This window comes from Phodopus roborovskii, unplaced genomic scaffold (genome assembly GCF_943737965.1).
Source record: "Phodopus roborovskii unplaced genomic scaffold, PHOROB, whole genome shotgun sequence".
Taxonomy (NCBI): domain Eukaryota; kingdom Metazoa; phylum Chordata; class Mammalia; order Rodentia; family Cricetidae; genus Phodopus; species Phodopus roborovskii.
The window spans coordinates 17,180,957-17,253,045 of NW_026126434.1; the positions used below are offsets into that span (position 1 = coordinate 17,180,957).

Genomic DNA, 72,089 nt, shown 5'->3' on the forward strand with positions numbered 1-72,089 from the left:
TTAGAATAGGCGGCTACTGCCTGGCTTGGTGAGGAAAGTCATGGCTGGTGACACGAGCACCAAGTGAACAAAGAAGGTAGGGGCTGTGCCAGGGACATCAGGGCAAGCAAGCAAGGCAAGATACTAAGTACAGTTAGCCCCCACCCAGACTCCGAGGTTTATTAGAGAGTAGGAGAAACTGGAGAGGTGTCCATCCAACAAAGGCCAGAGTTACTCAGGTTCAGCTAATTGTTACATAAAAATGAGGGAGCAGTGTTGTATTTTCTTTTGGGGGAACTCTGAAATTCAGATTTTTAAGGGTAATTTTCTAGTATCGAAGCATTGGCAATTCATTCAAATGTGCCCAAAACCAAAACAAAAGTGACCTCACTGAGCAGATCAAGCAAAACAGTCTTGAAACCAGATTTGGCCTTCACATTGCCAATGTGTGATTCAATGACCTTAGCCTGAATCCATTGACTCATAGCTGGCCTCTTCCTTCCTTGCTAGAATGTGTCACTCTGCTCCTTTGGTGGTGATCCGTGGCAAGTGTTAGGCTGCTGTCCTGGTTTCCTTTCTTGTTGCTGTGACAAAAACACTGCCCAAAAGTAACTTAGGGCAGGAAATGACTTATTTAGCTTCCATTCCCAGGCTACAGTCCACCCCTGAGAGAAGTTACGGCAGAACTCAAGCAGGAGCTTGAAGCAGAAACCACGGAGGAACACACAGCTGCTGGCCTGCTTGCAGGAGCTTTTTTATACAGCCCAGAACCTTCCCAAGAAAGGCCTGGACTAGCCTACAACAATCACTAATTAAGAAAATTCCCTACAGACATGCCCACAGCCCAATTTGATCTGGGTAATTTCTCTCTGAGATTCCTTTCTTGGATTCCAGGCTGTGTCAAATTGGCAAGTCAAGCTGACAGGTCAACTGACAGGTCAGTAGGTTCAACTGCAGACATCTACCAAGTCTTGAAGGTCAAGGTCATTCTTTGCTTGTGACCCTGCTGTTGATCACATCACAAAGTTCAGCAGCTAACGACTCCTGTTAATTATTCCTTCCAGTGAATTTAGTGTGGCTGAATCCCGGGACCCAGAGGTGTTTCTCTGAACATTTTCCTTGCTGTTATTCTGTAACTCCATCCCACGTGACATAGTAAGCTGTCTTCATCTTGGACAAGGGCTATTCAGAGGTGTCTTCATCCTGCAAGATTTGCCCATGCATTCTCTTCCTCCTCTTCCTTTTGAAATAGACCTTACTATGGAGCTCTAGCTCACCTGGAACTCACAGTGATCTGCTACCCCTTCCTCCTTCTTAAACAACAATCTGCCAATCTCCTTGAATTTCAACCAAATGAGTTAAGTTCAGGGTTCTTCTCTTGTAAGTTGAGTCATTTTATAGTACATTTATCTGAGTCGGAAAAGGGACAGGAAAACAAACTTATGGGTTTCCTTAATGCTTCCAAGGGGAATTGCTCAAAGAACTTCTTTAACTGAACTGGATTTTTAAAATTCAATGTGTATGTATGCATGTATGTATATAAGTATTTTTGAGGCAGTCTCATTGTATAGCCTTGGCTAGTCTATCTGTAGACAAGGCTGGCTTCAAACTCTAAGAGTGCTCACCTATCTCTGCCTCCCAACTGCTGGGACTAAAGTTATTCGCCACCACACCCATCTGCACCGAATTTTCAGAGATCAATTCTGGGGTTTGACAGCTTTGTGTGCACTCCTTGGTTCAGATCAATGAACTATTTTATAAACCAGTGGGCCTGGCTGTAGTTTGAACTTCAGAGCAGTCGCTGATGAAGAGAAGAATACATTTGAACAAACAAAATGAGGACAGTGCATTCAGAGTAGCCATGGACAGTATGTGCCTGAGCTGGCTTGGAGAGGGCTTACAGAGGGTTTGGTACTGCAGTTCAAAGCCACACTATGTTTTTGTTCTGGGCCCATACACTAACAAGCCAACCCTGCCTTGTGCTTTAATGACTATAGCAGCCATCTCCAAATGTTTAACTTAGAAAACAAACAAAAAAATTGATTGACATAGTATTTGTCCATGTTTGTGGAGTACATATGGTGTGAAAGTTAAACACATATGTACAGAGTGTAACAGTCAAATCAGGGTAATTAACAATTTCTGTTGCTTCAAATACTTATCATTTTATGTCTGTTTCAGTTGTCTTGGAATATGTGGTGAAATGTTCCAAACTGTAGTTACTCTACAATGCTAAAGAACATCAGGATGAATCCAGCTTTAACTGAATTTTGGTAGCTATTTTCCAGCCCTGCCCTCCTTCCTGTCACTCTGCCAGGGTCCAGTATCCTCTGTTCTACTGATACTCTGAAGTGATGGAACTTTCTTAGATTCTACTTGTGAATGAGAACATTCAGTATTTGTGTTTGAGGGGCTGACATATTTCACTTTACTAAATGTCCATTTCCATCTATATTGTTGCAGTTCACAGGATTTTACACTTTTTTGTTTTGTTTTGTTGGAGACTGGGTGTTTAAATATGAAAAAATCAAGTAATTACCAGATCAGCAGAGACATATTGTCTGATATTGTAATGGTAAAGATGTAGATTCAAGATTTCTTCCCTTCCTCCCTCCCTCTCTCCTTTCCTCCCTCACTCCCTCCTTGCTTCCCTCCCTTCCTTGTTCCCCCCTCCCTCCCTTCCTCCCCACTTCCTTTCTCCTGACAGTCTTAATATATAGCCATGGCTGTCCTGGAACTTGCTATACAGAACCAGGCTGGTCTTGAACTCACAGAGATCTACTTACCTACACCGCTATCTGTGGTTCTCAGAAGTTATGGTTGGTGAGTCAGAGATAGTACCTTTCTCCTGCATCTTTCTAGACATTTCAAAGACAATTGAGTCAGCCGCTTTGGTTGTGGTCACTATTTCTACAAGAATTTTCTTTACGTTTCTCCCAGAAAGTCTGGATGGGCTGTTGAATCAAGATTTTCAGCCAAGCCACAGTGGCACACTCCTTTAATCTCAGAACTCAAGAGGCAGAGGCAGGTGAATCTCTGTGTGTTCTATGCCAGCTTGGTTTAGAGTGGGTTCCAGGAAAGTGGGTTCCAGGGCTACACAGAGAAACCATATCTAGAAAAACAAACAAAACAAGATTTTCAGGGAGCAGATAAGGGGTAGAGCTAAAACAACAGCCTAGACTGACTGTTGTGGGTAGGTGAATGGGATAGAAGTGTTCTATGTCATCCCCTTACTTAGAAAACACATAGTTTATGACACTTATATTCTAGCATGCAGCTAGAGAAAAGAGGGACATGCTTTCTAGGCTAGCCTGTGCTACATAGGAAAACTTGTCCCTAAAATTCCCCAATAGCATCATCATTCAGATCTCTAAAACAATGGGATTAGAAGTGTTAGGCCTGGGGCCTTTGAGGAGAGATGAGATCCTAAGATATGGGGAGCAAAATACCTCCACTCCCACCTCCCCTATACTCCATGTGAGAGCTCAAGAAGGCCTAAGTAGAAAATGGCCCTCACACACAGAGGAGTGGACCTTGAACTTGGCCTACTGGTTCTCAGGAACTATGTGATAAACTTCTATTGTTCATAAACCACACAGTTTATAGTGCTTTGTTATAGCTTCCTGAGGGTGGAGGTGACACTTGTCCTAGTCCCTCTGTTTGCCCAAAGCCTCTTCCTTCCCTTCGGTGTCCATCCTTCTTGAGGAAAGTGTGGGACAGTTGACTAGAGTGTGCTCTTTCATTCCTTGGGATAATGACTCTTGGTGCACAGTATTGGAACAACCGGGGAGGCTAATTGGAAGGGGCAGGCATGCCAGTGGAGTAGTCTGGTAGTGAGTGCTGGCAGTGGTGTGGAGAGAGCTTGCTAGATGCACTTCTTGAGTTGTGTCAGAACCACCATGCTCTTGAATCCCTAAGGCATTAAGACCTTGAACTAGAATCTCAAAAAGGAACTAAATCCTAATACTGGTTGAAGATCCCTTCCAAAATACTCTAATCAGAAGTGTTGGAGATTTGATTTAGATTTTTTGATTGCTTATCTTTTGAAGGCGTATGTAGGGATTTAACCCACAGCCTTATATATATTGGTCAGACACTCTACCATGTGTGGTAGTTTCTGCCCTAGAATATTTGCATATGCAAAATGAGATATGTTGGAGATTGACCCAAATTTAATGTTGCAATTAATTCATGTTTTATGCAGTGGATAGAGTGCTAGACTGGCTATGATCAGCTCCCTGGCAAAAAATAAAGGAGGAGTGGTAGCCCACATCTGTAATCACAATACTGGGATAGTAGATCAGAAATGCAAGTCATCCTCAAACTGTGATTTTTGTGGGGCCAGTCTGTACTCTATGAGACCTTGCCTTAAGACAGACAAAAACTTTTTTTTCTTTAAATCAAAGTATAGTTTACAATAATAAAGCCGAATAATCAAAAAGACTGTACAAGAAGTTTAAGCAAACCAGCCCAGTTGGAATGTACATTCACTTAAAAATATTTAAATAACAGTTTTATTAAGCTGTATGTCACATACTATACCAGGCACCTACATAAAATTCCATGTTTGGGAATATTTAGTATATCATGAATAGAGCAGCCACTACCAACCGTTGAATGTTTTCACACCAGAGAAATCTCAAAGCCATTGACAGTTCATATTCAGTCTAAATTCCTCCCAAAAGCCAGAATATCCTTGGCTAGGAAGCCAGGCCTCCTAGGAGTGACCTTTCTCCTGGGGCTTCTTGCTCTTAGCTTAAGATTTTACATGTCCACCTGTTGCTTCATACCTTCTGGTCATTGTTAAATAATTTTTTATTGTGTGGCTGTGTCAGAGCTGACTTCCCTACTCACTAGTGATGGACATTGGGTCTTTTATCTGTAAATATTCATTAACCATATCACTTACATATAGAATATTTTATATGTCCTGTCTTTATTCTGTATCGATAATTATTTTTCAGGTTCCCAGTATCTCAGTTCCTATACTGCTCTGGTAGAGGCTAAATGGTGTATGTTTGGTGGGCACAGCAGTCACTGTTTAGGGGAGAGTGAATTATTGGTGGAGGAACAGCCTCTGATAGAGTGGGTCTACTTTTAGTTTATGAAACTTGTTACCTACACTGGAATCAGGACTCAAAATTTTTTTCTTAGATTTTAAGTGCTTTATGTTAACTATTTTATTGAGATATTCACATAAGATAAAATCTACCCATATAATGTGTCCTAAAAATCGTTTTTAGTGAACTCATAAAGTTATGTTACCTTGGACACAGTCTGTTTTTGGCACAGTTATTAGTTGGGTGTTGGGGGGTGTTGCCATGGTACATGTATGGGGGTCAGGAAAATGTTGTGGAACCCATGCAATTGATGCTCTCCTTTAACCTTCATGTGGCTTCAGGGTTGTAGAACTGGGGTCAGGAGGCTCACACAGAAATTGCCTTTACCCACCACACTATCTCTCCAGCCCTACTTTTTATAATTTTGTCACCCAACGGGGCCCTGTGCCCTACAGTTTTCCTGCCCTCAAACTGCCTTTCTGTCTGCATCAGCAAAGGATGAGGGTTGAGTTGTTGATACCCTTGACTATGTTTTTCAGCTTTCCATGCATCAAAAGTGGCATTCTTTACAGCTGAGGGAAGTGTGGAGCCTCCCCTTCCCCTACTCTCCTTCAGGCTCTACTCTTCCTTCCTTATTTCCTGTTCTTTCTCTTTAGCTAGCCCAGGCTTGAACTATCATTCCCCCTGCCTCAGCCTCCTCAGTGCCAAGATCACAGGTATGAGCCACCATGACAGCTTGAGCTAGTTTTCCCAGGTGACTACACTAGAATAACTCAACCTGCAACCAACTATTTCTCAAAAGCTCTTGAGATTAGTGTGTTAGCATGGGGCTATTTTGATTGTGATAGACATTCAAACAAACAAAAGTACTATCTTCAACTGCTTTTCTTATTTCAAGTAGAAAAAAAAATCTATGAATCTTTAGAGAGAAATTATAAAAAAAAAAAAAAAAAAAAAGAGGCCATTACAGATGGGTTAGGGTTATGATGGGGGAAGGGCATTGTGAATCGCTCTGTATTTGAAAAAAATATCAGCATAGGATATATGAGTGCATTTCAAGAAACTTCCATTTTAGTGAAAAAATGTTAATCTAAATGTCAGATGTGAATCTCTGACAGCTTCTTTCCCAGAAAACAAAACAAACAAACAAACAAAAACAAAATTCTGCCAGTTGTTAAGCCTGGTCTATAAGAGCAAGTTCCAGGACAGCTGTGGCTATACAAAGAAACACTGTCTCAAAAAACAAACAAACAAAAAAGAGTAATAGGTTTTCTGTATCCTGATAATAGGTTTCTCTGCTGACCAAGTAAGACAGATAAAGCTGAATTTAAAAATGCCAGGTTTATTCTGAGCAAAGGAACTACTGGATGGCTTCTCTGGTCCCCAGAGATGGATGGGGAAGGGTGAGAAAAAGAGTTGGGGGAAGAAATGAGTGTGGAATGAGTTGTAACAGAGGCACAGGACGAGTGTTCACCAGAAACATGGACTTCCCTCTACGGGGCTTTTCCTATTCTGGAGGAAGGGCTTGCAGAGCAAACCCAGTTCAGTGGCAGAGAGTGGCCCTCACCTGATAGCCAGGTTAAGCGCTGTGGTAACTGATTTCATTCTTCTTCAAGTGTAGTCCATGAGGCAAATGGTTAATTATAAGTCAGGAAGAAACAGAGTGTCCTGCCCTAAATGGGTGTTTCCATCAAATCCCTCCCCTCAGGCTTCAGAGTACACTGAGGAAGAGGAAGTGGCAAGAGTAGAAGACCCAGAAGGGATGGAGGAGGCCAAGAAAACTAGGCTTTCTAAATCAGCAAGATACATGTGTGAACTCAGAGGCCGAGGCAGCAGGAACAGAGCCTCACAGTCCACACCAGATGGGGTCCTAGAGCCAGGAGGAGAAGTGGACACATGTCCTCATGCCTAACCAAGAAGCATCTCCAATTGATAACCATTTGCAAGTAAAAAAAAAAAAAAAAAAAAAAAAAAAAAAAAAAATCTAGCTTATTTCAAGGGGGTCTCATTGGAGAAACAAACAACACTTAAGGACAGGACCTATGCCCAGTAGTAGAGGGCCACCAGAAAGCGTATTCAGTGGCACCTTTAGAAGTTTTGTTTTGTTTTGTTTGTCTCATAAGGAAGGGTCAAAGCTTTTCCCTTCCTTTTACTTTATTTCTCTCTCTCTCTCTCCCTCCCTCCCTCCTACAGATCCCTTGTGTATATGCTATGGTTTCCAGTTTAGTGTTTTTATGGGCTTCCTGGGTGTGCGAATGAGTGAGTTTCTGCATCTGTATTTGTCTCTTTACTTTTTCTTGGGTCCTTTTCCTCTGCTTGTTTGTTTTGTCCTATTCCAATGTGTTGGTTTTTGTTTTATCTTATTTTATTCTATTATTATCCCTTAGAAGCCTGTTTTCTAATGAGAGACAGAAAGTGGGTAGGGAGGGAAGGTAGGAGGATTAAAGGGATGGGAGACAATAATCAGGTGATATTCTATGATTAAAACAACAACAACAACCTTATTTTCAATAAGAAGAAATAGAGTGTAAGTTAATGTTAATCTCCAAATAGCCCAGTACATCCTGTTGTTTGACAGAAATTACACAAGTTGTCAAGTGGCCTCTGATATTGGTTCAGTCCTTTAGTAACAGCTTAATTAAAAGAGATTTGAAATTTTCAAAGAATTTACTAGAATGTACAATGTGTGCCTTTCCTTGCTGCTATTTCCACCCTAGTAAATGAATAAGATTCCTCAATGCTGAAAGTGCCTATGGGTATTGATGCCAAATACTACAGTGTCTTCTGGTACCAAGCGGGGCTTCTGATGGGAGGGGGGGAGGGTGAAAATCCATTACTTAGATAACGTGAATGCTTATTATGTCAGGTGATTTAATGTGTGATTATTACTCTCCATTGTCAATTTGACTGGAGTCAGAATCATCGTGGAAACACATCAGGGTGGTTTTAGGAAAGTCTGTCTGAGCAGGGAAGAGCCATCCTCAGTGTGAGCTGCACCGGCCAGTGGCCTGTGCTACAGGCCTGAATAAAAAGGAAAATGGCAAGCAAGCATCTGAGTCTAACCTCTCTCACTCCCGCTGCCATGCCTCTCTGTCGTGACTGACTGTATCCCCTCAGTGAGTCAAAATAAATCCCTTATCAGGGCTGGAGATACGGCTAAGTGATTAAGCGTAGGTTCCAAAGGACCCTGGTTCAATCCCCAGCACCCACACCGCAGCTCACAACTGTCTGTAACTCTAGTTCCAGGGGATCCTATGTGATCACACAGATATCCATTCAAGCAATGTATATCTAAAAAGAAATTAATTAATTAAAACAAAATAAATGCTTCATCAAGTTGCTTTTGGTAAGCTATCTTGTCACAGCGACGAGAAAATGTCACCAGTGCACTGTTAAAGAAGGAATCCTATGGTGGATTTAAGTCAAGGTACATGTCCCTACATGTCAACCAGAGTGCTACCACAGGTCTCACCTTGTTTGCCTCTGTGAGCCCTGTGCCCGTATCCCTCTTCACCTTCACTCATCCTTCCCTCCTGCTTGGGTTCCCATTGCTCTTCATGAATCACACTTTCCTTAAAGCCAGCCCCTGCCTTTACTACTTACACTCCCTCCACCCCCAATTTTTGAACACTGAGTGTCCTTCCACCTCAGGCCCATAGCTAAGCAATGAAGGAAAGCAGGGGAAATCATTGCACAGCATTGTTGGTCACCCGTCCCATTGGCAGGTGGAATGATTCTGGTGCAAACTGGGAGATGATGAGATATCAGGGATCAGGTGTCAATCAACCCTAGGAAAACTTGCCTATCAAGTCCCAGGGGATAGCTTAACAGGCACTTCCTTTTTCAAAGATTTGCTGTCCTAAACACTTCTTATGAGAAACTACTCTATTCTTGCCCTCTGTGTGTCCCATGGCGAGGTGGGACAAAGGTTATCACAGAAGAAAGGGATTTCTTAGGTTTTTGAGGGGACATAGTATTCACCCTCACATTTTAGAAAAATCCAGCTTTCTCCCTGGTCTGCCTCTGCCTGTCAGCCTGCACTTTCCCAGGCAGTTATAATTTGGAATTTTCAATGAAGTCGGCTCTTAATTGTCTATACATAGCTTTTGTCTGTCTACTAGATGTTTAGTTGCCCACTGTACAGCATCTAATTGGGGGATTAAACTGTATGTTCTTTCCTTTTCTTTTTCATTTTTTGTTTTTTATGATTTTTTTTGAGACAGGAATTCTCTGTGGCTTTGGAAGTTGTCCCGGAAGACCAGGCTGGTCTCGAACTCATAGAGATCTACCTGCCTCTGCCTCCTGAGTGCTAGGACTAAAGGTGTGCACCACCACCTGGCCTAAACTATATTTTCTTTAAAGAGAATTCTGAAAAGGAAATGTGTTTGTCAGAGAAGCAATTCCAGTGCTGGGGTGTGTGTGTGTGTGGAAAGCAGGTGAATCTGTGGGGCTCACCAGCCAGCTAGCTTAGTATAAGCAGTAAGTTCCAGGCCAATGAAAGACCATGTCTCAAAAAAAATAAATTAGGGACTAGCAGGATGTGTCAACAGTAAAGGTGCTTGTTGCACAGCCTAACGACCTGAGTTCAACCCCCTGAACACAAACTGGAAGGAAAAAACTGACTTCCATAGGTTGTCTGATATCACACATGTACTCTGGACATGCATGTGGGTATATATGCAAAGACACAAATGAAAAAAAAAGTAAGAAAATTAAAACAGAAACCACAGACATAAAAGAGGTAGAACAGCTAGGAGTTTTTCAATTTTGAACCACTGCTTTTTTTCTCTCTTAATCAGCACATAAATTAGGGTTCAAGTAAGCAGTTAGCCATACTGTGTACTGGATTTAAAAAAAATGAAGAAGATGAAAGAAAAGACTAGAATCCTGTGAAACCTCAGAGGATGATCAACATGTGAAACAAATGTCCAAATGCTGATTTTTGTCAAAAGAACAAACTATAAGGATGCTTGCTTGGTTTTGCTTACCTGTGTGTGAGGCAGCCTTGGAAGGGTCCTCGGGTTGGCAAGGGTTGGGATGTGACATCAGCTTTCCTTCAGACTCGAGGAGTCAAAGCATCCTTGCTCCAGCTGCTGGAATCATAGTTGGCAAAAGGCCTTCAGCTGGTAGTCCTTGGGGACAAAAGTTCCTCACTGAGCTCACTACAACTTCCTTGGGTTATCAGGAGTGGGCAGTATTGATGGTGTTGAGGCCAGTCCCAGGGCTGGACTCAAAACACTTCTCAAGTGTCCAAGCCTCCTCATTTTTAAAAATTCCATTGTATTTATTTGTTGGGGGAGTGGGCATGCTCATAGCACAGTGTGTGTTGGAGGGCAAACCACTACTTAAGTTGTCTGTTTTCTTCTTCCACCTCCTGGATTCCAGGAAGATTGTGTTTAGGGAGATGGCTTAACAGGTTAGGGGCTCTGCCTCCAAGCCTGATGACCTGGCTTAAGAAGTTTTTCCTTTAATCTCTGCCCCACCTCTGCTCTGTTCTGATCCTTAAGTTCTGACCCAAGAACACTCCTATTGAGTTGTTTTCTTATTAACCCTCCACTTCTTGGAGCGTCTCATGAGTAAAAAGCCAACAGCCTAAATCAGTGGTTTTAAATGATTGGGGAAAGAAGGGAGCCTGGTGAAGGAGGTCAAGGTTGGGAAAGGCATTTCATGGTCTTCCCTTTTATAATTAAAAGAAGTGTACCAGTGGTTGCATGACTTATATAAATTATACATGAAATGTAAACTTGATATGGCAGTCATATTTTAAAATACATATCATCCATGTATATGCTTAGATAATATTTTTTAATTTAGGAAAAGATATCTAATTTTTTTTATTTTAAAGATTTATTTTACTTTTAATTGTGTGTGTGTGTGTGTGTGTGTATGTGTGTGTGATACATGAGTGCAGTGCCTGTGGAGTCCAGAAGATGGCAATAGAGCTCCTAAAGAGGTAAAAGTTACCAGTAGTTGTGAGCCACTCAACATGGGTTCCAGGAACCAAACTCGGGTGGTCTGCAAAAACAGAGAGTGCTTGCTCTTAACTGTTGGCCCATGTGTCCATCCCAGGAAGAGGTATTTTAATCCCACATCTTGTGCTCACCACATTCTATATGTTCTTTTCTCTTTTCTGATTGTTTTTCAGTACCCACAGAGAGAGACCTTGTTGATTTCATCTCACAATGGAGTTTCAGAAGTCACCTGATGGCGGGTGGGGCTGGGTGATTGTGGTCGTCTCCTTCTTCACTCAGTTCCTGTGCTATGGATCTCCGTTAGCTGTTGGGGTCCTGTACATAGAATGGTTGGATGCCTTTGGTGAAGGAAAAGGAAAAACAGCCTGGGTGGGATCCCTGGCAAGTGGAGTTGGCTTACTTGCAAGTAAGTGGTTATGCTTGTACATTTTCCTGCTCTCTCTATTAACTTAATTACATTTGCTGTGTCATTAACATTGCATGGGGCATGGAAGGCTTTGACACATTTGAAGCATAATGGGTATTTTCCTGCCCATTGTCAAGATTTAGCACTGTTTCTTCGATGTAATGAAATTTGTTTGAAGTACAGGAATCCCCCATGCTTTCAGTTCATCTCATCATCAGTTTCCTCAATAAAGTGACAAGCAGTGTGCCAGATGATGGAAATGAAAAGATGAGGGTTAGAGAGATGGTTCTGCGGTTAAGAAGGTACACTGCATTCGCAGTAAATCACAGCACCCACAGCAGGCATCTCACAACCACTTGCTCCAATGGATTAGACAACCCCTTCTGGTCTCTGTGGCACCCTCATACATATGTGAACACACACACATACACACACAATGGTGGGGGATGGGAGGAAGGGATAGATACACATAATGAAATACAACCTTAAGAAACGACAGGCTGAGCTGCAAACGTAGGTTTCCTGCCTCTAAGAAGCTTACAGGACATAGGGGCTGGGGAGACAGCTCAGTTATAAAGTTCACGGGGACCAGTTTGATCCCCAGTACTCCATAGAAGAGCTGAGTGTTTTAGGGCATGGTTATAATCCCATAGCTGGGGAGGTAGAGACAAGCAGATCCCTTGGGGCTCATTGGTCAGCCAGCCTAGCTTAGCTCAGATAAGCACCAGATCCATTAGACATTGTCTTGAAAAATAAGGGATATTTTACATCCAAGAACAAGAACAATAGTGTTGTCTTTACACACACACACACACACACACACACACCACACACACACACACCATCTAACAAGGAGCACATATATTCCCATGGATATAATAATATAGAGGTTTGTATGTAGTACACTGGCATATTCACAGTATGCAACTGATCTCTGTGTCTTCCAAGCTCTAACTTGTCTCAGGTTCAGCACTAGGTTCAGTTAGCATGTTCATCAACTACAGCAACCTCCTCCGAAAAGTATCCCACAGCAAAGGCAGTCATATCTCATTGGGCAGTGTTCTTTAGGCTTTTCACAGGGGTTATATGAAGATCTATTTTGGTAAACAGTAGTTTGCAGTGTAATAGTGATTTCCATGCTTAAGGCAAACAGAGGAGGATTTTTAAAAAATTGTTCTTTTGACTATGAATATCATATACCACTTCAGTGTCTGGAGCACAGTTTGAATTCTGCAGTAATTCTTAATGACTTATCTGGCACTATTTGAGCACCAAATGGGCTGAGATAGGCATAGGTCGATGGGTACTCCTGGAGCCTCTTCCTGTGTGCTAAGAGGGGCATAGGTGGGATGGGTACCCATGGAGTCTTCCTGTGTACTATGAACTTACCATGATTCCAGGAATGAAGCTCAGTCTCTAAACTGTGGAGAAACTAGGGAGATTGGGTGTGGTGATTCATAAGGCAGTTTTGAGTTTTAAAATGGATTTATGAAAGTCTGCTTAAAATAAGCCTGCATTAGTCATTCTTTTTTGTTTTTTTAACATATGTCTGTCTCTTGGCTATTAAGGGGGTTGCTGTGGAAAAAAACATAACATCCAGTTGTTAAATCCAAAACAAGATACATAGCCATGGGGAAAAGCCTGCAGGCTCCTCTGACCCTCTCAGATAAGATAAGTAAACATGACTAAACAAATGGAGAAAATCGTGATGTTCCAGAATCAGGAGAAACAGGAAATTTGCTCAGGACTTGTTTGAGTTTTTTTTTTTTTTTTTTTTTTTTTTTTTTAAAAATAAGGATTGCAAGGCTGGAGAGATGGCTCAGAGGTTAAGAGCACTTGCTGTTCTTATGGAAGACGCAGGTTTGCTTCCTATCCTTATCAGGTGGCTTAAAACTGCCTCTATAACATTACTTCCAGGGAAGCCAGTGCCCTCTGGTCTCCATGCATACCTGTATATACATAGTGCACATAGATACACTCATGGGTGCACACACACATACATGTATAATTGTAAAATTAGAAAAAAGACTGCTTGTAAAATTGTCAAAGAACAAGTAAGTGGCTAGTAACTGATGCATTCATAGAGATTTGAACATATGGCTTTCTAGGAAACAACCTAGTGTGGAGAGGAGATTTTTACAGTGTTTTCTTATATCTCATCATTTCTATTAGCAAATTACTAAACAGAACTGTAATTATCAGTGCTTCCAGGAAAGAGTCAAAGGATAATTCCAACAACATTCCCCTTAGCACATGGTAGGAAGACCAGGCTTGTTCTGGAGTTGGTTCAAGAGGCAGAAGAGAGTTATTGGCATCTGGGAGGTGGAATGTGTACTTTGGTGTAAAAGCTGAAGTTGATGGCAGCTGGGATGTGGAATATGGACACTGGTGTAAAAGCTGAAGTTGGTCTCCCTTAGAATCTGATCAGAGACTCTGCAACGTCTCCATGTCCCTAGGTCAACATCTCCATGTCCCTAGGTCAACATCACCATTTCCCTAGGTCAACATTTCCATGTCCCTAGATCAACACCTTTATGTTCCTAGGTCAACAACCCCATGTCCTTAGGTCAACATCTCCATATTCCAGGTTTAAGGTCAGCCATCTTCATTTTAAATAGGACTGTCTACATAATTTATAAACCCCAGAGCAATATGAAGAAATGGAATCCTTGCTTAAGAATTTCATGACAGTGATGGCAGATCATGGCCTAGAAGCTGGGCCTTATCTAGTATAAGAAGCCAGCCTGACTCAGAAGACCGAGAAAGATGGATGTGAGTGGACTTTAGGGAGAAGGTAGATTTCTAAAGGGCAGTTTGGAGAGTTTGTTACTCAGAGCTAAAATAAGCAGTTCATCTTAATGTTTCCCCTTTGGAGCCATGGGGTTGCTTTGATACAGAATCCAGGCACTCCTCTACTGTTACCCACTCTTGAGCTACCCAAGAGCCAAGCTGCCTTTAGGTCTAGGCTTCTGAGATGTTGGGCCTGCCTTCCAAGTCTCTTAAGACACTTAGGAATGCCAAGAATTCTGGCTGTGTTTTGAATGTTGTATTTGATAATCTGTGTCACAGCTCACATCTTACTAGAGCAACGCAGAGAAGGAAGAGGCATGTTAATCTGGTCCTCTGGAAGTGAAGCTCCTAATCTATTTGGGGATTAGCTATCTGATCCAACTTTAATTTCTCTTTTAAATGCTTGTGTTTTTCAAGCATGAACTCATTTTAAGATATACAGAAAGCATTGTAAACTTCATTTTGTACAGGCAAATTTTTGGCTACCAATTATGTTGTCTGCTGAACGAATTACATTTCACAATGCATCCAGGAAATACCAAGTGTATCTGGAAATCACTTGGTTGGTGTGAACTCATTTTCTCACATATCTCTTAAACCTCCTCTGATATTCTCAAGACCACCAATAACAAATAACCATCTCATTAATCTCTAAGTATAAGTCAACAGGATGCTATTGTATATCTTTCTGATATCATAAATGTTAGAGAAATGAACTTTTTTACTTTCTTCAAGCAAAAAAAATTAAATTCTAAGTTATATGGAATTTGAAACATTAACAAAATCAGGAAGAGAAGCAGTACTCATAGGATCTTGGGGTGAAGTCAAGAGTATAACTCAAGTCCTGACTCAGCCACCTCTTACTCAGGTGAGGCCATTCAACTTCTCTGGGCATGGACATGACACCAGCCACCAGATGAGGAGGTGATTGGACTTACAGCTCAAAGCTGTTGAGGATGAACATAGAAAAGAGAAACTCTGAGACCTTTTTTGTTAAAAAAGAAGTGGTAGAGAACAAATACTTCTGGAAGTGTGTGTGTGTGTGTGTGTGTTTGTGTTTGTGTGTGTGTGTGTGCACATGCACATGTGCTGTGTATGCTCTGTGTGTGTAAGTGTGTGTGTGTGTGTGTGTGTGTGTGTGCGCTCTGTGTGTGTGTGTGTGTGTGTGTGTGTGTGTTACTTACTGCAGAGCCACACTGGTCATCTACCTACTTGATGCCTTTATTCTGGGAAAATCAAGTGGGCTGCCTCAAGCAGAGGGATCACCTGAGTTGAGGCTAGAGGGGGACAGAGCTGAGAGTCCATTGATCTCATGACCCATGCTCCCGCTGGTCTGATAATGTGTCATCATGTACCACCAGACCCCAGAATTTGGTGTCTTTTACTTTTGTATGACCCAAGTAAGAGGATTACATTGGATGTGACTGATAATCTCACTGGTATGGTTTATCTGATAGGATCTTGATCTACTTTCCTATGGATGTATTGCTGATTCAGTTGGCTTAGCTCATACATGAGTAGATGGTTTGTTGACCTGCACAAACAAGGTGTAGAACCCGTTCTGCTTTATAAAATGGAGTCATTTGGACCAAGGCAAAGTGACTATACAGTGCATCCCCATGGGGGATGCAAAGAGGGTTTACAAAATACATGCCTACTGTAGGACTTGTAGTCTAGGGAACAGACAGAAGGAACAAAGGGAACTAATGGGTTGAAACTTCTTAAATACCAAGATGACTAGCAAGAGTGGGACTATCTCTGGAATTTCTTGACTAAGGATAAAATTAATTAACCTAGGTAAGAGCCAAGAAAGTTGTGTTTATTTCAAGGCTAATTGAGATTGCAATCCAAGCAAGCAGGCTTAAACAGCCTTGAAAATATGCTGTGGAGTTTCCCAGAATGCAACCTTATTCATAGCAAGGGGCTTGAAAGTTGTCTGACTTGTGAATCAGAAATTCTGATTGGCACTGAGGGAAGTTAGGCTGTCTTGAATGAAAGTCTGGGTCCTTCCTGGGAGCAGTCCCTTGTAACGAAGGTCAGCAGAGTTTAACCATGCTTCTATGGTTCCATTTGTAGCTAAAGTGGGTGTGTCCACCAGGATCACTGTGTGTGTTGGGTGGGAGGGGGGAAAGCCACATTGGTACATGTGTGCTGGGTGTATATTGAGGCTAGAGATCATTGTTAAACCCTTCCTCAGGTATTACCCAACTTCAGCTCTCAGAGTCATCAAGGCTGGACAGCCAGTGAGTCCTTGGGGAACTTCCTGTCATCTCTCTCCAAGCACTGGGATTACAGCATAGACCACCAAACCCTTCTTTCTAGAAGGCTCTGGAGAGGAGCTCAGGTCACACACACAGCAAACACTCTACCAACTGAGTGACCTCTTCAGTCCTCATTTCCATATTTATTAGGTTTGGTTTTTGGGATTTTCTCAAGACAGGATCTCTCTGTGTAGCCTTGGCTGTTCTGGAACTTGCTCTGTAGACCAGGCTGACCTTGAACACACAGAACTCCTCCTGCCTCTGCCTCCCGAGTGCTGGGATTAAAGGCATGCACCATTATAGCCTTCCCCTGCCTTTTTCCCCTTTTGATTAGCTTTATTGAGATTGTCTGAGGTGATTAGCCAGGTAGGGAGCCAGCAGGCCTTGCAGAATTCTTGGATGCTAAGACCTGGTGTCTGTACTGTTCACAAAACATTCTGGCGAATCGAATTTGGCTGAGGAAGAGGGCTTATGGTGGGAGATGAGATAGTTACTGTCCTGAGTCAGTTTGGCTACATTCATTCATTCTCTGGTTACTCAAATCCTAAAGCTGGCATTACCTGGAAAGGTTTTTGTTTTTTAAGATGTAAGTTTGCAATCAGCTTTCAGAGGAAAAGGTTAGCCCAGATAATCTGGGATGACTCCATACAAGAATGGACCTTCCCCAGAAAAAGAAGTTCTGCCTGTGGTCTGAAGCTTCAGCCTGTACCTCAGAGTCCTAGCTTGCCCCTCCCAGTGGCTTGCCCTACTGGTCTTACTTAGACTTGCCTACCTAGGCAAGTATCACCTGGCCAGTAGCCCACAGATCCCTCACAGTACATTTCTTAATATGTGTTTCCTGTTGGGTGTATTTCTGTGGTTGACCCAGATGAACACAGGCGTGGAAGGTCACCGAAGCAGAGAGCTGCCATGGCCTTGCGCATTCTGAGATATGCTAAAGCATCCCTGGGCCACATGTCATTCATTCTTCAAGTTCAAGGAGAAGAATGGAAGCAACCTCGTTGCTGCTGAAACAACAGAGAACTCTTTTGTCTTCTAGTTTGAGGCTCAAAGTAGAAGTAGCGTCCCCTTTTCCCTAGTTTGGGTTCATAATTCCTCCAACCTTCCAATCGCCAGCATGAGTCAGTAGAAGATAAGTCAGTGCAAGGCGGGTCCACTGGCTCATTGTTGTGAGTGCTGGCAGGACTGTATATGAGGATTAGCCCTGAGCTGAGAAGTTCCTTTAACTGTGAGGTGGCTTAGCAGCAGCCCCTGATTTATAGTCTCAACCAGTACCTGGCTCCTCCACGCTCCTCATCACATAGTCGATGCTGAACTAAATCATGTGATGTGAAACTTCCTGCCACCCATAAGTGGCCATAAAAAGTCAGATTTCTATTTTGTTCAAAGGCTTGTTTCCAGATTCCTCAGGAAGATTTGCTTAAGGAGCTACTTTGGGGATTGCTTGCTGAAGAGGCTCTTCTGGCTTCCCTCTCCTGGCTGCTAATGCTCACCCCCAACTCCCCCATTAAGTGTGTGTGTGTGTGTGTGTGTGTGTGTGTGTGTGTGTTCATGCCCAATCTTTTGTATGTATTTTGTTTTTGTTTTTCCAAACAGGATTTCTCTGTGTAGCCTTGGTTGTCCTGGAACTCGCTTTATAGACCAGGCTGGCCCTGGACTTCCAGAAATACCCCTGTGCTTCAACCTTCCTAATGCTGTGACCCCTCAGCACAGTTCCTCATGTTGTGGTGATCCCCAACTATAATATTATTTCATTACTACTTCATAGCTGTAATTTTGATGTTATGAATCATAATGTAAACACCTGTGTTTTCTAATGGTCTTAGGTGACCCCTGTGAAAGGGTCCTTCACTCCCCAGAGGTGTGGAGGCCCAAAGGTTGAGAACCAAAGATTTATTGTATTATCCCCATCTAACTCTCCCCTCACATTTACTAATGGCTTTGAGACCCTCTCATGCAAGCAAATCTCAGTCCCAAAGGGAATGATCTATGTGTTAGCTTTCTTTTATCATTGTAACACAACCTCTGAAACCCTAGGCATCTTTCTTTCCTTTGTGTTTCTTGGATATCTGTGGCAGTGAAAGAACACCAACACTTTACAATAATCATGACCTGTTTGCCCAATTTGGAATGCTTTTGCATCCTGTTTGTAACTGTGACAATACTTCACTGCCTATTCAAGGCTCAGGTCCTTGGCCCAGGTTGACAGTCCTCCCCTGAAATCCCCAAACACCCTATAACCTGCCTTTTTCAGGCAATGGAAATATTCTAAAGAGACACTGCTGTCCCTTTCTTTGGCGATCAGACTGTGGAAACAATGAACTCTCAGAAATTAGAATTTCCTCCAGCGCCTCCTACTGAGAGCACACAGGGATGAACCTGGAAGAATCCAGAGGAGGAATTTGTCTCCAGAGAAATATTGACATCCTGAGAGATGACCTTAGGGAGAGACTTGGAGCTGAGGCTGTGGTGGGCAGTGCCTGTCGGACTGCTTAGTTATGTACCTCTGGCTCTCTACTTAACCCCTCACTCTCTGTCAGGACCCCAGTCCCCAATGGGTCTTGGAGGGTTGTTGGATCTCTTGTCTTTTTTCCCAATGTGGCCACATTAATAAGGCCTTTTCTGCCTTTCACTATTAATTTGGCTCTTTTAATTGGCTGATTGAGGACAGGTAGCCAGAATAGGCTCTCTGGGCTCTGCCTCTCATTGTCTTCATACTGGATTGTGTTTTGAAGTGATATTCCCATGACTACTACTATTCCCTTATTAGGAGACTATCTATTCTCCAGTGGATTAACACTGATGGCTGGTTATTCTGTTTGCCATGTGTCAAACCCAACCATCAGCAGACCTCCCTTTTCATCTTAACCATTTCCAATGGTTCATATTTTGGGCAAGCCGCTTTCATCCCAAAGGTCTTTTCTACTAAGTGGAAGACTCAAAAACAACACAAGAAATCTCCCTTGAGAACAGCCCTTTGACTTATTTGATTGAAATCTGGGACTTGCCTGGTGCTAAAGAACGATGCTTGGTAATTATATTAGAGACCTTGTTTGTTAAGACAGGGACTTGCACCCATGAGTGTGTCCTGTTCTGCAGGGGTGACTTGACCAAGTCTGGTTACACTTTGCTGGCTTGGGTACATTCTGTGAAGATCATTATCCATCATTCACACCTTTGCATCCAATACCTTGTGGCACATTGCTTACACGAATTAAAGAGCATAGTGGTAAAGTCCCATTTGGAGAACACAAAGTGAACCAAACAAGGATACCAGTTATGTTCGCTAGTTTTTCAACTTGACATGAGCTAGGGACATCTTCCCTTTGGGAAGAAGGAACTCTGACTGAGAAAACGCCTGCATTAGATTGGCCTGTAGGCAAGGCCATGCACATTCTCTTGATTAATGATTGATGTGGTAGGCTCCAGCCCACTGTGGATGGTGCCACCCCTGAGCAAGTGTTTCTGGATGGTTCAGGAAAGCAGGCTGAGCAAGCCATGGGGAGCAAGCCAGTAAGCAGCACCCCTCCATAACCCCCACTTCAGTTGCCGCCTCCAGGTACCTGCCTTGAGCTCCTGCCCAGAGCTTCCTTCGTGCTGTAACTGCAAGCTTCGAGGTTCTTTGTCCTGCTATGGACTAGAAATGGCACCTTCCTAGAATTTCTCTTTCCTTCCACATGAAATGAGCTTATTGGGTAGATAACCCAACATCTGTATTTCTAGTTTTCTCAGTGTTATGAGTCTAAGCATTTTCCCTGGCATGACCCCAGGGAGACACAATTTGTCTCAAGACCTATTTCACACACAGTGGTTTCTCACACTCAACAAAGTCAGGCACGGATCACTTCTGTCCATTGGTCAGCTCTGCACAGAACTCTGGGAGTTGCCAACTGTTGATCTCAATTGTCAGATGAGGAAACTAAGCTTCAGGGAGTACAAACAAGTTGCCTGAGAGTCAACAACTTGACAAGAGGGAAAGCCAAACCCTGGGTCAACTAGGTCAAATCTGACTCCAGTAGATAATTATCTTTCTCCACAGTGAACTCACCAACAGTATCTACTTGCCAGGGCTGCAATAAGGCTAAAATGGAATGTGACTATTAGACCGAGTAACTCATGTATTGTCTAGCATGCAGAGGTGTCCAGAGTGCCCAGAACTGTATGTAGATGCTGTCTCTCTGTGTTGCGTTGTGATGGATGGAACTGCTTTGAATTGACAATGGACGGATCATGTGGTCATAAGAAAGGGGTCCCTACTACATAAGTGAAGGCCTCAATTTCTTTTAGGTCCTGTCTGCAGTCTCTGTGTGTCATCTTTTGGAGCAAGAACCGTCACAATCTTCAGTGGCTTCCTGGTGGCTGGGGGCCTAATGCTGAGCAGTCTTGCCCCCAATATCTACTTCCTGTTTTTTTCCTATGGCATCGTTGTAGGTAAGGAACCCGGTCCCCATGAATCTTCTAACTTCATGTCCACATCATTTCATTGTTGTATATTAATCTGAGGGGTGAAAATGTTCAGCAGTATCTTACTTTCTAAGAGTTGTTGCCTTAGGAAATGTCTGCTCATTGGGTCAAGTGCTGGAAGAAAGATAACCACATTAAATTTTTTGTTGTTATTGTTCTTTTATGATTTTATATGTGTGGGTGTTTTGCCTGCATGGATGTCTGTGTACCATACATGTACCTGGTGCCCATGGAAGTCAGAAGAGAGCAAAGGGCCACTTGGAACTGGAGTTACTGTTATGATCTGCCCTGTGGGTACTGGGAAATGAACCCAGGTCTTCTGGAAGAGCAGCCATGGAGAGATACAGCTCTTATTGCTGAGCCATCTCTCTAGTCCTGGGATAGGCACACTTTGACAGTTCCCTTGTGCCCTACTTAAGGAACAGGAAGAGATTTCAAACTTTCATTTCCATATTTAAGCAAGGAAATGTGAGATAGGAGAATGTAAGCTTAGATGTTCCTGATGTTGGTCACTTCTCTCTGCTGCTGGGACTTTGGCAACAGTGAACAGAATTTCAGCCCATTGCAAGTACTTCATCCAGATGTACAAAGTGGATTTTAAAGACAAGGCATGAAAGTGAAGAAAATGGCATAGTGGGAATGCTTGATGACAACTTAGTAACAGGTTAATAAAGAACCTGGGCCACTGAATATTTCATGAAATTCCTTTGTAATACACTGTACTTAAAGGTGTTCGATGTTAAAAACCACTAGACTATGGTCATATGAATCCGTATCTGGTTCTATTACTTTAATTATAAATGAGATAATGGCCATTTCTTATATATTCACCTTAGCAAAAGTAGTATCATAACTTCTCCCCTAGTCCTCACTTAAGTGGTTTTACCATCAAAGATAGCTATTTTTCTTCTCTTAATATCTCTCTCTCTCACTCTCACTTTCTCTGTCTTGTGGTTTGCCTCCTGAGTGCTACAATTGATTAAAGGTATGTGCCACCAAGGCCAACCTAAGATGGAACTGATTATTATGAGTGTACAATTGTGCTGAGCCATTATGATTTGTGGTGTATTTTGTTTTTGAAGCAGAATAACCTTATATGGCTCTAGATCTTTCTGGTTCAGTATCCCTAGTTTTGGGATTACATATGTGCACCACCATGTCTGGCTATACTAAGGATGATTTTTAGCATTGTCTGAAGCTGTATCTGTAGTGTATATGCTGTAGACTTGAGTGAAAAGTGAAAGATAATACCAAAACAATGGCCATTTTCAGTACTACATTCTACATATAGATGGTAGATGTTTACATATTCAGTGTCTCTTAATCCCATGTGATTTTTCTAAGGTCAGAAATAAGAATTTGTGAGTCATAGAGTTAGTCATCTAGGTAGAAGGACAGGCTTCTATATGGGTAGCTTGCCACACAGCAGAAGACAAGGCAGTGACAAAAAGAAGCCAGTTCCTGGAGCTGGTATACTGTGTGTATGTACAGAGAAAGGCTTCAGGAATTGCAGTGTGACAGTCTTTAGGGACAGGTAGGGCATGGCCAGTGGATGGTGATCGGAAGACAAGCAAGGGTAGTGGAAGACACCCAGAGCCAAACACCCAGAATGGGATACAGTGGATAACAAACAGCAACCTTTTAAAAAGATTGTGTGTGTGTGTGTGCGTGTGTGTGTGTGTGTGTGTGTGTGTGTGTGTGTGTGTGTGTGCATGTGCGCGTGTGTGTGTCCAGTGCCAGAGGGACCCAGAGGGGGTATCATATCCCCAGCAGTGGGAGTTCCAGGTGGTTGTGAGAGATGCCTGGCATGGGTACTGGAAACCAAACTCTGGTTCCCTGGAAGAGCAGCAAGTGCCCCAGCTCCCAACAGCAGCCTTTCCTACATTTTTTTTTTTTTTAAGAAATGCATATGTCACCTGGCAAGTTGTCAATAGGTCAGAGCATCTGCAAAACTCCTGATGGGGAAATGTTGCTTCTTCTGTCATTTTTACTGCAGAAATGGGAAGTGATGCACACCATTACACAACAGCTCATATAAGCAGGATTGTGTTGAAGGTTTACAGACCTAGGAGGAGGTCAGAGTTCAGAGGAGAAATACTGAGGAGTTGAACTGGCAGCTGGAGGTGGATCCTTCGAGCAGTGTGTGTGATAAAGAGCTTAGTGTCTAGCTGAGTTATGCAACACGAATAAATACGTGACCCAAAGACTAATAATTGAGGTTCAAGCTGAACATCAGAAAAACAAAGCAGCTGGTCCCTAGCTTCTTACCTCCATCTCAGGATGAGCGGGCTGGTCCATCTCTAGGACCTCTCACCAAGCCTCAGACTGGAACCTCTCCTCAGTGTGGCTGAAGAATGAATGCCTCACACTGAATACTAAAGACCCTGCTTCTATCTTTTATATCTCTCTAGTGCTAAGATTAAAGGCATGAGCTCTGATTCACTCTGTTAACCCAGGGTGGTCTTGGACTCAGAGATCAATTTGCCTTTCTCCTGGTTCCTGGGATTAAAGGTATGTGTCACTATGGCCTGATCTCTATAGCTTGAGGCTGACTTTGCTTTTCTGTCAAGCTTTAATAAATCATAAATAATATATCACTGCAGAGTTATATGTCCCACTGAATAACCATGGGAGAGTCTTCAAAGATCATCTGTATTTATTGAACAATTCAAGAGTGTAGCAATGGAGACACACACACCTTAGGAAATGGTGGATGTTTAAGGAAGTCTGTGAAGGTGAGATGAAGGGAATTGTATAAGCTATTTTCAAGCAAAAACCCTTGGCTACATGGATCTGTCCTAAAGTGGCCTTGGTCCAAGATGAAACTGTCCCTGGGCAGAAGTCCTTGTTGGAAGAGCTTTTTGTGTGTGTTTGCAATGGCCTCTATGCAAGTCAAGATTTGCAGAGTCATTTGTGAATGGCTTTTGACAGCTCTCACTATCAGGGATACATGCCTCAGATCCTGTCCTTCATGGCCTCCCGCCCATATTATTTGTTTAATTTTGTTTTTGTTTTATGGCTTGATAAAAATGATTTGTTTTGATACACACACCCACATCCACCCCCCCCCCCACACACACACAAATGATTCTGGAGTTGCTGTCTTATCCAGATGTAGATGAACAAGCACATACCAGGTGAAAAGAATCATTAGGGCAGTGAATTGTATTTCATGTTCGCCTGTTTAAACAAAGGGAACAGTGACATGTCACTTGTGTTTATGCCTTAAATACTCAGTAGTATGAACTTTAAAAATCTCATTGTGTCTCCTCATTGCCCATGGTACTGTGTTATATAAGGACAAGTACATTCCCTTCAATCTCCTCTCCCTCCTTTCTCTCCTTCCCTCCCTTTAGTCTCATAGACAGTTTCACTAAACTCTAGAAGAAAACATGATGATCCTGACATTGGCTAAATTCACCTAAATATGGTTATTTGATGTTAAAATTATTATGCTCCTCAGAAGTTTTTTCCCTGCTAGAATGTGATCAAAGCTGAATGGCCACAGAGAATATTTTAAGACAATAGTGTGAAAACTTTAACAACATGGGACTTTTTATTTTCTTCCTTAGGACTCTAATGAACTTCAGATGGTATGGAGTATACAATTATTTAGTGTATTATGTCTTAATATACTACTATATACAAAATGTAATAAATTTGGAGCTGGGGAGGTGTCTCAGCATTTAAGAGTACATACTACTCTTGCAAAGGACCCATATTCAGTTCCTAGCACTCAGAGTGGGCAGCTCATAATTGTCTGCAATTCGGACCCCCCTTCTGACCTCCACAGGCAACAGAGATCAACCAATTATACAGACATAGCATGCCAGCATACCCAGCATATAGCAATACACAAATAATTCACATAACTAAAAATAAAATAAATCTTTAATAAATAAATAAATAAATTGAAGATAATTTTATTTTTAAAAGTTTGTTTATTTATTTATTTAGACAGGGCCTCTCCATACAGCCCTGGCTGTCCTAGAACTCTCTATGTAAACCAGACTCTCCTTAAAGTAAACCGAGAGTGCTGGGATTAAAGACATGCACCATCACTCCCAGCTATTTATTTATTGTTCTTTTATGTGTATGTATGTGTGTCTGCATGAATGTATGTGCATTATATGTGTGTGGGTGCCATAAGAGGCCAGAGGGTGTCAGATCTCCCGGAATAAGAGTTCTAAGTAGTTGTGAGCTGCCTGGTGTGGTTGCTAGGAACTATACCCAGGTTCTCTGTGAGAGCAGTGAGTGTTCTTAACCATTGAACTCTCTCTCCAGCCCCTTAAGAGATAAAACACTTGTTTGTCAATCCACTTTAAGGTCACAGAGTCACTGCATGTTGATAGCAGTACAGATTTATTGTGAAAAATAATTTTATCTTCTCAGACAAAATAACTTTGGTGACTGGCATGCTTGTGTTATCAGAGGGGTTTTTGGAGTTGGGGTTAACCCCAGCACCTTGCATGTGTGATAGAGAGGTATTCTACCACAGAGCGATCCCCTAGCCATGGGAAGAGTGGTTGTGTTTTTATGTTCATAAATCACTTCAGTTTTATCACAGTTGTGACAAATGTGTGAGCAAATACCACAAATGTAAAAGGATTCCCTTTGGCTTGGATTTTTAGAGTGGTCAGAAGGCAGAGGATGAATCCCAGTGTTAATGACTTACCCACTTTGTCTTTCTGAGCCCCAGCTATGGATGTGCCATCCACATTTAGGCTGGGCACCACACCCCCCTTAGTTAGCTCCTTCAGGAAAGGGCCACACAGACATACCCAGAGGTGTGCTTAACTATTCCTTTAGGTGGTTTTTGTTTTTCAGTATTTTGAGATGAGCCCTAGCTATCCTGGAACTCACTCTGTACACTAGGCTGGCCTCGAATTCACAGAGATGCACCTGCCTCTGTTTCCCAAGTGCTGGGATTAAAGGTGTGTGCTACCACCATGCTCAGCAACTATTTAGTACTTCTTAATCCAATAAGTTGAGTTAGGGTTCAGCTTCCTAGAAGACACATGTTGTCTGTATCTGTCTTTATCCAGCTGCTGCAGTGAGTGACAGAAGCATCTGAGGAAAATATGGACTGAGACAGGAACCAAAAATATATTTGGAAATGGAAGTAGTCTTCTTTTAAGATTTATTTTATTTAGTTGAGTGGTGGTGGTGCACACCTTTATTCCCAGCACTCAGGAGGCAAAGGCAGGTGGGTCTCTGTGAGTTTAAGGCCAGCCTGGTTTACAAAGCTACACAGAGAAACCCTGTCTCAAAAAATAAATAATGATAATAATAAAAGAATTATTTTATTTTAAACTACATGTACATGTCGTATGTGGCTGCCGACTCATGAGTGCAGGTGCCCATGGTGGCCAGCAGAGGGAGTCAGATCACCTGCAGCCTGAGTTGGGCAGTTGTAGGCTGCCTGATGTGGGTGCTGGGCCCTCTGGCTCTCTGTAAGAGTGCGGTGTTCTCTGAACAGTTGAGCTGTCTCTCCAGCCCCAGGAAAGTGTTTTTCTTTCTTTCTTTCTTTCTTTCTCTCTTTCTTTCTTCCTTCCTTCCTTCCTACCTTCCTTCCTTCCTTCCTTCCTTTCTTTTTTCTTCCTTCCTTTTTGATTCGGTAGCAGAACTTGGTAGGAGATAGTTTCCCAAAGATGAACTGTGATATACAATCTGATGGACACTGGCATCCTTCCATCCATTGTGATACCAGATTCGTTTGTTTGGGAAGATCTATAGGTGATTATAGAACACCATAAATTGCTTGTCTGAAAAATATTGGCTCTGTAAGAAATAGAAGAGCCTCAAAATGCTGACAGATTTTGCCATAAAATACCCAAAGCCATTTTGTTATTGTCTTAGTGGGTGTGGTGGTGTACGTCGGCTGTGCCGGTACTCTTGGAGGGGGTGGGGGGAGGTTTGCAAATTTGAGGCCAGCCTGGGCCTTGCAATGTGTGGTTGAGTCCTAGGTTTCCAAAATTCTTACTTGTATGTTTGCTGACACCACAGCATCAGTTTACTGAGAGTCTAGGTAGCTGTCTAAGTAATGACAATGAACTTAGTGAACTTCACGAGCCAGTGTTTCCTTTTCAGTCAATGGCTTACATGTTATTTTTAGAGTGGCCATCATGTCTAGATAACATAGCTGAAAACGGTAAACAGTAAATGCAGTGAAGCCAAATGAGATGCTAGTGGGAAATGAGCAGATAGTACTAGATTTTACCAGTATTCATCAGAACTAAAAGGTAAAACCAATAAGGTAGACTAGACCAAGAGACAATTCTTACTGTTGGAACTCAAGAAGACAAAGGTAGCTGCAAGGTTGCTTTTAATTGTGGAAAATTTCAAATTACAGGAAAATAATCATTTCAAGTAATCATGTGCTTGATCCTTTTCATGCTTGTGGGTATCTTACTGTATTTGTGCCCCCCCTTTTTCTCTCCAAAGTTTCTTTAGCTGAAACTAAATAGTTACTATATTTTACTGTTAAACAGGATGCAAAGCAGCTCTAACGATGGGAATACAGATACAAGCTTTGGGATGCTGAGATGATGATTGAGAATTGAAACATCTCTTCAGACCCTTTGGGGTGTGGAAGATAAAGTCAAGCAGAGTAGCTTGGTGTGAGAAGGAGGAGCAGGAAAGATGGCTCAGTGGTTAGGAACACTGGCTACCCTTCCAGAGGATGTGGGTTCAATTCCCGGCACCCACGTTGGGTAACTCATAACCACCTCCAATCCTCTCTCCTGGCCTCCATGGTTGTACAAACCGAAACACATACACACAAATAAAGATATTTATTTATTTATTTATTTATTTGTTAAGAGCCCTTGGAGGAAGAGCAGAATCACTGCAAGGAGTAGAAGAGACACAGGCCTGAGGTGCAGGTGTGATTAAGTTTTGGTATATGGTGCATGGCTTAACCATTGCCTCTGACTTCTCCTCTGTCTCCAGTTACACACCAGTTATTCTCCCCCTACCCCTTGACCCCTTGGTTTTTTAAGACAGGGTTTCTCTGTGTATCCCTGACTGTCCTGGAACTCACTCTGTACACCAAGCTGGCCTCGAATGCACTGAGATCTGACTGCCTCTGCCTCCAGAGTGCTGGGATTAAAGGTGTATGCCACCACTGCTCCACATGCTTTTTCTTTTTTGAATTATTCTTTTATACTTCAGAAGTTGAACTAATTTTTTTCACTTGACTCTGATATTAAGGTGGGTGAAAAATGTTGTTTCTCAAAGTCCATTGAGTCCCCAACACTGACAGAGGGGTCTGGGGACTCTGATGCTTAAACAAATGGTTCCACAGCTTCCAAGTGGGGGCCCTTCATTTTCTTCTTTTGCATTGAAATTGTGCGCCTGACTAAATTTCTGCTATCTTCTTATGTTCAGGTCTTGGATGTGGCTTATTATACACTGCGACAGTGACCATTACATGTCAGTATTTTGACAGCCGCCGAGGCCTTGCACTTGGCCTGATTTCAACAGGTACTGTTTCAAAATTAAAGTATTGTAATAAGTTAATGTTTTAAACAGAGTGAAGAGGTATGAAACACGTGTGCAAAAAAAATTGTTTTTACAGCATTCCTAGAAGTAGGTTTATTTCCGACCATAAATATAGGAATAGCTCAAAAAACAAACAAACAAACAAAAAACCCCAAGGTCTGTGCCAGGCAGTGGTGTCACATGCCTTTAATCCCAGTGCTTGGAAGGCAGAGGCAGCGGATCTCTCTGAGTTTGAGGTCAGCTGGGTCTACAAAATGAGTCCCGAGACAGGCAGGGATATACAGAGAAGCCTTGTCTTGAAATATAGCAAAACACCACAAAAAAACAAATGAACAAACAAACAAACAAACAAAACAAACCTCCAAGATCCATAAATAGCAGACTTGAGTACTAGGCTTGTGATGGTTGCCTAGGAAGCTTCTAGGCCCGGGTGTTTGAAGCTATCTGCAGGAGAGGGCTTGGATGGAAAGCATAGAATCCTCAAACTGGGAAGAAGGAAGAACAGGCAGGAAGCAAGAGCAGCAACCATTGGCTGAGGTCAGCCTTGCTATAGAGTGTAGGACATACAACCATTTAAGGTCGTGCTCTCAGAGTGTGGGTCACCGACCTAGCTACATATCCCGGCAACACACACCCTTATTGCTTCTTTAATATGGAACAAATGATCACTGAAGTCATAAAACAGCACATAAAATATAAATTAAGCCAGGTATGGTAGCCTATGTCTTTAATTTCACACAAGTCTGGGGCAGAAGGCTTGCGACCGTGGAGCTAGCCTGGGTTATGTAGTGAAAACCTGTCTCAGATAAACAAAGAAAACATACTTAAGTTTTAAATATAATTTCTGGCATCCTCCAGGTATTTTGAGTTGGTAGTTCATGTTTTAGATGGATTTAAAAAGCTGTTAAGGTAGTATCAGTTTCTGTGGCTGATATTTTATCAGTCTATTTAGGGCAGTGGTTCTCAGCCTGTGGGTCTTGACCCTTTTGGTAGGTTGAATGACCCTTGCACAGGGGTAGAATATAAGGTATCCTGCATATCAGATATTTGCATTATGATTCATAACAGTATTAAATTACAGTTATGAAGTAGCAAAGAAAATAATTTTGTGGCTGGGGGTCACCACAACATGAGGAACTGTATTATGCAAGGGCACAAAGCATTTTATTTTAAATTGAAAATGGATTTTTTCCATAAATATATTCTGATTGTGGTTCTCCCTCCCCCAGTCATCCTAGAGCCTTCCCACCCTCCCAGGTCCAGATCATTTCTTGCTCTCTCTCTCAGTAGAAAATAACCAGGCACCCAAGAAAAAGTCATAAAATGAGATAAAATAAAAACAGTGAACCTGAATAGGACCAAACAAACAGAAAAACAAAGAGCCAAACAAAAGCACAAGACACACATATAGATGCAGAGACACACACATTGGTATGCACAGAAATTCCCTAAAAACACAAAATCAGAAACCATAATATATAAGCAAGGGTAAGAAAAGGAGCCCAGTCAAAGCATTATGAGATGAATAGAAAAACAAACAAACAAACAAACAAACAAACAAAAAAACCCACCTCCAAAAATACCATTGAGTTCATTTTGTGTTCGCCATCTGCTAGAGAAAACTCTCTCATGTGTTCTTAATGGCCATCTCTCCAGCCTCCTGGAGCTAGATTTCTGTCACTCACTTGCTGGTTGATGTTGGACAAGATACCATTTTCTGAACTGTAAAATAGGAACAATGATAACAGACATGACAGCGAGTGATAGAGACTGTAAAGGCACACATGGACTGTAGGATGGCTGGTGGTTGTAATTGTGGTCACAATGTCTTCTCATGTTCAAATTTACTGGTGCTGAAGACACTGGAAATTCCTTGCTGTTGTGCGGCTTTTGCTTTACACCACAGTCTAGAGGGCAGGGCAGAGGGGCTGCACTGTACACAGCAAATAAAAAGTGCAACGTCCATGCGCAGTCCAGATTTGGAGGTTTTTTTTTTTTTTTTTTTTTTTTTTTTTTTTTTTTTATCAATCTAGGGAACAAGATGAGTTTAAAGTAGAGCCAGTCATGAATCCACCTTCGCCTAAGACAATCACAGCAAAACAGAGTCATGGTAATTTTTCCAAAAGAAACCACGAATCAATTGTTTGAAACATGACCACCTAGTCAAAAGGGGCAAAATGTAGAAATACAAGCACATTACAAAGGTTTTAGCCTGCCGTGGTGGGTCATATCTGCCATTCCAGCTTTTAGGAGGCCGAAGCAGGGAAATATGAGTTCAAGGTCAGCTCTGGAACCATTGGGGGCACCTGATTTAAAACAAGCAGCAACAAAACACTGAGGGTTGTGGGCTGTGACCTTCCTCAGTGGTGAATAGGGGTTAGAAACTGGACTCTGCTCCAATCTGCTTTCGCTCTCTGTTTTTGTACATTGCACGAGCGTGGCTTTTCTATTTTTACCCTGTTTTTAAAAGTAAAACGACAATTTCATAATCTATAAATATTTGGAGAAACAATGTCCATAGATAGCTGCTTTGTCTGTCTGCTGTCTGGTGTGTCTCTTTGCCAGGGAGAGCTGAGTACTGGGGACAGACAGGTGTTTATTGTATGGCTCATGGTGTCTTAAATGTTTGTTCTCTGACTTGTCACAAGAAAGCTTGAAACAATTGTAACGATGTACAATTTGTGCAAACCTATGTGTCTGGCTGTTTGAAGTTCCCCATACACCTGTTATTTTTCCCTTCTGTAGCAGGGCAAAATCTAGACTCAGATGAAAGTATAATTAGTGTTTTTTCTCATGTTGCTCTCTACGCTGGTTGTTTTTCAATTAAGATGTTCTTGTAGATGGTTAAAAGTTAGAGTCGTGCATTTTCCAACACGCCAGGAGGAAATTCTGCAATCACTTCCCATTCCCCTGAAGAGTTGCCACATCTCTCTAAGTCGGGCCATGTTCTCCTGGGGCACAGGCTGAGGTACCCTGTCACACAGTGTATTGCAGCTGTTCATGGCGAAGGTCGGAGTGATGTGATACATTTCATGATATTGACTGATGGACTTTGTTGTTGAGTAATGGCAATTCTTTCTCAAGATCAAAACAGGACTTAGGACTTTAAATTTCATTTCTTTAAGTGTGTGTGTGTGTGTGTGTGATTGTGAACGTGCACATCCACTTGCCATAGTTCATGCAGAGGTCACAGGAAAACTTACTGATGCTGGTACACTTGTGCCAGTGTTTGAGTGACAAGCACTGAACTCAGGTCCTCAGGTGTGGTGGCAGGTGTCTTTCTCCGCTGATGCATCTCTCTGTCACAAAAACAACTTTTAAAATATCAAGAATGCCTTTAAGGGTCTGGAGAGATGGCCTAGCAGTTAAAGAGCACGGCCACTCTTCCAGAGAATCCAAGTTTAGTTCCCAGCATCCACGTGACAGGTTACAACCATCTGTGACCGAGGTTCCAGGGGATCCAGTGCCCTCTGGCCTCTCTGGAAACCAGGTATACACGTGGTGCACAGATGTGTATGCAAGCAAAACACCCATACACAACAAATGGGATCCTTTAAAGTGAACATGTTTAGTGTCTACAGGTGTGGTATCTTATGACAGTCTGTAAAGCGTGTTAGGTAAAAGTCACAAACAAGCAGGTCATGTTGAAAAGACAGAACAGCAGTCTTGAAGTTAACCATTCTGCTTCATTCTTTGTTTTCTGGAGTCTCTTTAGCTGTTGAAGCACACACCATCTCTCAAAGATAGGGATGGGATTGAATTTGTCTGTTATTTTTATTTTATGTGTATGGATGTTTTGCCTGTGCATCACATTCAGACAGCACCTGAGGGGACCAGTAGAGGGCATTAGAGTCCCCCTGGAACTGGAGTTACAGATGATTGTGAGCTGGGAACTGAACCTGGGTCCTCTGCAAGAGCAGCCAGTGCTCTTTGCTCTTTGATGAGATAAGTTTTTAGAGCATGGATACTATGATCATCGAACTAAAAATTTTAAAATTTAACCTGTTTACATTTTCCTGCTGTCTTATACGACATTTCCCAGTGATACTTACTTTTTTTTTTTAATACTCAACTTTAAAAAAAAAAGTTGAAATAAGAACCCAACAAGAACAGCATAAATTTAACAGCATTGCAGTGTGCTTAGGGAGATGGATGCTGAAGAGGAGGTGTTTAGTCCCCGTGTGATGTATAAGCCAGCATACTATAATTGAAACACTCCATCAAATCCCACTTCAGCTTTTTCTCATACTTCTATTAATGCACTAAGAATACAAATCACTCTTTCTAGTAATTTTGGAATGAATTTAAATGATCAGACCATTATTAATATCCTAAAACTAATCTATAGCAGTCATCTTAAAAATGAAATGTAAAGATTTGCTTTTACAAAGGCAATAAGACATAGCATGGAGCCCAGTACATAATAAATGTAGAGCATAGTCAAAGATAATGTTTGTTAAGAATATAAGGACCTTCAAAATGACTCAGTGGATAAAGGTGCATGTTGCATAGCCAGATGACTTGTGCTCACATCCTGAGACACACATGTACTCTAACCTGTATGTACACAAACACCCCCCACACACACACTGTAGAAAATGGTTATATAAAATACATGCTAAACAAACAAAAATATAATTTAAAAAATTCTAAAATAACTAAATTCCATGGGTTTCTGGAGTCAGGCTGACTCATTTATGTTTTTACAACTCTGAGATCTGAGGTAAATTTCTGAGGTAAATCTCTCTAACCCTCATTTGCTTCATCTGTAGATTGGGGGTTACAGTAGGATGTCCTCAATATGACTATTAAAAGTAATGAATAAGATCGTGTATACAAAGGACACAACAGGAAGCTGGAGAGATGGTTCAGAAGGTAAAAGTGTGTATGACTCTTACTCCCAGTACCCTTATCAGGCAGCCCACAGCTTCCTGTGAGTCTAGCTACAGGGGATCTGATGCCAGCATTTGGTCTTTTGGGCACCCACTCCACACAGAGACACATACATATAATTAAAAAAATAAGATGAATCCTGGTAGGACTGAAGAGATGGCTCAGTGGTTAAGAACATCGGCTGTTCTTGCAGAGGACTGGACTTTGGTTCCCAGTACCTACATGGTGGCTAACAACTGCCCCTAACTCCAGTTCCAGGGGATCCAGTGCCCTCCATTGGCCTCAGTGGGCACTGTGCATGTGTGGTTCACATATAACCATGCAACAAAAACAGAATACACATAAAATTAAAATTTAAAAATCCTGCCGGGGGCATTGGTGGCACACGCCTTTAATCCCAGCACTCGGGAGGCAGAGGCAGGGGGATCTCTGTGAGTTTGAGGCTATCCTGGTATGTAGAGCTAGTTCCAGGACAGGCTCCAAAGCTACAGAGAAACCCTGTCTCAAAAAACAAACAAAAAATAGATAAATAGATAGATAGATAAACAAACAAATAAATAAATAATAAGTACAAACAGGGTCTTTGGATATTGATTCTGCAGATGGATGTCCTGTCAGCACTGTTGTCCTATCATCTAAATATTCTGGGTGGCTTTAAAACAAAAGTCCTGTGAATGCCAGTGTAAACAGTAAGTGTAATTGTGATGCCACCAGTGCGAGTTGCAAGGCTACAGAAATGATCATACTGAGACTGAGAGGTCCTCACTCTCTTGCAGGTTCCAGCGTGGGCCTTTTCATCTATGCTGCTCTGCAGAGGTTGCTGATAGAGCTCTATGGCCTTGATGGGTGCCTACTTATTGTGGGCGCTTTGGCTTTAAACATACTGGCTTGTGGCAGTCTGATGAGGCCCTTGCAGTCTCCCATTTGTCCTTGTCCTGAAAAAATAGCTCCAGAGAATGTTCTGGAGAGATACTCCATGTACAATGAGAAAGAGAAGAGCCTGGAAGAAAATATGAACATTTTGGACAAGAACTACAGTAGCGAAGATAAATGCAACAGCAACTTGCCCAGTGGTGACTGGGGATGGGAGACCCCTAAAAACCCCACAGCCACAGCCACAGCACACACCAAAGAGCCAGAACCGTACACAAAAAAGGTTGTGGAGCAGACTTACTTTTGCAAGCAGCTTGCCAAGAGGAAATGGCAATTATATAGGAACTACTGCTGCGAGACAGTATCTCTTTTTAAAAACAAAGTCTTCTCGGCACTTTTCATCGCCATCCTGCTTTTTGACATCGGAGGGTTCCCACCATCGCTACTCATGGAGGATGTGGCGAGAAGTTCCAATGTGAAGGAAGAGGACCTCGCCATGCCACTCATCTCCATTATCGGCATCATGACAGCCGTGGGCAAACTTCTTTTAGGCATCATGGCTGACTTCAAGTGGGTCAACACCTTGTATCTCTATGTAGCTACCCTGATCATCACCGGCCTGGCCTTGTGTGCAATCCCTCTTGCCAAGAGTTATGTCACCCTGGCGATACTTTCTGGGATCTTGGGTTTTCTTACGGGTAATTGGTCCATCTTCCCGTATGTAACCACAAAGACTGTAGGGATTGACAAATTAGCCCACGCCTATGGAATACTAATGTTCTTTGCGGGACTTGGGAACAGCCTCGGGCCACCGATTGTTGGTAAGATACCTGTCTTCAAGTCGGCCCAGTTTCTTATTCCTCGCTGTGACCTACCGAGATAGAGACATTCTCAGTAATAGCATAGATTTTCACAAAGCAAAGTGAATTATTTCACTGTAGTTTATTCAAGATTATTTTGCTAGGCCTGGAATGTAGTTTTGTTGGAAGAGTGTTTGCCTAGCATGCAGGAAGTCCTAGGTTCATTCTAGAGCTTTGTCTAAAACTAGGTGTGGTAGCCCACACCTGTAACACTAGTATTTGGGAGGATCTAAAGTGTGAGGCTCAAACTCATCTTTGGTAAATGGTGAGTTTGGGATTAACCTGGGCTACATGAGACCCTGACTCAGACACACAGACACACACACACACACACACACACACACACACACACACACACCACACCTATGATATAGTTAAGATTAAGCTGATATGCTTCCTCTGTCTTTGTGCCCATTCTTTATTTGGAAGAAACTAAAACTATGTGACGCTCACTTTGTTTTCAATCACTGTCTCCTCAGGTTGGTTCTATGACTGGACACAGACCTATGACATCGCCTTTTATTTCAGTGGCTTCTGCGTCCTGCTAGGGGGCTTCATCCTGCTGCTTGCCTCCTTGCCTTGTTGGGACACATGCAACAAGAAACTCCCTAAGCCAGCTCCAACAACCTTTTTCTACAAAGTTGCCTCTAATGTTTAGAGGAATATTAAAAGGCATTATTTCCTCTATTTTTCTACTTTATACCATATATATACATATATATGTACATATATATGTATATTCACATGTATATACACACACATGTATGTATGTATGTATGTATGTATGTATGTATGTATGTATGTGTGTGTATATCAAATTGTTAGGCAGGTTCCCTAAAGTCAAGATCTTATATAGAAACCTCAGCTGACCCTGAGGGAGAATGTACTTTCACGTACTCTGTTTTTATGTACTGTATGTGTAACCTCTACCCTGTTCCTCTCCCACCAAGAAGTGGGACTGTTCTGTTGCACCATTGTTCATGAGTTCAGGATGTAAAACTGTTGACTAGCCTCACCAAGTTTCCTCTGGGAGAAGAAGTTTAGACTCTCACTGCTTTCCCCATGAGTTCTGCCATGAGGTACTTGGGGGTCCTGTCTTAAACAATGCACTCCTGACAGTATATCTGTGAAGACTTCTAAGGAATAATTGCCCTCTCCTCTATGTGGGACCTGCAAGTCCAGAGAAGACACTCAGCCATTTCATTTCCAGAAATGAGAGTGGTGGTTACAACTGCCTGTTGTCATCGGTGTTCTATTCTATTGCCCATGTTGGAGCACAGTGGGGCATTTGTGAACTTGTTCAATTCCTCCAGCAGCCTCTCTGTGTGGCTGGCTCATAGGACCTTGATCCCTAGTGTTGGTCAGCATCCACTTGGATGATGTCTCCTAAGAGCTGCTGATTTGCGGGTTTCCAGCTTCGAAAGACACCTTTGAACCATTCCATCCATTTGCTTTGAGCACTGTGGGAATGGGTTGCAAGGCCTTGCACGCCTTCCAATTGAAGACCATGGTGGTATCTCTTGGGCTTTTTTGCTATTACATTTTAATTCATGGACAGTGCTTTAAAAAAAAAAAAAGACATTCTGTGTGTCTGTTAGACGTGGGAAAGGCCAAGATGAAGAGAAATGGATACTTTCATCCAACCTTACTCAATCCCAAGAACATTGGAGGGCAAAAATAATGTTTCATAAATAGAAATGGGTTCAACTTTGGGTTCATTCAACATATGGGTTTCCTCTATAGGAATGGGTTTCAACTTTGCCATGCTTTGGGATCCCCTGTAGACCCTTCAGAAACTTAAGTGCCTGGTGCTATGCTTTTAACTTTAATTCTGCATGTGGACCCAAGCATCTGTACTTTAACGAACTCTGCAGGGATTCTGGTGACAGGGCCCAGGGTCGGCTGTAGTCTGGCAACAGTGGGGTGGTGCTGGGGCTTGGGGAGCAGTGAAAGCATAACAGGTGGGGAGCCCCAAGTTTGTTCATGACCAGTACCACAAGGGGAAAAAATAAACAAAGCAGATTGGCAATAGACAAACATTTCCTTTTCTTGAATAAGCCATGAAGTTAGGTATTAGCCAAGGGTTCTTTAAGTAAGGAGGCCCACTTCCTGTTATGCCAACATGGTCTTTTGTTTTTTAAAGAATCCATGAGATTATTTTGCACAGCTACATTGCCAGCACCTGAAGCATTTTATTACCCAAGCCCTGGTAGCGCCTCCCTTCGGTCAGGAAGCAGCTATGTCCTGTGTCATCAACCAAGGAGAAAGGTTTCATAGCATAGTCAGTCCTCCTCAGTCATGCAATATTGGGGCTCAAAGCACATTAGACTTGTGTACCACACTCAGACTTCTGGAAAGTTCTCTGTACCTCATTCTTCAGTCTGTCAAAGTTAGTAAATAAAACATAACTCCAGCTCTAGGGGATCCGACACCTTCTTCTGTCATACACACACACACACACACACACACACACACACACACAAAAATAAAAAACAAATCTTTAAAATTTATAGCTGTGATATTTTTAAAGCTATAAATAAATAAATAAATAAACCTTATATGAGTTTGTATTCAAGGTCATGTTTTGGTCAACATTGTGTTCCAAGATATTCAATGACTGGAAAGGTTTGTCTTCACTGATGACTTCTGCATCCATCAATATTGACAATTGCCCTGATGTTTCCCTCCCATCAATATCACATGTGTATGCACTAACCACTATCTAGGGAATGAATTTAAAGTTATGATGAAATATTTTGGTTTGTCTTTCCTTGGTGCATTGTTTCCCTTCCCTAGTACAGTGATACTCCATGGGAATGTAAGTGTATACATCACTGGATATAGTTTAGCTCTAGTCTGGACCAGAGTGACTCAAAAGCCAATGCACTGAACTGCTTTGACTCCTGGGTTGGAAGAGCTAAGAGTGTCCGAACCGTAGGGTCCTGGCCTTGAGGAAAAGAGAATCTTATTCGTGACCCCACCAACCATACAGAGCTTTCCTTTTGAGTCAGGGTCTCCCTGTATTTCTCAGACTGGTTTGGGTACCAAGGCTCCAACGCAGTGTCTCCCATAGCTGCGGTGATAGGCATGCAGTTGCCACGGTGTGCAGCTCATCATTTCCTCAATGTGTCCCAAGCTTATACTGTTTATCTCTCACAACAACCCTGTGATGTAGTTAACAATGACTCTTATAATCCAAAACGGAGCTCTCTTGATGTGATCGCTCTAACATAAATGCACAGAAAAGTCATTTCCAAGAGCAGAACGAGGAGGTCTCACTCTGTGGACATTGAAGTTTTCATTTGGTTCCTACGGTGGGCGGGAAATGGTCCCCAGCCCGCGTGTTTCTGTCAAACCAAATGTTTCGGCAGAGAAGTTATATAAATAATAACACCAGGGCTGCCCATTTTCCGAGAACGAGCATTTATAATGAACTTCATGAATCTATTCTGACCCGAAGCGAGTCTTCTGTGAACGGAGAGATATTTCCAGGCATTGGAAATGTTGTAGGCTGAGTGTGGGGAGGGTGTGGACTTGGGGAAATTTGTCTGCAGTGCCCCTGCCTACTAGGGTTTAACATTCTTCACCTGCCTGTTCTCTGAGGAGCCAGGTGCCGCTCTATTTCCTTGTGTGGGGGGTGGTGGTGGTGGAGGGAAAGGGTTCAGGCATTAGGCTGGCCTGCCCCTGTCACCTGATGGAATGCACTCAGGCAGTACTCTGGTCAGACCAGGGTTCCAGGGCTACTAGTCTGCCCGCAGATGCAAAGGACCCCATTAAAAAGAAAGACCCCGCCCATTTTCGCTCTTCCCCCCACCTCCTCTTTCCCTTGGTTCCCCTGAGGCAGACAGAACTTTTCCTGTCTCCCTCTTCTGTTCTCTCTCTCTCTCTCTCTCTCTCTCTCTCTCTCTCTCTCTCTCTCTCTCTCTCTCTCTCTCTCTCTCTCTCTCTCTCTGTCTCTCTCTCTCTCTCTCTCTCTCTCTCTCTCTCTCTCTCTCTCTCTCTCTCTTCCCCCCTTTACTTCCCTTCCCCCCTCCCCCAGGTTCCCCACGCTTTATTCCTAGCAGGAAGGGAGAGAGAGGAATTGATAGAGAAGATCTGTGGCCTTGGAGTCGCAGCTGACACCAATCAGCACAGGATTGTGTGCTGCGTTCATGTGATGTGTTGCTGCCCCCCAACCAGCACAGGATTATTCTTACATTGGAGGCTCCAAGAATGAAGGAGAGACCTATTTTGAAAAGGAGAATGCCTCCCTTTTACTTAGGAGGAGTCATTGCTCCGAGTGCATGAGACATAGTTAACATTGGCAGCCCATTTTCTCTCCTTTGTCACCATCTGGGAACCTTTGTTACATAGTCAGTTGTGTCTGAAGGATACCAACTATGAGACCACTCTTTGAGGAAGAAGTGACCCACAGCTAATGAAAGTGATCAGAGGTCTGTGAACACATGGTACATCTACATCCTCATCATCCACGACCAGATGGACCATGCTCAGTCTATCCAGTCCCTGTGTCTGGGGGACCATGAGCATATAGCATATTACTGGCTTCTCAAGTATCTGTTTTGCTCTTACAAATGACACCATCGAGCTATCCTGAGAACTAAGTAAGATGACACGTGGGGGTGACTGGAAAGCCATAGATGCCCATTAATGCTCAGTTTTTATTCTTCCTCTATTCTCAAGAGCGCAGCTTCTCCGGTGGGAGACAGCTTATGTCCCTGGGCACAGGAGGGTAATGTTTACACTGCAGAGTTTCACTTAGAAAAGGGATAAGGAACCTTCTATTGTCCCCTGCTTGTAGGACTGCTTCCCTCCTGCCCTTCCTCAAGCATGCTTTTGTCAAAATCCTCCGGAGACAGGAGTCATGACTCAGCACATTTCCCTGGCTTTGCCATTCAGAAGCTCCGACACAAAACAAAAGCAAACAGAACCAAACACAGGCTGTTCCTCTGCAAATCAAATAGGATCCACTGTGTAAACTGAATTGCTATGGGAGCATGGACTTCTGTTTATTTTTCTTCAAAAGCCTTCACGTCAGCTGCTCGGGAAGGTGGGCCTGGAACTGGGTAGAGAGAGAACGAATCTGAAGTGTTTGCTGAGCCCTAATTGCCTAGAGCTCTCAGTCCCCACCCCGCCCCTTTCCAGGATGCTTTTGTGATTTGCTGTTGAGGGAATGAATGCAACTCTAGGCCAGGACTTCTGGGATTTGGCTCATAGATCTCTCAGCTGCCTGAGTTTACTTCCTACCACATACATCGGTAGTTAGACTCTTTTACCTTATGCTTTCTCCTTTTAAAAAGAAAGGAGGAAAAAAAAAAAAAGTGGGGGGGGGCGAGGCATGGCTTAAGAACTTGCTCTTCTTGCAGAGGATGTGGATTTGGTCCCCAGGACAACTGCCTGTAACGCCAGTCCCAGGGGAACTAATACCCTTGTCTGTTTTCTGCTGCCATGTGCACCCACACGGTGCTCATAAACTCACACCCACACACACATAAAATTTTAAAAATAAATACATCTGAGGGAAATGATACATCTCTAAAATCACTTTATTGTTCTTTCTATTTCCTTCTCTTCCTCCTTCCTTCCCTCCATCCCTTCCTCCCTCTCCCTCCTTTCTTCCTCTCTCTCTTTCTTAAGTGGTATTTTGAAAGCTGTACTAAGAAATTTGTTTGAATAAAAGATAATGCAGTGCCCTCTGGCTGTAGGGACCCTCAGCGCTCCACAGTCACAGGGATAGATAGGCTCCCCCTGGGAATGTTTTTGATGTAAGACAGGTTATGTTCAAGGCTGAGCTCAGAAAAATCCTGAGGATCTGCAGCTTCAATAGGACATGGTCCTCAGGTCACTGCAGGACCCTAGCCATAAAGAAAAGGGGCACTTTTCTGTGTGCTAGCTTCCTGTGTGCAAACTCATTTCATGGTTTATTTCTCACCAGAAAACCTCACTAAAGGTAGATACAACCCAGTGCAGGCTGCAACAGGAAACAGGGTCACCAGAGCACAGTAGGGTGAGCCTGGGGCTACCTTTGTGCATAAACACCTAAGTGTTTCACAAATGATATCTTGTCCTGATTGAATTCCAGAGGTATTCACAAGGCTGGGAGATGACTATCAAAATGTCTCCAAGAACATTTGGGGTGTGGGTCTCTCCTGGCAGGTCTAGGTGGTTCACTCTAGATTCATCCACCTACTACAGGTACTTTCCCAGGCACAAAGAAAGCTCCAGGGATGAAGAAAACAAGACAGGGTGTGAGTATCTCCAGAAATCTGGAGGCCTCAGAAAGTGATGCAAGCATTTGCTTGCTCTACTATGTGTGTAACAGTTGAAGGAATAGTATTACCATTACCCCTGGCAGCATGATTACCAGACACTTCTTTGCAGCACAAGTGTCCTTGTACAACCTGCTCACATTTGTCCTGCATCCTTAAAAATAGCCCCTGTCTGAGTGACAAAGGCACCCTCTGCCTGCCGCTTAGGTTTATTTGTGTGTAGTAGTTTCTTGTATGACATTTCTTATATTACAGTAGAGTGCTGAACATCTTTTCTTTTTTAGGGATAATTGAATGAATTCTTATTTTAAGTTATTTATTTATTACTGTATATATGCATGGTGTGTGTGTTCATGTGCATGTGTGTGTATGCCATGAAACACTTTTAGGAACTAGTTGTCCCCTTCTACTGTGGGCTCTGGGAATTGAACTCAGGTCAGCCAGGCTCCCATGTAAGGGCTTTTACTTTCTGACCCCATTGATTCTTTCAAGTTATATAATTTATTTATTTAATGTTTATTGGTGTCTTGTCTTCCTATGTTATATGTCTTCCTCGTACACACAGAAGTCAGAAGAGGGTGTCAAATCCCCTGGGACTACAGTTAGAGTCGGGTGTGAGTTAAAGATTGAGTTTAACCATGTGGTCACTGGTGATTGAACAGCCAGTCTCTTAACTGTTCAGCCATCTCCACACCCCTTGACTTCTATTTTTAGAGACACTTTGTATGCTAGTGACATTTATCCTTTGTATTGTAAGTCAAATGTGGTTCTCCTACTTTTTATTAATCTTTTTATTTTGTTTATGACCTTTGACCTTGTTAAAGCTTTATATTTGTTTATATTCAAATCATTTTTGCTATATTGTTTTCCATATAGATTTTGTATTCTTACAAACATGCTTTAAATTTTATTCATTTATTTATTTTCAAAGTTGTTTTCTTTAAAGACTTTATTTCAAACAAAAATTTAAAAATTGAGCCTTTGTGTGAACATGTATCTACTACACACATGTGTACACACAAATACCCTCAAAATGTCTAAATCTGAATTAAGTACAATCAGGCATTAGAGTTTGGGATGGTGTCATGAGTAAAGTATGTCTGGGAAAGCCTGGGAACCAGAGTTCAGCTCCCCAGCAGACACACAAAAGCCAGACAGGTGAGGTGGCCATGTAACCTAGCACTTGGGAGGCAGAGACCAGAGAGGCGTGATTGAGGGAGATCAGTGCCAATTCCGGGCTTCAGTGCACATGCTAACCCAAGTATACACATATTTGCAATATACAGGCACACCTATGCAACATGAATGCCCACAAGCACATATGACACACACATGTACACACAAAGAAAACACTCAAAATTGATTTCTCTAGGTGTGAGGAAGGGATGGGGAAAGGGATTCCTGACTAGGTTGATACCCTGCAGTAACCTGGAGGGACTGAGATAACACTCACTTGTCCTTGTCCCCCAGGTGCAGGGACCTTTAGCAGAGTATACCTGTCAAGGGGAACTTGCTCTAGGGACCAGGTCTCTCTGGGAGAGAACGATAGAGCATCCTATGGTGCTAGGAACCCACCCTTGTCACCTGCTAGGACCCTGAAAGGGTTAAGGATGGCCTGTGGGAAGCACCTCTTAGGTTCCATAGAGGCAGAACAGCCCTGGTCCCCTTACTTCTTTACAGTGGTTATGTGGAGGCTCTGAGCCCTACATGGGAATCCCAGTACAGTAGGAGGCAGCCTTGCAAGTGTGCTTCCTGTGGCCAACTCTCCTACTGTTCTAGTTTCATTTCTGTTGCTGTGACAAACATCGTGCCTTGGAAAGGGCAGGGCAAGAGCTCAAGCAAACCATGGTGGAAAGCTACTTATTGGTCACTCGCTAGCTGGTTAGAAGGCCCATGCTCAGCTAGCCTTCTTACACAGCCCAGACCTGCCTGCTGAGGGATTGTGCTACCCACAGTGGCTTGGTCATATATCAATCATCCATCAAGACAGTCTTTCACAGAAATGGCCACAGGCCAATCTGATCTGGGCAGTTCCTCAACTGAAGTTTCCTCTTCCCAAACCCAGGTTGTGTTGCTAACAATAAAATCTGACAAACACACTCACTGCCTGGGGTTACTCTTTCCTGCCATCCGTTTTTTTCCCCCTGGGTGCTGCTATGATTTGGTAAGCTTAAACACAGCCACCTTCCTCTAAAAGTGATGTATTTGCCCGTTAGATGTACAGGTTCTCACTTGACATGAGGTAGGGGCTCATGGGGAAGGCCCTGCCTCCATGTAGAACATGCTGCCAATTCAACTGGTCCTTTACCTTCATCCATGCTGGGGCAAAGGGCCCCAATCATTCTATGATGGACCAGGGGCATGCTTCAAGGTTGGCTTTGGGCCACCAGGCTTCACCATAGAGTTTCTCATTGTAAATACATAACCCTGCTGACAAATATTGAGATTTAAATATTGGGCCAATTTGCCAAAAGTGAACTGACATTGGCCATCCAGGGTACCCACCCACCAAAGGGGCTAAACTTAGAGAGTGTGCAGACAGATGGTTACAAAGGCAATCATAGTTAAGATGAACTAGTTGGGAGGGTCCCTGGCCTTTTCATCCTCTTGGTCACGGAGTCACATGCGGCAAGACATTAAGGCTGTACCTGTTCAGTGGCCAGTACATAGATGAAGTTGTAGAATAATAGCTTCTTTGATTCTGCAGCATTGTCTGGTTTAAGAAGTACTTTATTATCCATTTTCCCCATCTGGTCCCCATAGCAACCATGACAGAGGCTAAGCAAATGATACTATCATCCCTTTACTCAGGAGAAACCCAAAAGGAAATGAAAGATTCCTGTGGCTAAGGAACTGCCTCTGGCCTCCCTTCTTCTGTAGAGCACACTGGTCAGATCTGGAGCTGGCACAGCCCTTAGCTCCAGTAAGTGATGGCCGGAACTTATTTTGCTGAGGGATAGATGATGGCTGGCTTCCACCATCATAGTCAACAGCTTGGGGCGACTTCACCCTGCCCCAGTGTGGCTCTATCTGAGCTCTCTCTCTTCCTTCTGATCTCTTCAGATATTATTTGTTTTTCACAGGCTATACCTTGAATATGCCTGAGTTCACTGCTACTCTTATAGATAGTACTAGCTCCCATCTAGTGTATTAAAATCAAATGTTGTACCTTTTAAAATTAAGAACTCAAAGCATTAGGTGAAATTGCTACAGTATTCCAACAGATGCAATTGCAATTTGGGCCCATTTTAGTTGTGAATGAAAATCCCTGGAAAGAAGCTGTATCTGGCTGTGAACCAAAACAACCAAACAAAACCAAACCAAATCAGACCAAAAAAGAACCCCAAACAACAACAAAAAGACTTTTGTAAGGAGTTTTTGTGGCTGCAGAGACTACTGGGTCGATTGTAATCTCAGTACTGTGGAGAGAATGGAATTTTGTAGGTTTATAGGCTAATGACTTTATCTCGGTCTAGTATTAGCCTTCAGGAACAGTCTTTCTTTAACCCACTCTATATCTGAACTAATACCTTACAATAACAAAGACCTTTTAGAATCCGGTGGGGCATGCGCAGTTTTCGGGAGGCAGAAGCAGGTGATATCTGTGAGTTTGAGGCCAGCCTGGTGCAGAATGAGTTCCAGGCAGTTGAGGCCACACAGAGAGATACCCTGGCTCCAAAACCAAATGAAACCAGAACAAACAAACAAACAAAACAAACAAACAAACAAACAAAAAACCAAGCAAACAAACATACAAAAACCCCAAATCTCTTAGATGCTATTAATTTAGCAGAACACTAATTTCTACCAATCCAAGACCTAAGAATGTCAGAGATAAATACCAGGTGGTGGTGTGTCTTTAAATGTGTTGTTGATGTAAGAAGCTGCAGAGCAGCCAATGAGGAAAAGAAGAGAAACTGGGATGTGTTGATTAAAGACTGTGCTTAAGATAGAGTAAGGGGTGTGTGTGTGTGTGTGTGTGTGTGTGTGTGAGAGAGAGAGAGAGAGAGAGAGAGAGAGAGAGAGAGAGGGGGGAGTGGGGATAGGTGGGGGTATTATATATGTATATGTGAGTCAGGATCCTATCTAGAAACAGAATTTACCCCCTGCTCATTCAGAGACTGACTTCAGTGGATGGGCTGTGACTACGAGGGGGGAGGGGGGAGGCAGGGCAGGCTATACCCTTGGACACCAGCAGGAGTGGGAAGCCGTGGGGTTGCTCTGCTGTGGGTCTTCTGGTCAGGAGCTGGGAATACCAACTGTGCCCTCCCACTGGGAATTACCTTGAGTTGCCTCAGGGCCAGCACATCCAGGTTCAGAACTGCTGGAGCCACTAAGTGACCCTGAAGTGCCATCAAGGGGACCTCACTGAATTGCTCCTCTGTTCAGCTTCTACTGTACAAACTGCCTTTCCACTTGTCCTGCAGTCTGCCTCCCAGAAACCTGTTGACATGCTTTTCTTGTCTCACCCTGCTTCCTAGAAATCTAATGGCAGGCCTACCACATTGAAGCCAAGGGCCTGAAGGTATTGGCACCTGGAAAGAGAGGCTGTATACTGGCGCTTAGCTGGGGACGTCTCCAACTCCCACAGGAACTCATGGCCAACAGTGAAAAATAGGAAGTCACCAAATCTTTCTCTCTTCTCCTGTCCCTTTTCAGGGTCTGGCACATAAAAGAAACCAGCCTGGCATTCTGGTAATGAGGTATGCAGGGGCAACTTCTAAGAGGAAAAATAAAGCCTATAATGGTCTGGAATGGGGAGGGGCAAATGATGAAGTGACAATATTTCCTATTGATATAAACTAGAGGAATGTAGAGATATATACAGATGTGCCTTGTATAGGACAATCTCCTAGCCAAAGGCCGTCATCTTCAGGAGTTCTGTTTGAGCCTGCTGGGAAAAGATCAATCAGCACAGCTCAGCTTGCTGACTCTTTATTACCCCATCTGCTTCTCTAGAAAGGGGGTGTATCATATTCTGCCCTAATGCATTTCTTGGGAGACAGAGTGGAAGACACAGTGGGGAAGGGTGAGGGAGGGGTTCATCTATGCAGGCTTGGGGAAGCCGTCTTCCCTGTTGGGTACGTTATGGCCACTTTAAGGTCACCTATGCTCAGGTCTGTAACCCCTCACCCATTGCTCTGTGTGATGGTTTGAAAGAAAATAGTCCCTATATGCTCATAGGCAGTTGCACTATTTGGAGGTGTGGTCTAGTTGGAGTAGGTGTGGCTTGTTGGAGGAAGTTTTGCTTGTGGGGTGGGTGGGGTAGGGTGAGGAAAGATTGAGGTCTCAGATGCTCAAGCCAGGCCCAGTGTGGCATTCTTGTCCTGCTGCCTACTGATCTGAATATCAACTTTCAGCTCCTTCTCCAGCACCATGTCTGCCTGCCATGACGATAATGGACTAAACCTCTGAAAAGGTAACAATTAAATGTTTTCCTTTATAAGAGTTGCTGTTGCCAGGTGTTGGTGGCACATGTCTTTAGTCCTAGCACTCAGGAGGCAGAGGCAGGCGGATCTCTTTGAGTTTGAGGCCAGCCTGGTCTACAGAGCTAGTTCCAGGACAGACTCCAAAGCCGTACAGAGAAACCCTGTCTCAAAAAAAAAAAAAAAAAAAAAAAAAAAAAAAAAAAAGTTGCTGTAATCATTCTGAAAGTCCAATAAACTCATTATTTCTCCCTGGACAAACCTCAGTTTGTCATGAGGAAATTTAGAAGGGGGTCAACATTGTTTTTATCTCTCACAGGGGAGGGATTTCAGCAAGGCCTATACACAGTTCTGTATTTTGTTTTTGGAATGATACTTCTGACATGAGAATTCTTTCCCATCATCTTCTTCTGACCATTTGACTATTGTTCGTATGTGCATATGTATTTAATATTCTGGTAGGAGAAAATGTTAATTAAAGGTGTGTGCAGGCACAGAACTAGGGAGAGAGGTTGGAGAGAATAATTGGCCCCTTTATTTATGAGTGGGTGCAAAATGTCTTGCTTGGTATATAGAAGAGGCAAAGTCCATGACTTAATGGGGGAACTGACAATTCATCATAATCCTGAGTGAGCCGATGCCAGCCAGGGTCCAGGGCTGTAATGGAGGTGAGCCGAAAGGTGCAGGGGGCCAGACTCACTCCTGTAAAATCTCCAGCTGAGAGGAGTGGGGTCAGGCAGAGGCTATGGAAACCCGTCACATTTGTGTCTAGGGAATCACAGGACAATGAGAGGAGGGGAAGACCTGCCCATAATCGATGACAAGAATGGGACCACCTTGTGAGCTACGTTCAAGACAGCGGGCATGTCATTAAGTACACAATGCTGGAGTTTTGTTAAGTACATATGTGCTTTTGGGTATATATTAGTTTTTCCTGCTTGTTAACTTCATAGGGACAGAATTGTTCAGCATCTGCTTAAAAAAAAAAAGTCTGAAAGTCTGATTTAATTTGTTTATTATGTTTCTGAAGTTTGTTTTATGTTGTTTGCCAGGCAAAATTTAGGATGCTCAATTCAAATTTAAATTTCAGATAGTTTTTTCCCCCCAAGCGTGTTTTGGTTGCTTATTGATTGTTCCTGCTTCCTCTAGCCTCATCTGAAGGCAGGGAACATGGGGACAGGGCACTGACCTCAGTATTTCTATGGGGCGGGGGCGTAATTTTGGGGGAATGTCACTGTTCTTTCTGAATGTGAGAAGCATGCAGGGCCCAGGAGTCCCAGGGTGGGGGTGGGGGACACTGTGTGGAGTCCTAGAACCCTGTGGGCACCCCAAGGGTGCCCGAGAGTGCTGGAACCACTAGCCTTTCAAATCGTTTCTCTCAGGAATCTCCTCACCATTACTCACGCAGTGGCTGTGACAGGATGAGGAAACAACAGCATGGCATTTGTCTTCAGGGGTCCATTCCTACCAACATGAATGCCAGCCTCTTTCAGGCCCAGGGTATTGTGGGCATCTTGGAGTGGGCACAGGGAACCAGGGTCTGGGTAAGGCTTTATCAGGCAATCGGGACACAGGGAGCAACCAGGAGACTAAGGATGGTACTTTTCCTCACTGGATCGGAAACATTTCAGTATTTCTCAAGTGACACTGAATGGCAACAGCCAAAGAGGATAGATAATGTTCGTAACAAAACACTTTTCCCCTTAGAAGCCAAAAAAGAAAAGAAACAAGAAAAATTAATTTTACTATTTCCTTTTGCAGTCAATATATGTGGTGATTAATGATAGACTGAGGCCACATGTGCTGATCCCTCCCCACAGACCTGTGGGGAAGGCTGCTGTGTTTCTTTTTTCCTTAGCTTTCTGGATTTTGGAAGCAGCAGACACCCTCTTTTCTGGACACTTCTTATAGGATCTGTCTGTGGGTGCCCCATCCCCACTCCCCACAACTCCCTACCCCACTAAGCTGTCAACACTCCCAGCCCTTAATAGGTGCAATTTGTAACTAAGTCTTGTTGGCTGGCTGGGCTCTGGGTGCAATTCTGTTACTCAGACCTGCCTTGGAAATGGAAGTGAGCCTTGCCCCTTCTTGAAGCCACCTTGAGTTCTAGGGCATAGTTTATTTGCACCCAGAGCTCCTAAATGTAAATTCCATTGAGTTACTGAGGATAAGTGGAGAGCTGTTGTGGCTTGAGCCTTACCTCTCTTACTTTAAGTCAACCCACCTGAGATTGTGTGTGTGTGTGTGTGTGTGTGTGTGTGTGTGTGTGTGTGTGTGTTTTCTGCCTCCTTCAGTGAAGTGAGGTCTGCAAGCTGAAGAGCTATTTCCTGTACTTTAGCGCCGCCCTGTGGTGCAGGAAAAGGTCCTTTGGAAAAGGCCTCCTCCATCTCAGACTCTGAGCATAATGAACAGCCTGGAAGGACCAGCTGGCTTTGGTTAGCTCCTATAGTCTTCGAGGAAATGAGATTTGTTACTGAATAAGCGGGTTGAGCTGCCTGCTGAGAATTCAGACGCTGTGTGAACTTCACTGAAGCACAGCTCAGGCTGTGTGGATAGAATCCTGTCTGCATTTCCCAGAAGACTGAGCCGGAGAGGTGGCTTCTGTAAAATGCTGAGTTAATGCTGTCTGTTGCTCCAAGTTGGCTCAGGCCATGTCCTCAGGTGGCCAAGTTAAAAACAAAACAATAATAGAAATGAATAAATAAATATAGTAAAGTTCAGGGAAAAATGATTGCAGTCCTGTTTGCTTGACTAATGAGTGCAAATCCCAGATAGAGGAAGGTTCATGAGGGGCTGGGAAGATGTCTCAATGAAGAACTTTCCTTGCAGCTGGGGGGACCTGAGATTGAACCCCAGGACTCACACTGGTGGTGGTGACATTCTTGTAATCCCATCTCTGGGTTGGTTTAGACAAGCCAGGTCCCACTGGTTAGCCAGAAAGTCTAGCCTGCTGAGTGAGTTCCTGGCCAGGGAGAGACCCTGTGCCTGAGAACAAGGTGGATGGATGGAGCCTGAGTAATGGCACCCAAAGCTGTCTGCCTTCCACGTGTGAGTGTGTGTGTGTCACACCTTTAATCCCAGCACAGGGGAGGCAGAAGCAGGTGGATCTCTTGAGTTTGAGGCCAGCTTGGTCTATATAGCGAGTCCCAGGACAGGCTCCAAAGCTACAGACAAACCATGTCTGGACACCCCCCCCAATTAAAAAAGTGGTTTTAATAAGCAGGGTCAAACAATGTGAACAATGCATACCCTTCTCTCTCCCTCCATAATAATTTTCTGTTTGTTACAGTTCCCTCCCCCCCAGTCATAAGTCATCTACAATCTCAGATTGGAAATAAAACCAGCCCCTGGTTTTGTAGGGTCTTGGAGGGGAGAGGACCCTGTGAAGTTGATTCTGCCCTTTGCTTCAAATTTTGCGGAGGCTCATGGCTACCAGTGCATATGCTCCCCTTGGCCTCCATGGCTTTGGGAGTGAGGGAAGTGACCTTGCAAAGGACCTCAGAAATAAAAAGTCCTTCCCTCCAGGTGGCCCCAGCACTTAGAGTTCTTGAGAGGGCCTCTCATTTCAGTAAAGGCATTAGAGGCCTTAAAAGTGCAATTTTGCTAGGAAAGCAATTTAAGCTTTTATCTGACATCCTAACCTTAGTATAAAACTACATATTGTGTGGGTCCTGTGGGAGATGTGTGGTAATGGAAGTGAGTGATGGAATGTGGTCATTTTTCCATAGGGTATGCCAACAAGAGGCACTTCAGGAGGGAGGACGTCTATGGGCCATCTCTAGCTTTATGACCTATATGTTGACACATCTCTGTCTGAGGGACAGAAGATGGAGTTCTATGGGCTGCAAGAATTGCTGCATGAATGTCATAATGAAGATCCTGGGAACTTACCCAGTCTTGGTCCTCTCTTTAGCTTGGGCTTCTGGACAGTATTCAAAGTCTTCTGTTAGTCTTAGCATCAGGAAAGGAGTTGATGGTTGAGATGTCTAACTCAGGACTGGGTCCTAAGTGCAAGTTCAAATCTCGATGCAGGAGTAGATTTGGAGGCAACATCAGCCAGTGAGTTACATACCAGAACTCTAGGGAGTAAGGCCTATTTAGGACAGATGGCACTGAGGCAGTGTGGTTGGCTCGGCCGTTAAGAGCACTTGTTGCTCTTCCAGAGCAGGTTTGGCTCCCAACACCAGTGTGACAGCTTACAACCATCTGTAACTTCAGCTCCAGGGGATCTGAACCCTCTTCTGACCTCTGAGGGCACTGGTATGCACTTAGTGTAACAAACAGGGAAGCAGGCATTCATACATGGGAAATAAAAATCAATAAATCTTAAAAAGAGAGGGAAAGAGAAAGGAGGGAGGGAGGGAGGAGTGGAGTGGAGAGTTGAGTGCCAGGCACATGCTTGGGGCAGTTGAGTAGTTTTGTGGGACTTGGGGTCAAGATGTCTTGACTGAGTATTCACAATCTATAAATAAGAGAACGAGGCACTTGAAGTTCTTAACTTCACAGAAGACAGAGTGGGATCCGAACCCTTACCCCTTGCTTTCTTCCCTAGGTTTATTGGTCAGGGTATATGGATGGTGTTTTGCTGTTTCCTATGGCAGTAGGTGGGACTTGGGGCAGTTTCAAGGATGGTTGATCTTCAGATCATTCAGATCTTAAAGTTCTGCCTCTGTCTACTGTACCATTAAAATGCTGGCTTCTGTCCTTTGAAAAAGTCTCGTGGACAGAAGATGACTGAGGCTCAGGGCACATGTTCCCACAAAATTCCAGTGAAGAGGAGGTGACAGAAGAAGGGGAGAAAAGGAGAAAGCCAACAGTGGCATTTTAAAAGAATCAGGCATTCCCCTACATGAAGAAAGGGAATTCATCTTTGAAGCCCCAGGGAGGCATCTCTAATAGCCTGGGTGACACCAGCTCATGTGACACCTGTGGAGTGTAGGGAAAATGGGGTAGCATGTCAGAAGACCTGGATGGGCATTAACATCTCTGCCCTCCATCTTTACTCAGTTGGGGTTTCAGAAACAATTTCTGACAGAATGCCTGGTGCACACCACAGGCTCACTGAAAATGAGTCCTTTCATTTTTAGTCCCAAGTCAAGATTCCAGGAGCGGATGCCCCCAGTCCCAGTCCCAGATCCTTAGGGCCACACAGGAGGAATGATGGGAGTAACCAGTCTTGACCTAGGTTGGGTGGCTTCTGTCCCATGGCAGAGTGACCCCATGACAGGATGAAAGTATGGCTGTGATGAGGATAGGGGTAAGGGAAAACAGATCTGCTTTGAATTGCTTCATCTTAGCTTTTCAAGTACTTCCCAAGATCTAGTTCATGATCCTACTGAGAAAGCTACTCATCCACCACCTGCCTTTTCATATGGTGCCGTTTCAAATAGTGTCGTCATAAAACACTCAGACATGGAGGTGATAGTTCGTGGAAAGGTGGCCAGATCTTGCTCCCTACACACTGGTCAGCATGGTGTGGAAGGCTATGGAGTCATATACAGCCATCCTAGCTAGAGGACTGGAGCAACCAAATACCTGGGGTTGGTTATGATGCTCAAAGGGAGATGCAGGCTTTTAAGAAAGACATAGGAAAACACAGCTTTGGAAACCATAGAAACAGTATTGATTCAGACCTGCATGGGCCAATTCATGGCTAAAAATCATTTCCTGCTAAAGAGGAATCAGACTCCCACAAGGAATAGTAACTACATGGACATGTCACCAGTGATGACTAAAATGCTGCTCGTCTCTTGATGGGATACAACTTGAGCCTATGAAGTACAGAGCTCAAACTTTTCATTTCTTTTGAGGTAGAACTTTTTTCTGTAGCCTTTCAGGCTGGCCTTGAATGCTCAATCCTCCTGCCTCAGCCTTCAGAGTGCTGGGATTATATGATCTACCACATCTGGATAGACTGGACCTCTGCTGTGCCAGAATGGTTAAAAATGGTATACAACAGAGCAGCATTACAATTCCAGCAAGGGTAATGGTAACATTCTCCAGGATTGCTGTCAACGTCACACACCCTGGGGGCTGAGCTAGATTTTAAAAGGAAGAGAAAAATCGATAAAAAAAGATAGCATCGTTTCCCGTGGTGAGATATTGCTTCAGACAAACCAGCTCAAAGACATTCTGAGGTCACATGGGAAATCTGGGCTGTTGTCTGGAAGCTGGGTGAAATAATGATGTGAGGGACCATTGACTGAAAAAAAAAAAAAAAAGCAGTAAGACAGTATGTATGCTCATTGTATTTATGCAAATGGAAAAGATGCAGGAATGGGAGTGCCAGGCAATCTCTCCAGGGTAGAAAACAAGGTGTTTATTTCTAAGTTTCACTTATTTGCATTTCACAGTTTTTCTGCGGTGACTCTCTTCTGTTTCTGTAATAATGATTTACTTTAAAAATTATAGATTGTTAAACTGAACACACAGAGCAGGGGAGAGAATGGGTTACCACAAACTGGTAAACTGTCATTTTTTGCTGCAGTCTGACTCCAAGGACACAGCCTTGAAGGACAGCAGCATTGTTTACTCCCTCCCCTTCCATTGCCAGATTGTGCCACAGGCTTCTCTAAAGGACAGGCTCATTGTCCTCTGTGACTGTCACACAGTCTTATTCTGTTTGGCATCTCCCACCCAGCAGTAGCATTTTCTTGGTAGGCTTCTTAGTTACTTTTCAATTGTAACAAAACACCATAACTAAAGCAACTTATAAGATGAAGCATTTAATTTGGGGTGCAGTATTCCAGATGGTGTGTCCATGACCATCATGATGGGGGCCATGGCATCAGGCAGGCAGGCAGGCATGGTTTTGTAGCAGTAGCTGAGAGCTCTCATCTGACCTATAGCAGGAGACAGAGAGAACTAACTAGGAATGGTGTGGGCTAGCCCACCCCTAGTGACATACCTCCTCATCAAGGCCACACCTCCTAATCCTTCCCAAATAGTTCCATTTGGAGACCAAGCATTCACACATATGAGCCTATGGGGACCACTCTCTTTTAAACCACAGTAGGGCTCTAGGAATGTATTTTGAAGCCCAAGAACTTATGTTCAAAGCATACACGATGTGTTGCTTCTGGAAGTTGGAAGAAACAGCCTCCCTTGTCCCTTCCTGGGAATGCTGAAGCCAAGAGTCATGATAGATTTAAGTACAGAGAGCTAGGCAGTGGACAAGGGACAAGGGCCTTTGGGTGCATAGTTGAGTGTTTTTTTTTTTTTTTTTTCTAATTTATTCATTGACTCTTGAACTTTCCCCGTGTTTAAGTATTATCTCTAATGCCAGGCAGGAGAAGGGCAGTGAGGCTGGTGACCTTGGGTCTTACAATACTTGTGCCCCTCCTGGAGTGGTTTATTTGCCCGCAAATGTCATTTTCTGGATTCAAAAGACATTATATTTTGGAATAATGAAGTAAAAGTCTAAAATATGCTTTTATGCATTTTTTATGGAATTCTGTTACATGGCTTCTTTCTCATTTTTGGGAAAGTCAGTGATCTAATGACTACTTCTGGAAAATAAAACAGACACAAATGTGCACAAGGCCAGGGCTTCTATCTGAACCAAGTGCATTTTAGGGAAAATGCTTTCTTATTTATTAATGCTACTATTTCAGACAGGGACTCATTATGTAGTCTTGACTGGCCTAAGACTTACTATGTAGAGCGGGCTGGCCTTCAACTCTGCGATCATCCCTCCTCTGCCTTCAAATGCTGGGATTAAAGGTGTATGCCATCATGCCCTGCTGAGATTTATTAGTTTTTAAATAATGTGTATATATGTGTTTGTTTTTGACATCTCTACCTGCCCAGTGTATTACAGGGTGTGTAAAACACCACTCCAGTGGCTTCCTATGTTACCTGTTTGACCTTCTAGTCCTGTGAGGGGTGCTTCTCTTTCCAGTTTACAGAAAAAAACTGAGAGGCAGAGAACACACACCTAGTAAAATTTTATACTGGAGTTTGAAATTAAGCTTTGGAACCCATATCCTTTTTATTCACCACAGAGAAGCAAGCTTCATAAAACTGTGAGTCAGTGATTCTAAGATAACAAGAGAAGCGGGGCTTCCTCCTGGAACTATACACAGTCATTTAGGCCCAATCTTTCATTTCTCAGTAGGACCGATGAGAGAACTGAAACGGTCAGTTTTTAACATGACATTTATTTTCCCTTCTGTAGTGTGCATGTGTGTGTGTGTGTGAGAGAGAGAGAGACAGAGAGAGAGGCAGAGAGAGAGAGAGCATTCATGAGAGAGAAAGTCCTTTGATCACTGGAGATAAGAGTTTGCTTCACCATTACACAAATATCAACATTTTCGCATGTTTCTGTAAGTTAGCATGTAAGGGAGCCATGTGAGGTAAAGTACTCCCAAAAGGGAAAGTTCTGGGAGCAAATCAGCTGTGTACAGAATGAATTAGAAAAATTAATAGTGGGTTCCCTCCTCCCACCAGAAGCTCCAAGTTCTGTGTGGTGTTTGTGGGAGTGGGTGTGAGGTAGTTTTCGCTGGGTTCCTGCTTTGTTGAGAGGGCATTTTCACTTTCATTGAGAGGACGCATTGTCACACGATGTCTGACATACTGAGAGAGGAAAATTACAGTCTTTTAGGAGTATATTAGTCTTCATTTACAAGTTTCTTTTGAAGTGTTTCAGATGGCAAGGCATTTTTACAGTGTACATATATTACTAGGGTTGGGCAAAAGTCACTTCTTACTCTAAAGCAAAAATGGGTGATAGAGAGGGGGCCTGTCAGTCTCTAATTCCTAAGGAAATGGATTGTGGAATGTGAACTTTCTAAGGCAATGTGAGCCTGCCTTTGAAGTCAGAAAAAGTAGTTGAGTAGGAATCAGAATATGAAGTAGCAACCAAGAGGCACAGTTGTATCCCTAAAATCCATAGTGTATCCTTGCACGTGCTACTATGGTTTCTTCTTTAAAAATAAGATTATAACAATATTTAGATCTTACCTACTTTGTGCTAATGTCATAGGCACTGAGTTCCCAGTCAGCAGACTCAAGGTCACTGCCTGGTTCCATCTCTAACTCATTCATCAAGATCATACATTTTTCTTTTTTATATAAATTGTAGGTGTATGAGTGTTGCTTGTGTATCATGTGTGTACAGTACCCTTGGAGCCCAAAAGGGGGTGTTGGAAACTTCTTCCTCACAGTAAGACTTAATATATTTTTCTAGCTTCCAACCATCAGATCTTGGGCAGCCTTCAGACCTTCTAATCTTTAGATTAGACACCTATAGTAACCTAATCTTTCTTTTAAGTTAGGTCCCTGTATGCTCTGCCTTCTCTTCGCAGTGCTCTGAAATCTTTCCCTAGCTAAGAAGGCACAGGAAGGACACACCAGGGTAATTTCATAGTCCATGTTCTAAAGACACACTTGCATACCATACTGATAAACAGGAACACACACACACATACACACACACACACACACACACACACACACACATTACCAGCTTATCATGTACATAATGTTAATGGTTCCTTTGTTTTGAGTTAACTAACCCTTTCCCCAGCCCTGAAAGAGTTGATAGCATTGGTAACTAACTTGACTCAGTATTTTAAATGCCTGACCCTCAAACACCCACAGAATTGAGGGGAAGGTACAAATGTTGATAAGAAATACAACATCACAACACTCAGAAAGTGTGACTGGGGGTCAACAAGATGCCTCAGTAGGGCAAAGGTGTTTGCTCTAACAGTCCTAACAATTGGAGTTCATGTCCCAGAACCCACATTGACAAAGTGAGAATGGACTCCTGAAAGCTGTCCTTTAGACTGCCACACTTGCCTAAATGTGTATACTTTGACACATAAGATGTAGTCACTCCCAAAGGTCTTTCATTTGGCAATACCATTACCTTGAGGGTTAAGATGTCAACATCTGCACTTGGGAGGTACATAGACTCTCAGAGCCCAGTACCCCATGTTCTAGAAGTCTTTGAGTCTCTTCTTTCTCTGCTTGTTCCCTTCCACACAATCCCTTTGCTCATTTGCATGGTTTCTGCCTCAGCATCTCTCAAATTCACCTGCTACTCTATTTACCCAAGACCATCACTCTAGTCCAAGCTACACTCACCCCTCATCTGGACAGAAGTCGTATTCTCGGTGGTCACCCCACTCTCCAGCAGCCCTGTTCTAGGTAGTCCTTCACCCTGAAGCTGTGTGATGCTTTCTTTAGTACTACAAACTGGATCCTACCACTCTCCATGCTCTCCAGATGGCGTCCTGTTGTCTTGAAATGAAGTAGCCCTTAGCTCCTGCCAATGTCTCCATCGTATGTTGTGCTTTTCTTACTCAAGGCAGAGTTCCTTCTGACCCTTGAACAGGGTGTTCCTTTTTTGTCTCTGGGACTTCAAATATTTTCCTTGTAGGTAAAACCCTTCTTGTATAGTCCTCTCACCCACTGCATTAATACCATTTAGCCTCAGTGTGTGCTCAATTCATGACCCACACTGCTGTTTTCTCTCCCCCTTACTCAGATAATTTGGAGCATAGCCCTGAAACCACACCACCTTATCCAAAAGCTCAGTATGTATTTCTAAAGAAATAAAACTTTTTTATTTCTCCCTGGGATGGGGTCACACTGAGACTAGATGACACTGACGAAATGGATCCGAGAGCCGTAGAAGGAGGACGGTGTGGGGGAAGTAGTTTCCACTGTGGGGCCACATGGAGCAGAGTTCAGATCCTGACTGGCACCAACCAGTTGTATTTTGTGGACCAGGTCAATCAACACATCATCTTCTTTGTAAACTGAAAGTTTAATGAAAATTGCATCAGATCCAGTGCACGCTAGACTGGTAATTCTCAACCTGTGGATCACAACCGTAGGAAAACAGATTATTTCCGATGGTCTTAGGAACTGAGACATGGTTCCATAGCAAAAATACAGTTATGGAGTAGTAACGAAAATAAATGTATGGTTGGGCGTGTTCCTAAAGTCATCTGAAATACGTGTTTTCTTGTGATTACGAACCTCAGGTTGAGAAGCACTGGAGTAGCTGTTAAGTATTAGGGAAGCTGTGACTTTCTTCTATACTCAGAATTTTGTAGGGGCGGGTCCATAGCCTTTGCTAGTGTGTCTGGAGGTATCACCATGCTGCTGAAGATTCGGGGAACATCTGTGCTGCAGGCCACTGATCCTCCCCTAGTATAGCAGGCTGTCCCTGCCACAGCTGCCTCTCATTCTAGTCTCTACCTCTGTGCCTGGGGTGGGACTTGAACTCTCACCTCCTTTATTCCTGTCCGAGCATAGGATCAACCCTACTCCCCATTGGTTAACCTGCATTCATAGGACACACTTGCCAAGTTCTCAGGAGCGCATCTTTTTTTTTTCTTCCAAACACAAGGTGAAGACTTTTTCCTCATCACTTTTTAAAAAGAGGTGATATTCCCTGGATGAGGGGAAACTGGCTCATTTCCCGAGCTGCCTCCCAGGCAGCCACACCACCAGTACCATCTCTAGACTGCATTAAAATTCCTTAGTATTTGTCTTTGATCCTTTAAACTTCAGGCCTCTTAGCAGATGTGGTCCCTCTTTTACACTGTGAGGATGGGGACTGTAATTACACTCTGCTTCCCCTCGAAGATTGCCTTCAGCAGCTCTCTCCGCATCCCCTGGACCTGTTCATTGTCCAGCTTGAAACTCATTTAAAAGCAGCCAGGCTCCTGTTCACAATTCCTTTATCTGTTTGTGATTTTAATTCTCTCTTCTCGATCTCCGTTTCACCTTCCCCAGTAGCTTAGCAACAGTGCTTTGAGACAGGGCAGGCAGGAGCAAAATTGCCGAAAGAACACATCCGCTCTGGTGGTCCCTCGTCGTTTCATCTTTGTCTCAAGAAGATGCGATGCAATGGTTATTCTGACCTAGAACAAGCAGGGCACAAATAATAAAAAGTTATCTTTCCTTCCACCTACAAGCTTCCAATTTCTAAAATGTCATTTCACTGTGGCTCTTTTCCAGTTTGTGAGTTGCAGCTATTTATTAATACGCTACCTACCACCAAACAGTAATTTATTCTTTTCATTTTGCCTTGTGCCATCTTTATTTTAAAATATTTTCAAGGCCTGCCAATGGCCCACTCATTTTGATGATTGGTGAATTGAAATTACAAAATGATTATGACTTTGCCACTTTAAATGTAGGCTTTAGAATGGAAAGACTCCCTCTTCTGCTTTCAGACACTTGGGGTAGCCTTCACCAGAGATATTGATGTCTTTGAGCTCTACCATGGTCCTCTCTCTATACATGGGTACCAGGACTAACAAAACACAGTATGTGAAAATGTCTGGAGAGTCCCTGACAGGAAGTCTGTACAGCTTCATTCATCCCATCCTTTGAATGACTTCTGGTTGGACTGAAGCAATTACTTCTGAGTTAATTCACAGGAAGTGTAGCCCTGGCTGTCCTGAAACTCGCTCTATAGACCAGTCTGGGCTCAAACTCAGAGATCCACCTGCCTCTCCTCCTGAATGCTGAGATTAAAGGCATAGGCCACCACTGTTCAGCTCTCTTTCTTTGTAAAATTTATTTTGTGTGCTTGAATGTTTTGCCTGCATGTATGTCTGTGTACCATATGCGAGCGTGGTGCCTGGGAAAGTGATTAGCCACCATGTGGCCCTCTGCAAAAACCCAACTTTCCAGCCCTCACTTATTTTTTAAATTTAAATTATTATTTTATATGTATGAGAGTTTCTGTATGTATGTCCATGCAGAGGCCAGAAGAGGACACTAGATCCCAGGGACTTAGAATTAGAGATGGTTTTGAGCTGCCATGTGAGTACTGGAAAACAACCCAGCACCTCTGGAAGAACAGCCAGTGCTCTTAACCATTGAGCCATCTCTCCAGCCTTCAGTGATTGTAAATAATTGTTACGATTTGAATGTGAAATGACCTCTGACCAAGGAACTCACTTCACAAACCCTCATATAAAACAGGAACCCTAAAGAATAATGATTTCTAGCTGGCTTGTAGGTCAACTTATATTCAGGTAGCTTTCAGTACCACCTGTCTATGGATGGTGCCACACACTATGGGTGGGGCACCCTATTTCAATTAACCAAAACTCTACCTCACTGAGATGCCTACAGGCCAATCTTACCTAGACAGTTCCTCAGTTGAGCAGTCTCTTCGCTCAGAACTGTAGGCTATGTCAAATGAATAGGAAAGCAACTAACCAGGGTGGATGAGGGGTAAGGACTTTGGGTTTCCTCCACACATAGGGACAAAGCTCAACAGAAAGGGCTTTGAACAGAAGAGTTCCCTGTCTTGTGACCAGTTAAAAGGTTACCCTGGTTTCTTGAAGGAGCCAAGGATGGGCACAGGTAGGCAGTCAGGTGGTTGCAGAAAAGCTTGCGGGTGGCAGTTGTGCTAGTGAGATGTGGTCAGGTGTGGGTGTGTTGTAAACAGCACAACAAAGCCTGCTCTGGGCAGTGGTCGGGGCTCGTGAGAGTGGTCAGGGCTCGTGAGGCAGTGTCTATGAGGTCCAAACTTCAGTGCTAGAAAGGGAGGAAAGTCGGAGGAGAATAGGAGGTTTAGAATTCAAAGAGTCATAGGCACATAAGACATACTTAATTCGCAGGGACAGAGGCCACTAAGCCAACATTTGTTGTTGATGATGGTGGGTGGGTTCTTGAAGTTCTTGCTGTGATTAGATTTTTGAATTAGTTTCAGGTTTATTATAGCAATAAAAACCAAAATTGTTCCCTGCCTTGGAAAGCAGAGCTATGAGTAACCCCCAAAGAAATCCTAAGTGGTGCCCTTCCTTTCCTGGATTCCTGAGATTTTGAATAAATATATACCTAGTATCAGAAGCCTGCTAACACCATACTGCCCATGCTTCCAACAGATCCCTGAACACTCTCATGGGTTCTGGGTTTCTCCCTTCCCGCAGCTGCAGAGGGCACAGGATTTAATGCCGCCCCTCCCACCTCTCACTGATTTTTAAGGATGAACACTGAGAAAGTGCTGGCATCAATGGATTTCTATACTCATCCAAGGCATGTTATTAAAAGTTAATGTATTTCCCTCGCCAGGTTTGAGACTAATGTAGCAATAAATTGAATGAAAATGGCTCAGACGGTCTACATAACGAGAAACCAGCCAGTATGGAACTTGAGGACTTCTGTGCTTTCTCAGTGGAAGGACAGGAAATCAGTAAGTCATGCCAGTTTTTAAGGCATGAATCCAGGGGAAGTGGGTATGCTGCCTTCTGGGTCAAACCACCCCAAGTGGCTTGGAGTCTCTCTCATTTCTGTTTCCTGGTTTGGGGGCCCAGCACCCTCATGTGACAGGGGAGATTCCTGGGTGCTTGTGGAGGTGAGAGAGAAAGCAAAGAGCTCCCATGGCATCGGGGAGAAATGGAGTCCTTGGGGCAGGCTAGAATGCTGACCTGGTTTCATTCCAAATCTATTCTTTCTTGTGACCAACTCAAAGGTTCTGTGGGAAATGAACGAAAAACACTTGGCATCTTTCCTATTCCATCCTTCCGTCTGTTTCTCGCTTCCCCCTTCTTCCTTTCAAGCTCCAGCTTTTAGAGCAAAGGGCCACGCTGAACACTTTTTGTTGGGTGCAAAGGAGAAACCAATACTAATGACAGAGTCACAGGACATGAAAATGATAGGATAAACTTCCATTATAGGAGACTTCAGGTGACTATCTCTAAGTCCTTCTAATGACAACAAAAAACGAAATGGACTTCCTCCAATGATGCCTTGGGAAATGATCAATTGAAAGAGAATGGCTGTGAATGTGTTTGAAAACAGTGGGACCTGGAGCAGATCAGGCGTCCTGATGTTGTGTTGGGTTAGTGGACTGTCTGGATCAACAACTTAAGGGCACCCTGCATTCTCAGCAGGGCCCTGGTATGAGAGGCCCACTCTCAGGATGTTGTCAAGTGAGGCTAGGCTGAATCTGCAGAGGGGCGGTGTCAGGGGTCATGCTGCTGGCCAGCCGAGCAACTAGCTGCTGCCTGAGGTCCAAAGAGCCTGGGCTACATAAGATGGGCTAAGGCAGGCAAGGAGCTGAGCAATAACAAGGGCCACTTTGTGGCTGATTAAAAGAAGAGCAGGGGTGGTGCACGCCTTTAATCCCAGGAGGCAGAGGCAGGCAGATCTCTTCAAGTTTGAGGCCAGCCTGGTCTACAGAGTGAGTTCCAGGACAGCCTGGACTACACCAAGAAACCCTGTCTTGAAAAACAAACAACAAACAAACAAAAGAGCTAGGCACGTGCCTTTAGTCCCAGCACTTGAGAGGCAGAGGAGGCAGATCTTTGTGAGTTTGAGGCCAGCCTGGTCTATAAGAGCTAGTTCCAGGACGAGCTCCAAAGCCACAGAGAAATCCTGTCTCGAAAAACAAACAAACAAACAAACAAACAAAAAACAGGAAAAAAAAAAGTCAGGGGTCATAGGTGATTTACATGTATGCAGATCAAGCAATTAGTCAGGATGGATGTTGGCTAACAGATGAATAATCCAAGATGAACCCCAGGGGAAAGCAGCTTTGGTCTCTGGGGCTTCAAGTGCTTGGGGCAAAATAGAAATCTGAGGCTCACCCTCTCCAGGTGCCTATGAGGATCAATCTCCCCCTCCCCCAATGTTTGAGGAACTGTGGGCCAACAGGTGGAAGCTAAAGCTGACTCTGCTGTCAATCTGCTTGCAACAGCCCTCACCTGGGGGGGGCGTTAAAAGGGGGCCCTGTTAAAGGGGACCCGCTAAAGGTCTAGTTTACTGGGTTGGAGGGTAGGGGAGCTGAGGCTATGCTGCACTACCAGGTCAGGTCTTGGCTGTTGGACAAAACTTTGAATAGAAAGGACCTCCGCAGTTAAAATGACTAGACTATGGTGACATCAAGCAAATGAGTGGTCGTTAAATAACAGAGTGATCATGGTAGGCCCCCAGCTAGCTGTAGCTGCTGACTCTGTGTTCCAGCCTCCATGACAAAGTTGCCCCCTTCACATCTGTGGGAGGTCCTAAAGAGGGTCAGATTGCCAGCTTTCCAGGGAGGCAAGCTCTTTAGACAGCAACTATAGAGCTGTGTCCCTTTAAATTGTGCAAGATGGAGGAGACTTTCCTGGGCAGGTACCAGGGGCTCCTGTCACCTTTTAATTACCAGGGGTGTGTCCAGTTAGTGTGTGGACTTGTAGTGGCTTCAGCTCTCAGGGACCAAAAGGGGTATGAGACAGTTAAGTCCTGAAGGAAGCTCAGAAAGGCCAATGCAGAGGAGCCCAGCCAGAAATATGACCCTCCCCAGTGTTCCCTAAGGAGAGTTGATAGTCCAAACTCGAACAGCATGTTCTCCCAGGGCCCAGGAAGCACATCTTCAAGTATTATGAGAACATTCTGGCACTTCCACTGATATTAAAAATTTATTGCCCACGCCTCACACAGCTCAGAGTATTCTTTTAGAAATGGAACTTTCTGGGCATCTGCCTGTCTGGAGGCCTGGCAGCCAATGCCCTTCCTCCTCACCCTGAGCCTGTCTCTGGCTCCTGGGGGTGGATACTTATTGGATACTTTAGTCACAAGACTTCCCTTGCAGCAGGACACTAAGAAGTTCTTGCAAAAGGTCAAGTTGCCAGTCTGTGGCTGCAGTTTCCTCTAGTCAGAGCATGACTGGGCGAAGATAACGACCTTTGCATCAATAAGATCAGGTGATACCAGTAGGGGAGGGCCATGGCTTGCTCACCTGCCCTCCAAAGCCTCCCTTCATTCTCCCTTATAGCCCACAAACTTCAAGACTCCTTCAGGTTCATAGCTGTCTTGAAGCTTGTAATTCTGTCTCAAAGTGTTGAACAGGTGGAACCTCTGGTGGTCTATTAAAACTTTATTACCATTTTTAAAATGTGTGTTGTAGCGGGGCATTGGTGGCACACACCTTTAATCCCAGCACTTGAGAAGCAGAGGAAGGAGGATCTCTGTGAGTTTGAGGCCAGCCTGGTCCACAAAGCTACACAGAGAAACTCTGTTTTGAAAACAAAACAAAACAAACAAACAAACAAACAAAAATGAGCGCATGTGGAGGCCAGGGGCACATCAGGTTTCTTCCTCCACCACCCTCAACCTTTATTTATTTATTTATTTGTTTGTTTATTTATTTATTTATTGAGACAAAGTTTCTCACCGAACCCGAAGCTTGCCCATTTGTCTAGACTCACTGTCTTAGCTTCAGGGATCCTTCAGTTTTCTCACATGGTAGAAGGTGAAAGTCAAGGCCATCCACTTACTTCATCCTCAGACCATTCTATAATGGTATTAATGCACACATCTCCTGAAAGGGCCAACCTGCCAGTCCTACTGCAGAGGGATTAAGTGCCCCAACACTTGAATTTAGGGGAATACCATTCTGACATGAAAGCCTCCCCATAGGTCCCCATCTCAAATCCTCCCAACATACATCCCAAATATATCCCCGAGCCAATCCATTCCCAAAAATAGAGGCATTCACTTTGAGTTGAAGAGGCACAGTTCAATCCTGAAGTCAATGGCAGGCAGCCCCATGCTGGTACTAGTGATATTGGGGCTAGAGTCTAGGTCCTGACAGGTCTAATAATGTCATGGCTATTCGGATGGATCTGAAAGACTGTCTCCAACAGACAAACCCTAGCTGTGACAGGGTAGATGAGGCCACAGCTGTGGCTAAGAGTGTGTTGAAGGCCCTCCTCATTTGTCACTGGCCTGGATTCAGGCTGCTGTCCTAGAGCATGAGTTATCACTTTAATAACCAAATGGACACCGAGGTGGTAATGAGAATATTGTGGCTTTCTAAATGAAAAGCCACGATGTAATACATTTCCCCTTGAGAATGTTAATTTGAAAATCAAGTCCTAGTTAATTTAAATGGAGTTAAGTACAAGGAGCAATGAAAAATCAGCAGCAAAGGCAGCTTTCCTATGGATGCAAGCACATCTACATAGCCCATAATTTATTTCCTAGGAAACCAGGGATGGTTGACGAGAGATCCGGTGCAAATGAATATTTTCAAGTGATTATAAAATGCACCCAAATAGAAAGAGATGTATTTTAAGTAGGAATGTTGATAATAGGCAAAATTAGCCCCAGGGGGCAGATGGGAATTGGGGTTGCAAAATGATTTGAGAACTGGGGAGGATGGGGAGACCTTTAAAAGGCCTTCATGATAACTCCCTGTCGTCCTTCATGCCCACTCTGTACCATTGGCTTGGGAACAGACTCAGTTTCCCCACCTGTCATCCTCTATTTCAAAGCATTGGTCTCAGCGGATAGGTATTCTGGGGTCCATTCAGCATCCTGGCCCCTGAGTTTCCCCATCACTTCTTGGCCACCTAAATATGTGGTAGCCCCACAGATAGGACACTGTGATCCTTGCAGCACCCCAACATCTGCGTTCCCCACTTCTGCTCTGACTCAGAGGTTAGACTGCATCTTGCATGGCTTCCTGCCACGACACAGAAAGCATATCAGCCACAACAAAAGCTGAACACGTTCAGATGGCCAAGTAGTGATGGGAGGTACCCCACAAAGGGCTTGAACCTTTAGAACCTGTGTTATATCTTAGGGACATGGTTCCACCTGCCTTTTTGGCACCAAAACCTGGAAATGAGTTTCAAAATTTTGAGTAAAATTACAACTCTCTTTAGAATATTTTGGTAAAAACATTTAGGGTGTAGATCACCCATATTTAAACTAAAAGTGATGACTCTCACAACTCTCATGAATGTGCATTGATCATGAGACATACTTTAGGCCCTGAGGGATGCTGAGGGGAAAGCAGGCACCAGCTGTCAGCCAGCTCTGTGTGTATGAGGCTCATCAGAGCTAATGAAGTTGATGGGCTGCTCTCTTTCTCCAGAGCCCTGAAGCTTTGTTCCTATAGCCTGTGGGACTCTCGTCTCTTTGGGGAACACAGAATATAAAATTACAATTCCTGCCACTTGGGGTCAGTGTTGTGTTCCTGATTACTGCTGGTGGTCATTTTCTTTCTCTCTCTTCTCCCTCTCTCTTTCTTCCTCTCTTCCTTCCATCCTTTCTCTCTTTTCTTTCTTTCCTGTGAAAAAGGTTAATTTGAGACTGGGTGTATTGTGATAACAATGAGAAGCTTGAGTGAGTGTGCTGGCTTCTCTCTCTAGTAGCCAGCTGCAAATTCATTTGGTAGCAGACTTGCTGGCCAATCCATGATCACACCCTTGAACACCGTATGGACCTTTTCTTCCTCATAAACGTCTCTGGATGTGACCAACAGGGGCAGCTTAGCATGCACATAATTGGGACAGCGTTACCACCACTCCCTCCTCCACCCCCTCCTCATTATGAGCAGCAAAAGTCACTGTAACTTTAACTTAGAACTAATTGTTTTATGTAGAAGAAGATAAAAAATAGGAGTTACTATCCTGGAATGCATATCAGAGTCTCTTGGGAAGGCCGAATAAAATCTTGCCACTCAGGCCTTTGGAAGAAAAGAGATGAGACAGGGGCCTCATGTGTGAGCACTTCTTAAAATTTTGTCTTTCAGTTGAGCCAGCTTGAGAGCCGCTGGTGTCAAAGAAACACTCAAACTGCTGGAGTCTATTATACAGAATGGTTCTGGAAGGAATGTAGGCTGAAATGAGCCATCAATCAGAAGAGTTGTATTCTAGTTCCTTCTTTCCTGGTGAGCTATGCGACTTTGAGCAAGGTACATCACTATTTAGGTTTTCTTCCCTGTTAATGCTATAAAGGCCAAAGGTCATTGGATATAATGCTTACTTAACAATGGGTATTTATTATTACATTTACTTCCATGACCACAGTACTAGATTTCATTGTATTTATGGAGCTCGAGAACCATTATAATAAGTTGTTTGTTCTTTTCAATCTTACATGTTTGAGCATTTTGCCTGCATGTATGTGTGCTATGTGTGTGCAGTACCAGTGACTGCCAGCTGAGGGCACCAAATCCTTTGAAATGGAATTAGACAATGGGTGAGTTGCCATGTGGGTGCTGGGAATTGAACCTGGGTCTTTGCCAAAGCAGCCAATGTTCTTCACCACTGAGTCATCTACGTAGTCCAGCATTCTTTTCTTTTTTTCCTTCTGGGTTTGACACTTGCTGTTGACTGGGCTCCATGCTTAAGTCAAGCCAGACAGTTTGAGTAAGACATCTCTCACAGTCTCAGGCATTTGAATGTTTGTTCCCCAGGTGGTGATGGTGCCTGGGGAGGCTTAGGAGGGATGGCCTTGTTGGAAGAAGGGTGTCACAGGAGGTGGCGAGCTTTGAGAGTTTAAAAGACTCATGCCATTTTGAGTTTGCTCTCTTTGCTTCATTCTTGTGGACTACACTCTGACTTATTAGCAAGCCCCAATTAAATGTTTCCTTTGTAAGAGTTGCTATAGTCGTGGCATCTCTTTACAGTAATGAAAACCCTAACTAAGACAGTGGGTGTGCTGGGTAGGTCTTTTTTCTTGTTTTTTTTTTTTTTTTTTTTTTTTGTTATCTTGATAAAAGCTACAGTCATCTGAGAAGAAGGAACCTCAACTGGAAAAAAAAAAGTCTCCATTGAATTGACCTGTGGGTGAGGGCCCAGCCCACTACAGTGGTGATGCCTGTGGGTAGGTGGTCCTGGGAGGTGTAAGAGAAGTAACTGCTTTTCAGTGTAGGGAGCAAGGCAGGGAGCGGTGTGCCTCCATGGCCCTGCTCCAGTTTCTGACTTGGGTTTCTGCATTGAGTTTAGTTGTAAAGGGCTGGATGTGGGTGCTGAGAACCAAACTTGGGTCTTCTAGAACAGGAAGTGACTTAACCACAGAGCCATCCCTCAGCCCCTGCTTCTCTATTATTACCAATATACTGGGACTCCCGGGTCTCTTTCAGGCTCTCAAGACACAGACCAATAGAGTGCATACAGAGGCATATGATAGCGACCGCAGAGCCACTAGGTTGACAACTCACAACTCATGGGACATCTAAGACCCCATATAAGCTGGGGCGCAGCAGATTGGGAGATGCTTGGCAAATGTGAAACAAATTAAGAACTCAGCAGAGTGTGCCAAGATGGATAGGATAGACCTGCCTTTAAAATTCAAGTGAGAAAGTCTGCAGTCACCTGACAACTAGGAACTCTAATAGGGAAAATGGTTAAGACTATTTCTGACTTCTGCAATCAAGCAGAGAAAGAGGCATGCTCAGTACACTCAAGGTTCCATTTCCCAGCTTTGGTTTGGGTTTTGGTGATGTAGTCAAAGTTTTTGGTGACAGCTAATGTCTTCTTTTAAATTCACTAATGCTGAACAATTAGTGACAGGAAAACCAGTTCTGACTATGGCCACACTTTCTCTCATTATCTTGATGGCAACTTCTGAGACCATGAGCAAAAAATCTCATTAGCTGGCGTTGAGAAGGTTATTCACAATATCCACAAATCAGCTTCAACACCCCTCCTGTTCCTTCTATTTCCCTGGAGAGGACTCTCATCCCACACACTGGAATATTGGCTATGCAGAGGATCATCAAACACTTGGAAAAAATGTATTTAGTTCTAGGAAAACAATCTGATTCCTTCTCTTCTTTGCATAATAGTTCTAATGCAGCCAGCATTGCTTACCGTCACTCTGGGGAGGAGGTAGACAAGACATATATTTGTGTGCTCACCGAGACTTCAAATCAACTCCCCTCCCTACACTATTCCAGAGCCTTTGGGTTGCCATAGAAACCACATGGCCTCTAGCTGAGTTTCCTCCGAGACTTAATTGCATTTGGAATTTCATAAACTCTCTATTAACCTTTGCCTGGCAGTGATGGGTGTGAGGCAAAACTAGTTAGATTAATAGCTTAAAGTGATGCGTGTACTCTGCTCCTGTGTGCCCAATGCTCTCTTTCAGTCTATTAAGCACGTGTGTAAGTCATCATTAGAGCATTATTATTGACATGTTTCTTTCTCATTGGGAATGCAGCCAGATGCAAAGATAGTCTAAAAGGTGTGTCCTTTCCAAGTGAGACTTGGAAGGGAAGTTCAGTATGTCTGTGTTTGTACCTGTCTGTCAGTCTCTCTACCTTAGGTGTTTTTAACATGCTGATATATTTTGATGTTTTATCTTGACTGTCAGCTTGACAGGACTGAAATCACCTAGGAGACGAACATCTGGGCATGCTTTCCAGAGAGGGTTTAAGAAGGAAAGACCAACCCTGACTAAAGGCACCAAGCCTTCTGCAAAAGTGCAATACACTTTTAACCAGTGGGACATCTATCTCTTCAACCCTGGATTTTCCTTTTCCCAATATTCTTGATTTTATTTGCTGGTCTTCTTACATTTATCTAATTTTTTTGAGCCTTTTCACACTTTGGAATTCTCTTGCTGCTTTTCCCTTTTCAACCTCTTGCTTCTCTTCCTATCCATATCATAACTTTCTCACTCCCTCCTCTCATTTTTCATTTCACCTCTTTAACACTGCTAACATATCAGATCACACTTCAACAAAACTAGAAGTCAATAGCAATAAAAGCTACAGAAACTACACAAATGCACAGAAACTGAAAGATACACTCCTGAAATGACCAGTGGGTCACTGAAGAGATCATGGAGGAAATGAAAAGTTCCTAGAATCAAACGACAGTGAATACACAGGTGACAAGAACCATTGGGGGGTAGAGCTAAGGCAGTTCTTAGAGGAAAGTGTATAGCTGTGGGTGCTAACGTAAAGAAATCAGAGAGATGGCAACCTCTGCTCTTTCTAATTTTATTAATTTACATCTCTTCTCTTTTGATTAGTTTAGCCTGAGGCTTCTCAGTCATTAACCCTGAGGTTACCTCAGCTCTAGTGAAATAAAAGAACTAGTTGTGGAGTAATTTAAAAGGTATGCTCTCCTAAACTAGAAAATCTAGAAGAAATAGATAAATTTCTAGACACATAGGCCATAGGAAAATTAAATCAAGAAGATATCAACAACTTAAATGGGATCTGTAGTTGGCTGAGGCTGTGGAAGGGATAGTAATTGTTTTTTTGAGGGTGTTCTCACTTGTAAGTTTTCTATGAACCAAGGGATGCCTCAACTGATGCACATGGATGAACCTATACTATAAGATGGGATACTTTGTCACTGTGATGGTTTGATTGAGAAATGCCCCTCATAGTATTGGGCATTTGAATATATGGGACCCAATTCATGGTGCAGTTTTGCAGGTTTAGGAGGTATGTCCTTGTTGGAAGAAGTATGTCACTGGAGGTGGGCTTTGAGAACTTAAGGACTCATGCTATTTTGAATTCCCTCTCTGCCTTGTACTTGAGGTTCATGATGTGAGTTCTCAGCATCATGCTCTCTCCACCATGCCTGCCGCTTCTCCATCATAACGGTCCCATCTCTCTAGACCATAAACCCAAATAAACCTTTCTTTTATACGTTGCCGTGGACACTAGAAAAGTCACTGATGATGTCACATCTCCCAACTTTTGTGTTCAGTGACACCACAGTGGTAGCTTGAAATTGGGAAGATATCTGACAGGGCATCCTATGATGTAGTATAGATTCCTCTGCATCTGTCTGGTGACCCTACCTTTCTTCTTCCCAGAGTCCTCTCTGTCCCAGGAAGTCCCGCCTAACCTCTTCCTGCCCAGCTATTGGCTATTCAGCTCTTTATTAAACCAACCATTAGGCATCTTGGCAAAGACATACCTTGGCAGTGTAGACAAATATCCTGCAACAATATAACCCTGGCTGACCTAGACTTTGCCATGTAGAACAGGCTGGCCTGGAAGTCATAGAGATCTGTCTACCTTGGTCTCTGTGGTGCCACTAGCCTATAGCCCTGTTTTATGCTCCTATAGCTAGGATCAAATCTGAAAATCACTGTTAATCTTCTTCTTCACTTTTTGTCAACTCTTCTTGCTGGAGCAATACATAATTGATTAACTACCTGAAAACCTTCACTTACTATGGAAGCACTTTTCAATTATAAAGCTTCCAAAAGACACAGTGAAACCTAAAGAGTTGCCAAAACTCAATGTTCTATTCTGTTCTTGGATCGTTTTCCTCATGTCTACCTAAAAGCCAAGTGAAAGCCATTATCATTGTCAATTTCTGCTTCCTGAAACATTTCCTGGGTATATGGAGGGGTACACTGTACTATTTTATAAGACTATACAACAATGCCTGCAACAGTGTATACTGTTTAATTCCCCTTATACCAAGCTATAGAATAAACAAAACTAATTTCTGCTGGAAAAGAATCAAATAATGATACAAAAACAAAAACAAAAAACTTCACAATTTAGTTGTGGAGATAATTGAACCAAACTGGATAGTGGTCCCTCAAATGCATGTCTTTCTCAGAAATTCAGAATACAAACATACTAGAAAACAAGGCTGTCATAGTTGCAATTGGATAAAAGGACATACAGGAGCAAGTCATCCTTAATTCCATAGGACTGTGTCCTTCTTTATGGGAAAAGGAGAGAAGACACAGGGCAGGAACCATGAGACGGTCACACAAAGATGGAGGCAGAGGTAAGGATACCCAGAGCCACAGAACCCCAGAGTTCATTGGATGTGCCACCATGTTTGAGAGAAGTACAAGTTTTCTTCGGGACCTGGACAGAACACGATCCACCCATCCATGCCCTGATTTCAGACTGTGGGCCCAGAACTGTGAGGAAATACTTTTATTTATTTATTTTTTTGCCTTAAGCCTCTATATATCTGGTACTTTATTATCATAGCTCCAGAAAACAGATGTGATACTTAGAATAAAATGATCATTGAGCATCGCTATGTTCTAGGTCTCTGTCTGTGCGTTATCACTTTTATCTCCAAAGAAGTAATCTAAAGTCAGAGACTCCTGAAGACTGTCCCACTGTCCCTTGGCAAGCTGCTCCCACCCTTGCCAGTCTGACTCCACTAGCTGACACCTTCACCAGGGTAGGAAGGGCGTGTAAGCAGGCATACGAACAGGCAAGACAGGAGCGGCCCTTCTCCCTAGTGGACAGCGGAATACAGAAACAAGCTGTGCTGTGTTTCCATAGAGGGTACCATGCAGTGACCCAAATGAGTAGATTATTAAAAGTATATACCTCGTCAGTAAGTTTCAGATGTGCCGTGATGGGTGAAGGGAGCCAAAGCCATGAGAACATGTACAGCTGGACTTCATTCATACCAAGTTGTAGAATATAGGCACAACTGATCTGGGGATAAAAAACAAAAGAAAACAAAGCTAAAAAAAAAAAAATCCCCAGAACTTTCCTGCAGTGTGGTGGGTACTCTCCTTCAAACTGGCACAGGGGAAGACTGCTGATCTTTGCTGATGAGATATGGTGTGGCAGATGCCAGAGCAGCTTCCTGGACCAGCCCATCTGAGCCATAAGGTCAGGGGTCAGCTT

At 43.4% G+C, this 72,089-nt stretch overlaps 1 protein-coding gene across 1 annotated transcript; it reads left to right on the forward strand.

Moving 5' to 3' along the window:
- Positions 1 to 11,186: 11,186 nt before the first annotated feature.
- On the forward strand, positions 11,187 to 35,761 carry Slc16a9 (solute carrier family 16 member 9). The gene is made up of 5 exons (XM_051186880.1): positions 11,187 to 11,417; positions 20,756 to 20,899; positions 28,322 to 28,417; positions 34,105 to 35,022; positions 35,541 to 35,761. The coding sequence occupies exons 1-5, from the start codon at positions 11,222 to 11,224 to the stop codon at positions 35,717 to 35,719; spliced, it is 1,533 nt and encodes a 510-aa protein (XP_051042837.1). The 5' UTR covers positions 11,187 to 11,221; the 3' UTR covers positions 35,720 to 35,761.
- Positions 35,762 to 72,089: the final 36,328 nt, after the last annotated feature.

Bases quoted from the DNA above. Each gene is read 5' to 3' on its own strand.
- Slc16a9 (XM_051186880.1), top strand. From the start codon at position 11,222: ATGGAGTTTCAGAAGTCACCTGATGGCGGGTGGGGCTGGGTGATTGTG. The intron at 11,418-20,755 runs GTAAGTGGTTAT...AATTTCTTTTAG, and splicing joins TGGAGTTGGCTTACTTGCAA to GTCCTGTCTGCAGTCTCTGT. The intron at 28,418-34,104 runs GTACTGTTTCAA...ACTCTCTTGCAG, and splicing joins ACTTGGCCTGATTTCAACAG to GTTCCAGCGTGGGCCTTTTC.